This window comes from Pristis pectinata, chromosome 6 (genome assembly GCF_009764475.1).
Source record: "Pristis pectinata isolate sPriPec2 chromosome 6, sPriPec2.1.pri, whole genome shotgun sequence".
Classification (NCBI taxonomy): Eukaryota; Metazoa; Chordata; class Chondrichthyes; order Rhinopristiformes; family Pristidae; genus Pristis; species Pristis pectinata.
This window is the reverse complement of record NC_067410.1, coordinates 77,563,856-77,635,944: the sequence shown is the minus strand read 5'-3', so window position 1 is coordinate 77,635,944 and position 72,089 is coordinate 77,563,856. Positions and strand designations below refer to the sequence as shown.

Genomic DNA, 72,089 nt, shown 5'->3' with positions numbered 1-72,089 from the left:
TGCATTTTTATTAGCCACAGGTGAGATAGTAGAAGACTGGATGTTGTCCCATTGTTCAAAAAGGACAGTAGGGATATGCCTGGAAACTACAGGCTGGTGAACCTTAGATCAATTTACGTCCACTTGGAAAGGCAGGGACTGATTAGCAGGAGTCAGCACAGTTTTATGCAGGGGACATCATATCTCACAAATCTGACTGAATTTTTTTTGTCTATATAGATGTTGTCTATATGCACTTCTGTAAGACTTTTAACAAGGTCCCACATGGTAGGTTGGTCCAGTAGGTTAAGGCACAAGGGATCCAAGACATGCTGGTGATTGGATCCAAAACCAACTGGGTGATAGGAGGCAGACTGGAGAAGTGATTGGGTATTTTTCTGACAGAAATTTGTTACAAGTGGTGGATCACAAGGATTGGTGCTGGGACCTTTGTTGTTTGTAAAATATTTGAATAACTTGGATGAGAATGTAGGGGCTATGATTAGTAAGTTTGCATATGGCAGGGATCTTAGGAGCTTTAATGTACAGAGAGTCCATTGCTCCCTGAAACTGGTGACACAGGTGGATAGGATAATGAAAAAAATGTTTGGTTTGCTTGCCTTTATAGGGCAAGGCATTGAGTACAAGAGTTGGGAAGTCATGTTGCAGTTGTACAATACATAGGTTAGATTGCACTTTGCACAATAAATTTTCATACCCCATGCTTGAGTGGATAATGATGGACAATTTCATGCAATCATGAGAGAGAGAGCAATATGTATCACTTCCAATGAGCCACTTCTATTCACACAGGGACATGGCAAGAGCAACTGCGGGAGGTCTGAGAAATGATTGCAGCCACAGTCCAGTGTGCAGTCTTTCTTGAAACCGTTCATCATGATGGACCCTAAGTCCAGGATGGCAGCCTTCTGAACTTTACTCAAAGCTGTAAGAGCGAGTGCCGTGCTCCCACACCAAGCTTTTTCTTCTGATTAATCTTTCCATTACCTTTTACACATAACTAGATGAACCAAGGATGCTAGTGCCTGTTATGAGAGGCTCAGCAGAATGGGGATAAAAGTTTGATTGCTAAAAGGAGAAATAGTGTGGAAACCTGATGTGAGTGGGAGAGAAAAATGTGGAGGAGAGAGAGTTGGAGTGTCAGTATGGTATTAACTAATGAGACAAGATTTCATATTGAGATATACTAACAGAAACAAATAGCACTCACCCTTGCTGTCCTCATCAGGCCACTAAATCTAGTTGCACTGAATTCACTGTCCTTGGAATGGGTCTCCAGATATTAATTACTTCTGTCACCTCCCTCCAGGCTTGTTACTGTTTAGTCCCCTTTGAAGGAAAGTGACTGATTGTGTGCCCTCCCCTACTCCATGAAGGTCTCACAGCGTGGTATTAAGCCTTGTAATTAACATGTACAGTATTTTTGGGGTAAAATGTCATCTCTTTTTAAGCAGCACATTCACCCTTTAAATTTTGGGCTATGTTTTGTAACAAGTGGTGGATCACAAGGATTGGTGCTAGGACCTTTATTGTTTGTAAAATATTAAAATTTTGTTAGTCAAAAGACAAGTTGCCCATCATTTCTGCAAACACATGAAGCTGGCCTTCTGCAAATGAGATCAGGCAGAAAACTCAATTGCTCTGTCCACCAGCTGCCTGAAACCCACCACGGACATAATCTACCCCAAGAGCCTACTGTCTAGTGTTCCACATGAAGAGTGGCTACTTTGATGAGGTACCAAGGGGGAAAGCCAGCACTAATCCCTCGCACCATACCAAAGTCAGCCCTTTAAAACAGAAAATTGGAAAACGAAATAATGCAAAATGTTCAATTTAATTCACAAGGGAAGAATATGGCAAAAAGTTGAAATAAAATTCGATCTTAAAATAAAAGGCACAACTGAGAAAAATTCCTCTGTACTTTATGCCCGGCATTCAAGTCAAATACAATTCCAAATTCTCATGGAAATTTGGGCAACAGTTAATAAGAATTACTAAGGAAAGGCAGCGTACTAAAACAATGTTGTAAATTGGCATTAGGTAATAATCTGTTGTGAAATATCATCTATTCACCTTTGCAATATGAGGACCATTATCCTCCCGCTCAGGAGGATAATGGTCCATTCTTCCTTGACAGCAGTGAGGGATCATGTGAAATGAGAATTGGCAGGCTCGGTTTAGTCCTCAGGAGGTACCAGCCTGCAATACAAAACCAACATCATATTTAGTGTTAATTTGCCCATCATGAAGCAGACAGCACAAGGACAGAGTGTAAATAGAAACAGTCTCCCCTAAACTTGCGACTGAAGCAAATTTTCAGAAAAATTAAACTAAAGTGTAATGTGCCCAGCAGAATGACAGGTTCAGTTTTAAAGTGTCCCACAGATCAAATTTTAAGGACTGTATCTTCCAGTCCAAGAAACTTGCTTTTCACCCTATTTCTTATCTGCACTCCAATCATATTGTCAGATTCTCCTCAATTCCATGTGCCATTACCTCTGCCATAAAGCATTCATGTAATACCTTTTAATAATACCTTGTCAAATTCTACATAAACCATAAGCATTTCATTTCTTTTGTCTTTCCTCACTATTGTTTCAATGAATCAAATGAAGCATTATTGACAACCTGAGTGGCCTTGAACTCTTGCTCCTTCGGATGGTATGCAACCTAGTTCTGAAATAATAAAGACTACAGCAATCTACTAACAACTGAAGTGAGACCAACTGCTAATTTTTTAGCTCTTTGGCAACCTCCTTTATTTTAAGGAAAGGCTTTATGTTTGCTAACCTTCAATCCTCTGGTATAATCTTCCTTTGTAAAGAACTGTGGAAAATTATAGTCAGAGCTAGTTTCTCTCCAGATTTGCATATATTATCTACTATCTCCAGGCAAATTGTAACTTTGAGTAACTTCGTTAGTATCATTTTTCTTTGAGAAACAACTTCTATTAATTATTCCACTTACACTTCTAAAGTTTAACAACATCAGAATTCAATTCTTCTGTTAAAAATTAAAGCAAGGTACTTAACTCTTTGATATTAAATGTTTTATCATCTTGTTCAAATCCCTCCTCAGTTCTGTAAACAAATCCAAACACATAACTCTCTGATTTCCTTGTTTCTCAAAACCCATTTTCTTTTGAATCCCCTACATTGCCCTCCATCTGTGGTTGCAACATTAGCAGTTTAAGACTTAAACCATTCCCCCCCATCCAATTCTCATTATCCTTTCTGAATTTTGATAAAACATACATCTAAGCTTGTGCTCATCTGCTCTCATGATTTGTTGAATATCTTCGTGTGCCTCTAAGCACTTTGAGACTTTTCACTGAAGAAAATGTGCTATATAACTGCAAGCAGCTGGTATTATTTAGTATTTCTATCATTTCTGCTCCCTCCTCTACAAGCTTTCCCTTTTCAGATGATAAAACCCTTAATCAGTTTTAAATATGCAACTTGCCATTAGCTTTAGCAAGAGTAAAGTAGGAAATAATAAGTTTGCATGGCAGTTTTATCGGGTCGATGCTTATATCAATGCAGTACTGGCTGTAAAAACAAATTATAGATTTGCAGCCCAATCATACACATGTCACATATCTCTTCCCAGAAAAGAGGACAGTAAGATCACCTCTCCAGGCATTTGGCAAAGTAGCTGCCAGGAATATGATAATCAGGTTTGACTTAGGCTTCAGATGTTTCTCATATAACTCCAAAAAACAAACTGTAAATTAGGATCTCACTTTGTACACTGGTCTATCTTTTGTCACTCCATTGGGTATCACTTTGGTACAAAATGTCTATGTTTCCTTCAACATATTAAGCCTAAAATATTCCAAGTGAAGACAGAAAAAAATATTTGACTGCTGAGACCAAATTATTTCTGTGATAACAGTGGGAAAGGTCAGTACAGAACCAAAGGTAGAGATGTGGTTTATATGTACCTTACTTGTTCATTTTACATAGAATTACACAAGACATATGACAAAAAAAGGCCATTTAGCCCAACTGGTCAAGACCTGCATTTATGCTCCACTTGAGTTTCCTTCTACCTTTCCAAATATAAATCCATCAGCATGACCCTATATTCCCTTCTCCCCCATAGGCTTGTCCAGGCAACTTTTAAATACAACTATGTTATTCACTTTAACCACTCTCTATGGTAGCTGAGGTAAAAGTCAAAGCTGAGTTTCATCCTTTAAAAAGCTTATTTATTTATTTCAAACCTGCTGACTGCATGTCTGAAAAAACATCCCTTACAGAGATGAAACCAAAATGGTGTCTTCCAAAGATCAAAATAGTGATACAAGATAACCCCCAAAAGCAGCATGACCACCTATTAACATTTGAGGCAAGACTGTATTTCTCGCTCAGTGCCAGAATTCATTTTAGGCCACACTTAAATGACCTAGCTAACCCCTTCATCCTAGTAATTCCTGGGTGTGAATGATGCAATTGTTTCAGAAGCTATGTCCAGGCTTGTGGGGGAATGACAGCTCTAGCTCCCCATGAGGCATCCATCCCTTACACTCAGCTCTTGAGTTCAGGGAAGAGTATGGCATTAACTGCTTTTTTTCTGTAGACCACTTTTTCTACGAAATATAAGCCTGAGGGAGAACAGCTTTTTTGCTGCCCGGTAATCATAAGCAAAGTGTCCAAATAAATTCTTCCATCTGAAAAAACAACACAGAACCATCATCATATGGTGATGCATCATAAGATAAGAATAATTCACTCTCTGATGAGTAATGGACTTTCAGCAGACTGCACAAATGCCTTTTCTTGAGATTCAATCTACCTCCACTTAGAACTATAGAACAATACAGCACAATACAGGCCCTTCAGCCCACCATGTTGTGCCGACCTTCAATCCACCCCTAAGACTATCTAACCCCTTCCTCCCACATATCCCTCTATCTTAAATTCCTCCATATGCTTATCTAACAATCTCTTGAACTTAACCAACGTATCAGCCTCCACCACCACCCCAGGCAGCGCATTCCATGCACCGACCACTCTCTGGGTGAAAAACCTCCCTCTGACGTCTCCCTTGAACTTCCCACCCATTACCTTAAAGCCATGCCCTCTTGTATTGAGCATTAGTGCCCTGGGAAAGAGGTGCTGGCTGTCCACTCTATCTATTCCTCTTAATATTTTGTATACCTCTATCATGTCTCCTCTCATCCTCCTTCTCTCCAATGAGTAAAGCCCTAGCTCCTTTAGTCTCTCCGCATAATCCATACTCTCTCATCCAGGCAGCATCCTGGTAAATCTCCTCTGCACCCTCTCCAATGCCTCCACATCCTTCCTATAATGAGGCAACCAGAACTGGACACAGTACTCTAAGTGTGGTCTAACCAGAGTTTTGTAAAGCTGCATCATTACTTTGCGGCTCTTAAACTCGACCCCATGACTTATGAAAGCTAACATCCCATAAGCTTTCTTAGCTACCCTATCCAGCTGTGTGGCAACTTTCAGTGATCTGTGAATATGAACTCCAAGATCCCTCTGATCCTCTACACTGCCCAGAATCCTGCCATTTACCTTGTATTCCGCCTTGGAGTTTATCCTTCCAAAGTGTACCACTTCACACTTCTCCGGATTGAACTCCATCTGCCACTTGTCAACCCAGCTCTGCATCCTATCAATATCCCTCTGTAAGCTTCGACAGCCCTCCACACTATCCACAACACCACCGATCTTTGTGTTGTCTGCAAACTTGCTAACCCACCGTTCCACCCCCTCATCAAAGTCATTAATATCACGAAAAGTAGAGGTCCCAGAACCGATCCTTGTGGGACACCACTAGTCACAGCCCTCCAATCTGAATGCACTCCCTCCACCACAACCCTCTACTTTCTACAGGCAAGCCAATTCTGAATCCACACAGCCAAGCCTCCCTGGATCCCTTGGCCTCTGACCTTCTGAAGAAGCCTACCATGCTGAACCTTGTCAAACACCTTGTCAAACACCTTACTAAAATCCATGTAGACCACATCTACTACACTACCCTCATCAACCTTCCTGGCCACCTCCTCAAAGAACCCTATCAGATTAGTGAGGCAAGATCTTCACTTCACACCTTTCACAGCAACTGAAACAATGGGGCTAAGAACATTACGAGATTTGGCAGGAGTTTATTACAAATATACTTTCTGCTCAGTTACATTAGCTAATGCACGTGCATTGGTAATGGCCTTCGCCTTCTCTTGAACTGGGTGTATTCTTTTAGTGTTCATACAGAGTCCCAAGTACTATACTTCATTTGCCAAGAAAGAACACTTATAGAACATAGAACATTACAGCACAATACAGGCCCTTCAGCCCACGATGTTGTGCTGACCTTTTAACCTACTCGAAGATCAATCTAACCATTCCCTCCCACATACCACTCCATTTTTCTATCATCCATGTGGCTATCTAAGAGTCTCTTAAATGTCCCGAATGTATCTCCCTCTACCAGCACCCCGGCAGCTCGTTCCACGCACCCACCACTCTGTAAAAAAAAACTTACCTCTGATATCCCCCCTGTACTTTCCTCCAATCACCTTAAAATTATGCCCCCTCGTGTTAGCCATTTCCACCCTGGGAAAAAGTCTCTGACTGTCCACTCTATGCCTCTTATCATCTTGTACACCACTATCAGGTCACCTCTCATCCTCCTTCGCTCCAAAGAGAAAAGCCCTAGCTCACTCAACCTATCCTCATGCTCTCCAATCCGAGTAGCATCTTGGTAAGTCTCCTCTGCACCCTCTCTAAAGCTTCCACATCCTTCCCATAGTGAGGCGACCAGAACTGAACACAATATTCTAAGTGTGATCTAACTAGGGTTCCATAGAGCTGCAACATTACCTCGCGGTTCTTGAACTCAATCCCCCGACTAATGAAGGCCAACACGCCATACACCTTCTTAACAACCCTATCAACTTGCATGGCAACTTTGAGGAATCTATGGACGTGGACCCTAAGATCCCTCTGTTCCTCCAAACTGCTAAGAATCCTGCCATTAATCCGGCATTCTGCTTTCAAATTCGACCTTCCAAAGTGAATCACTTCACAGTTATCTGGGTTGAACTCCAACTGCCACTTCTCAGCCAGCCTTGCACCCTATCAATGTCCCATTGTAACCCTCGAGAACCTTCTACACTATCCACAACGGCACAGACCTTTGTGTCACCTACAAACTTTCTAACCCACCCTTCCACTTCCTCATCCCATTCATTTATAAAAATCACAAAGAGCAGGGGTCCTAGAACTGATCCCTGCGGAACACCACTGGTCACCAACCTCCAGGCAGAATACGTTCCATCTACAACAACCCTCTGCCTTCTATGGGTAAGCCAATTCTGAATCCACACAGCCAAGTTTCCCTGGATCCCATTCCTCCCAACCTTCTGAATGAGCCTATCATGGGGAACCTTATCAAATGTCTTACTAAAGTCCATGTACACCACATACACTGCTCTACCCCCATCAATGTGTTGTCACATCCTCAAAGAAATCAGTCAGGCTTGTGAAGCATGACCTGCCCCTCACAAAGCTATGCTGACTATCCCTAATCAGACTATGCTTTTCCAAATACTGATAAATCCTGTCCCCAAGAATCTTTTCCAATAATTTGCCTACCAGTGAAGTAAGACTCGCCGGTTTATAACTCCCAGGGTTATCCCTACTCCGTTTCTTGAACAAAGGAATAAGACCTGCCACCCTCCGATCATCTGGTACTACTCCTGTGGCCAGTGAGGACACAAAGTTCATTGCTAAGGCCTCAGAAATCTCTTCCCTTGCTTCCTGTAGTATCCTGGGATATATCCCATCTGGCCCTGGGGACTTATCTATCCTAATGTTTTTCAAAAGTTCCAGCACATCCTCCTTCTTAACATCGAGATGTTCTAGCTTATCAGCCTGTTTTACACTGTCCTTACAAAAGTCAAGGTCTCTCTCATGGGTGAATACTGAAGCAAAGTATTCATTAAGGACCTCCCCTACCTCCTGTGACTCCAGGCACATATTTCCTCCTCTATCCCTAATCGGTCCTACCTTCACTCTAGTCATCCTCCTGTTCTTCATGTACGAGTAGAATCCCTTGGGGATTTCCTTAATCCTACTCATGCCCCCTTCTAGCTCTCCTAAGTCCATTCTTAAACTCCTTCCTGGCTACCTTGTAACTCTCTAGAGCCCTGTCTAATCCTTGCTTCCAAAACCTGAAGTAAGCTTCTTTCTTTCTCTTCAATAGATATTCCACAACTCTTGTCAACCATCGTTCCTTCACCCTAGCATCCTTTTCCTGCCTCAATGGCACAAACCTACCCAGAACCCCCTGCAAGTGATCTCTAAACAACCTCCACATTTCCATTGTGCATTCCCTACTAACCCGTATGTCTTTGGAACGTGGGAGGAAACCAGAGCACCCAGAGGAAACCCACGCAGTCATGGGGAGAACGTACAAACTCCTTACAGACAGCGGCGGGAATTGAAACCGGATCACTGGCGCTGTAATAGCGTTACACTAACTTCTATGCTACCGTGCTCCCAGATCTCCCACATCTGACAGGAAGAACACACCACTGACCCTGAATCCATTGTCACTACTTTAGCTAGGCACTAATAGAGGGAAGGGGAAGGGGAGGGAGGAAGGGGAGGGAGGAAGGAAGGAAGTTACCTCAGCCTTTTCTCACCAAAGCCTCTTGAGCCAAAGCCTCAGCTCCCCACTCTAACACTGACCCACTCCAACAATGGCCACTGTGTTTGACCCTACCTTCCTTTTATTGCTTGTTGCCAACTGGCTAATTTCCCATTCAATTATCACCTAACGATTTGCAGCTATGCCTCTTATATTGTCTGGAAATACCTGGAAAAGAACTGGGTCCTGACACTCATCTCTTCAAATGGCTCCCGCTTCTCGCACCAAGAGTCCCGCTTCTCGCTCCAAGTCATGGCCCTTGCTACCTGGATCTACGTTACCTTTAAACATAGGCCTGCCCTTTTCTAGATTGCTCAACATTTTCTCCATATTTGCAGGTGTTCATCCCTAAAGACCCCCATAACCAGGATGTCATTCCAGTATACAGTGACCAGAATTAGAATCAGGTTTATTATCACTGACATACATCATGAAATTTGTTGTTTTGCAGCAGTAGTACTGTGCAAGACATAAAAATTACTATGTTACTAAAAAAACAAAATACTGCAAAAGAGGAATAGCGAGGTAGAGTTCATGGACTGTTCAGAAATCTGATGGCAGAGGGGAAGAAACTGTTCTTGAAACATTGAGTGTGGGTCTTCGGGCTCCTGTACCTCCTGCCTGATGGTAGTAATGAGAAGAGGGTACATCCCGGATGGTGAGGGTCCTTAATGATGGATGCCACCTTCTTGAGGCACCACCTCTTGAAGATGTTCTCGATGGTGGGGAGGGTTGTGCCCATGATGGAGCTGGCTGAGTCTACAACCCTCTGCAGCCTCTTTCAATCCTGCACATTGGAGCCTCCATGCCAGGCGGTGATACAACCAGTCAGAATGCTCTCCACCATATATCTATAGAAATTTGCAAGAGTCTTTGGTGACATACCAAATCTCCTCAAAATCCTAGTGAAGTAGAGCTGCTGGCGTGCCTTCTTTGTGATTGCATCACTGTGTTGGGCCCAAGATAGATCCACTAAGATGTTGACACCCAGGAACCTAAAGCTGCTCACCCTTTCCACCGCTGACCCCTCAAAGAGGACTGGTGCATGTTCTCCTGACTTCCCCTTCCTGAAGTCCATAATCAATTCTTTGGTCTTGCTGACATTGAGTGCAAGGTTGTTGCAACACCACTCAACCAACCAATCTATCTCACTCCTGTATGCCTCCTCGTCACCATCTGAGATTCTGCCAACAACAGTGGTGTCACTGGCGAATTTATAGATGGCTTTTGAGCTGTGCCTAGCCACACAGTCCTGAGTGTAGAGAGCAGAGCAGTGGGCTAAGCACGCATCCTTGATGTGTGCCAGTGTGATAGTCAGCGAGGAGGAGATGCTACCACTGATCTACACTGACTGTGGTCTCCTGATAAGGAAGTTGAGAATCCAGTTGCAGAGAAAGATAGAGGCCCAGATTTTGAAGCTTGTTGATTAGTACTGAGTGGATGATGGTGTTGAATGCCGAGCTGTAATTGATAAACAGCAGCCTGATGCATGTTTTGCTGTTGTCTAGGTGCTCCAAAACCAAGTAAAGAGCCAGTGAGATTTCATCCACTGTAGACCTGTTGTGGCAGTAGGCAAATTGCAGTGGGTCCAGGTCCTTGCTCGGGCAGGATTCTATCCATAAGCAACCTCTCAAACACTTCATCAAAGTAGATGTGAATACTACCAGGTGATAGTCGTTGAGGCAACTCACCCTGCTCTTCTTGGGCACCAGTATGATTGATGCCTTTTTGAAGCAGGTGGGAACTTCCAACTGCAGCAGTGAGAGGTTGTAGGTGTCCTTGAACACTCCAGCCAGTTGGTTGGCACAGATTTTCGGTACCCAGCCAGGTACACCATCGGGGCCTGACACCTTGCAGGGGTTCACCCTCTTGAAGGAAGTTCTGACGTCAGCCTCCAAGACAGAGATCACAGGGTCGCCAGATGCTGTGGGGATTTGCACAGGTGTAGTGTTTTGAAAGGGAGAATAAAGGGCATTGAGCTCATCAGGGAGTGAAGCATCGCTGCCATTTTTGCTGTTAGGTTTCGCCTTTTCGGAAGTAATGGCATGCAAACCCTGCCACAGCTGTCGTGCATCCGATTGTGTCTTTAGTTTCACTTGGAATTGCCTTTTTGCTCTCACGATGGCCTTCTGTAGGTCATACCTGGACTCCTTGTGGCCTTCTGGATCACTGGTTTTGAACACCACAGATCTAGCCTTCAGCAGACTGTGAATCTCCTGGTTCATCCAGGGCTTCTGGATTGGGAAGACTCGGTATGTTTTTAAAGGCACACACTCATCCACACAGGTCTTGATGAAGTTGGTGAAGGCTGTGGCATATTCATTTAGATCAGAATCAAAATCAGGTTTATTATCACTGACATATGTCGTGAAATTATTTTGCGGCAGCAGTACAGTGCAAGACATAAAAATTACTATAAGTTACAAAAAAAATTGCATAAAATATAAATTCATTGCATAAGGTACGGATGTTGGCTGTGGTGGAACATGAATTTTGGCTTGGATGTCCTTTAACATACCCAACTCATCTTTGAAAACTTCTTCATGCCTCCCTAACATCTTACCCACCTTAATGTAATGAATGTCCCTCCAACCCGGGGAGTTCTTTCAGCCAGTCTCTTCCCAACAGATTTCCTTTGAAGCCTGCAATAATTACTCATGGTAAGGTTCTAACCTATCTTTGGTATTTTACTGTCACATTCACAACTCCAACAACCTCAAACCTTTCACCTGTATTGGTCTTCAAATACAGATGTGCCTTTTTAAGTTCAGGTGTAGTGTTTTCTGGCCCCTTGTTCATAAATGTAACATTGCATCAATTACCAAACTCAAATGTCACATTTCTGTCATTCACTTTCATTACAACAATCAGTGGTTCTCCTTTTGTTAAATTGGCCCCTTTTTCATTAACCATTGTTAATACTTTCTCTGTATTACAGCTTTCATTTGCTTTCCCGAGGTGATAAAAATTGTGAAAACCAGCAATTTTGAGCCTTCTTTTAACTTCTTACTTTTATACTGTTGGCTCAACTTTACTTAATGCTTACGCCTACAAATTCTGGCAATGTGGCCTTTTAAAACTCATATGCAACAATTTTCTTGCCTGATCTAGCATTCCATCAACAATAGCCTTTACCTTTTTATAACGATATTTGGTTTACTTCAGAACAGTACATGTTTCCACTTCTCCCATGTGCATGCTGTTATGTGGAAGTACTGAATTTGCTTGCAAATTCAGAATCTTTTTACTTGCCAATTCCACTGTTTGGACAATTTTCAGTGCTTTCTCAAAGGTCAGATTTACTTCTGATAACAATTGCCTCTGAAGCCCATCAACCTTGGTTCTGCACAATAACCTACCCCTTAGTACTGTAAGAGTACACTGCCGTAATAACAGACTAGCAGTAACTTCCTCAGTTTGGTTACATACTCACCCACTGTTGTTAGGTTTTATTAACAGTGAATCAAATTTAAACCTTTGCACAATCTTGCTTTCTTCAACAAAACCATTAATTCCTTATTCCTTTTATTCCTGGTTTCCCTGGACTCAGCAGGTTTCTCATTAAACCATATGCAGGGACTCCAACCACATCAATTAGGTTAGATGTGTGTTTATTTTCAACACCAAAGACATTTGCAAAGAAATAGGATAGTATCATGCAATATTCCTTCTGTGTATGGGTTTGAGAGTCAAATGCTCCGAATGAGCTTATTGCTGTGGCCATTTTCCTTTCCTTACTATTTGCTTTAAGGCAATCAATTGTTAAACTATATTGCTCAAGACATTCTTGTTTGAAAAAAAGTTCCTCTTCTGCCCTACCTGGATTTGAGAATGAACTACCACATTGTCAAAAAGATGGAGGATGAATTTTGACCTTTAGGAAGTTTCTTCAAGCCTGCTGATTACACACATCTGCAAACACAGCCCTTACAGAGAACAACCAAAATAGTGCCTGACAACTATCAAGAGAGTGACACAAGATAACCCCCAAAAACACCATGATCTCTGCTGGTCTGGAGGAGAACAATTATCAAGCATAAGTTTTCAATGACACATATATAACTACATAAGTTATATGCATTAGTACATAATATTTCACACAAGTTTAAACATTCTCTCTGTATCCATTTTATCAAAACCTTTCAACAATTTAAAGATTTCTATTTAGTTACCCTTCAGCCATTTACTGGGGGAAGAGGGTCCCAATCTGTTCATCCTTTCCTGATATGTATACCTTTACATTCTGGTTTCATCTGCGTAAATCTTCTCTGCCTCCATTGGCTATTTGTCCTATTTATAATCCAGCAAACAGAACTGAACATAGACTCCATGGTTTGATACAGACTTAGCATATCCTCCCTACTTTTCAATTCTTATAGGGAATACATCTGGTTCTTAGGTTAACTAAACTTTTCGAACGTACATCCTTCTGTTACGATGCTGCTCGGATATTTTTATTACGTAAGTGAAGAATGTAGTGTTCTGCAGTTTATCAGCTGATTTATGAATATAATCCCTAATACAATACAGTTCTTTTGAGGATAACTTAGTTTGCTTTTCTGTTTTAAATAAGCATACAATTTGGCAGTTGTTACCAGCTAAAAACAGATCATGATACACCTCCTGTACAACTTAAAACAACCATGCAACCTGCTGTACTGCAGAAGACGAAAATCAGGTAATTTCTTTTATTGATTAGTAATATGCATCACGTATTATATGTCATTAGGGGGCTGTGAAACTGACAACATTTTCCTATAGCCTCAGCTTTCCTTTCACTCCTGGGGAATTCCTGGCTGGTTTGGAATGCCACAGAAACTTCATTAGGGCTTTGGAGCATCACCTATTCAGCACTAAACAAAGGTTCTGCTGATTTCAGCACTTGTCGAGAAGTTGCACTAAATTCAAGATCACAGAAGCAGTTTAGTACCACCAATGTTTCTCAAAAAAAACATTGGTTGTTTATTATGGAAACAAACTTCAAAAGTACTTGCAGATTTTTAGAGAACATTGTTAGTGTTGTTACTTCTTTACCTCTGGAGATTTTTCTTAAGACTAATATGCCCTGCGTGCTAAATTTAGCATGAACAGCATAACTAAAGAGATTGTGAAATAGAAACATCCTTGCTTTAAGATAAAATAGTGGGACAGAAAACCAAGATGGAGTGGGACAAAATTGGAGGAGGAGTTAGAGGTGGCGAATGGAGGGAGGTGGCAATGGAACATCACTCATGCATGGAGCGACTTTGATTGGACTGTATGGGTCAGGGTTATCTGACTAGGCTTTGGTGATGATTTTTTATACTAAAGATGGTAGATAAATGCTCATTGTTTTTGCAGGAGAAGGTTCATCTACATCTTGCAATCAATAGCAAAGTGGTGATACCCGTCATTGACATCAGCCCACATTTCCGTGGTGCTAATTTCACCTCCCCTGATGTTGCAGTGAGACACCAGCTCCAGTAAATCCCTGGGGCCCAGCAACAATGATATCATCAAGCAACATGGCAACCAATCACACTGAAGAACTCTCACTCTCAGCAAAAGAAATAAAAACCATAATTTTTAACAAACTTTTTAAACACATTATCCTTATGACCTTCTGCAAGTGATTCATAATCTGATCATTTTAAGTACTTCCTTTGTTATGCTCTAATTTCTAATCATAGTATTGCTTTTGAGGAAGTGAGTCAATTTACCTGGCTACTTATTTTATAATGTCATTTCGTGGCTTAATTATTTATTTGTTATTATACATTATGATACTGCCATCACTAATGTTTTCAAGAGATCAAGTCTGAACACTTGCAAATTGAAATGATTTATTTTATGCAATAAAAATACTCCCTTGCGGGAGGTAATCCTGTTAAATTAAGCCTAATTATCTGGTTTATCTATCTGAACTCTAAAACTATTTGCCTTGAAAGCTTTACAGCATAAGGTATTTTGAATTCTGAAGTGCTTTTTGACAGGGAAATAGCCAGGCTGTGCAACGCCAAGGCTACACAGACTTAGTGCAATCTCAGTATAATGACCCTGAAGTTAAAGTGCAGACAACAGCATGAGAGAAAGCTGGGAAAGTCAGTGGCAAAGATTTATTGCTCTTGTCTACATCTGTAATCAATAAAATTTGTTGACATAAATTTGTCTGCAATACTTTCCTTTAAAAATTGATGCCAAATTTTATTTAACATTTTCAACACTTAAAAGATGCTCAATTTTCTTATCATTTTACAGTAGAGTATTTTAGATACTTAACAGTTTTGAAAATATTTTGAATGTTAATACAACAAAAGCAAATTGGCTCTATGCTTTAGTAGCATTTTAAGTCTGTTCCCTTTGAAATAAAATTAGTCACAGTTGCCCTGTCCAAACTTTAAGGCAAGGGTGAATGCTTCACTGTTGACAAAAATCTCTGGCAATGTCAAATGAAGTTTGCATCAAACATTTATCTTTTTTGGTTATAGCACAGGAAAGCCTATAATTTTCTGTATACTAAATCCTTCTCAGCAATGGGTCTTCTTCATGATTTTTTTAGCTATTAATCTCAGTTATGTTGTATTTCAACATCTGCAATATTTAGTCATGGCAACACTAAATGTAATTTTTCAGTTGGACAGAATTGTTCCCCCTAGGTAATTTCTGCTCACATTTGATGCAAAGAAAATCTCTGGAGAATTTTCAAGCTGCATTTGCCCATGACAAAGTCACCTTCTTCAAAATGGGTTTATTGTTATCACTCAAAACAAAGCTTTAACTGCTTATGAACCACTGTAAATATTCAGATCCAATCATGATTTTGCTTCTCAGTAAGGTTTCTGTTCTAATATATCAAGCCACACATCCAAAGATTGGCAATACTTTAAAAAAATTGACAGGCTCACCTTTAAGCCATCATTTCAGCTTTATTTTGTATGAATTAGCTGGATGAAGTGAAATTATTTTTGCAAAAGAGAGCTAGATATACAGTTATACCTATGCTTTCAGGTATGATGTCCAGCAGAATTTCCATGAAGTACAAAATAATCTTTTAATTACATTTTTTCAAGGAGGAAAAGAGGTGACTTATAATGACAGAAAGGAACATATACTGTATGCAGACAAACAAGGCTCTGAAGAAGCTAATGATACATGTTTATGAATCTTGATTCTAGTATTCCAATTCAAATCCAGTCCAGATATACGGGATGAAATCTCCTCATTGCCATCTACAATTGCACGCATAATGAGTTTAGTAGTATCAACCCAATTCTGTTGCAGAAGGGAAATGGATTCAGAATACAAAGTTGATCCCAGTTCACGAATCTCATTTCAAAAGGCCATAAATATCATGAGAATGACTACACTGAACTGATGAAGAATGGACTGATTTGCTACATTTAGAATTGCAGCTCTTAGTGAAACATCTTGTTGTACATTCCTGGACCTGGGATCATTTAATACTGAGATCATGTGCCCAAAATGAAAATATGTTCCATTCCCCAGTGCAAGGGCAAAGATCCACCAAAGTAAATAACAACCATACTATACACCATGGACTTTTATGGTTAGAATATCAAATACAAAAGCTTCCTACAAAACTCAAATGATCTCCAGAATTGCCAACTACAGAAACATATGTTCCCGCCTTCTTGTCTACAGAAGTTGCTAATAACAATTCATTCTGCAGCATTCTGACATAGAAGATGACATTTAATCAATTTCAAGTATTTCATAGTCTCCTACCTCATCATGTACCAGAAAACATCTCAGGGACGACCTTCACATCCTTGATATCTTTAAAATTCATTGACTTGAAAGAACTGCGCACAAGCACACTGACCTCAACAAAAATTATAAGATTTAATTTTGCCTTTATCAGATCATATTGTGAATTTTACAAATAAACCTTATTGTTCCCTGATAAATACATTATTTGGTATGCTAGAACAGGCAAAAAATTCAATAACAAAAGCAAATAAGGAAATCAAACTTTTTAAATTATATACGTAATGCTAATAATAATGAATGGAAATAAAGTCTGAAACTGGAAAATTCATTGCACAATAGCTTTCCCTCTATTACATTTTAGGCCATTTAGAATGAATTTACAGCCGTTCTGCAGTGAATGGAGCAGTTCGATTTACCAGAACAATACTGCCATCTACAGCACAGTATGACAACACTGAAATTCCTCATTAGATGCGAAGATTTCCAATAATAAATAAAAGAGCAATCAACTGTAGAGAGCTTTCTGTAAAAATTGAATCATAAACCATCGCAGACTAGTGGGCGAAACAAAAGGTCTTCTGCCTGAAGGACGTTGTATAAAGATTGAAACTAAATTGTTTCCAAATTATAACATTGAAAACCAAGTTACAGGTATAACAAAGTAATTAGTAATTTATTCTTCATGTTTTTACATGTGGCAGTTTAAAATAATTATCTATTGTTGTACTTTTGATGACTGTATGGAGCAAATAATTATAACAGGCAAATATTTTTTGTTTCAAAATATGGGCATAGATGTCAAAGCCAGCATTTATTGCCTATGTGTTTGAAAAGGTAATGATGTGCCACTTTCTTGAACCACAGCCGTCCTTCTGCTGAAGATGTCTTACAATGTTGTTGGGCATGGAGTTCCAGGATTTATTCCCAGTCACAATGAACAACCAACAGTACATTTCCCAATCAAGATAGTGTTCAACTTGGAGGGGAATCTGCCTGCGGTTGTGTTTCCATGCAGCTATCTCTCTGGCCCTTTTTGATAGTAAAGGCCAGTTTGGGAGATGCTACTGGAATAGCCCACTCAAGTAATGGCTGTGTATTTTGAAGATGCCACTTATTGCAGCAGTGCTACACCAATAATAGAGAGAATGAATGTTTAGGATGGTGGATGGGGCACTGACAAGCAGGTAGCTCTGTCCTGTATGGTGTCTTAAGTGTTGTAGGAGTTATGCTCATCCAGACAAGTGGAAAGTATACCATCATGCTCCGAATATGTGCTTTACTGATGGTGAAAAGCCTTTCAGATGCCAAGGGTGAGTTACTTGGGAGCAGAATATATAGCTTCTGACCCAGTCTTGTAACCACAGTATTTATACGACTGGTCCAGATCAGTTTCTGGTCAATGTCTACGCCCAGTGACGTGGATAGTGGGAAAACTTTAAAATGGTAATGCCATTAAATCTCAAGAGTAGGTGGTTAGACACTCCTCTGGTGGAGTCTGTCATTGCCTGATACCTTCTTTGGCACAAAAATCACTTGCCACATATCAGCCAACACCTTGGTATTGTCATGGTCTTGTTGCACTCAAGCATGGCTTGCTTTATTTGTTGATGAATAATAAATGGAATTGAATATTGACAATTATGTAGTGAACAATCTCACCTTTTAATCATATGTTGGGGGTGGGATCAGAACTGGAGAGACTGGGGAAGAGGTGTTTGGCTCTCAAATAGAGAAAAAGAGAAAGGCACGAGAGGGAGGATAGGCAGGTGATAGAGAAGGGATGTGCTCTGACCAGTTTGAGATGTGTCTATTTTAACGCAAGGAGTATTGTGAACAAGGCGGATGAGCTTAGAGCTTGGATCGATACTTGGAGCTACGATTTGGTGGCCATTACAGAGACTTGGATGGCTCAGGGACAAGAATGGTTACTTCAAGTGCCGGGTTTTAGATGTTTCAGAAAGGACAGGGAGGGAGGCAAAAGAGGTGGGGGAGTGGCACTGTTGATCAGAGATAGTATCGGCTGCAGAAAAGGTGGACGTCATGGAGGGACTGACCACGGAGTCTCTGTGAGGGGAGGTTAGGAACAGGAAGGGGTCAATAACTTTACTGGGTGTTTTTTTTATAGGCCACCCAATAGTAACAGGGATATCAAGGAGCAGATATGGAAACAGATCCTAGAAAGGTGCGATAATAACAGAGTTGTTGTGATGGGAGATTTTAATTTCCCAAACAACGATTGGCATCTCCATACAGTGAGGGGTTTAGATGGGGTGGAGTTTGTTAAGTGTGTTCAGGAAGGATTCTTGACACAATATGTAGATAAGCCTACAAGAGGAGAGGCTGTGCTTGATTTGGTATTGGGAAATGAACCTGGTCAGGTGTCAGATCTCTCAGTGGGAGAGCATTTTGGAGATAGAATTATGATCACTATCTCCTTTACAATAGTATTGGAGAGAGATAGGAACAGACAGACTAGAAAGGCATTTACTTGGAGTAAAGGGAATTATGAGGCTCTCAGGCAGGAAATTGGAAGCTTAAATTGGGAACAAATGTTCTCAGGGAAAAGTACGGAAGAAATGTGGCAAATATTCAGGGGATATTTGTGTGGAGTTCCAATAAGACGGGGGAGTCACGAGAGGATACAGGAACCGTGATGTACAAAGGCTATAATGAATCTAGTCAAAAGGAAAAGGAAAGCTTACAAAAGGTACAGAGAGCTAGGTAATGTTAGAGATCTGGAAGAGTATAAGCCTAACAGGAAGGAGCTTAAAGAATGAAATTAGGAGAGCCAGAAGGGGATATGAGAAGGCCTTGGCAGGCAGAATTAAGGAAAACCCCAAGGCATTCTACAAGTACGTGAAGAGCAAGAGGATAAGATGCGAAAGAATAGGGCCTATCAAGTGCAGCAGTGGGAAAGTGTGTATGGATCTGGAAGAAATAGCAGAGGTACTTAATGAATACTTTACATCAGTATTCACTACGGGAAAAGATCTGGGTGATTGTAGTGAGGACTTGCAGCAGGCTGAAAAGCTTGAGCATGTAGATATTAGGAAAGAGGAGGTGCTGAAACTTTTGGAAAGCATCAAGTTGGATAAGTTGCCGGGACCGGATGAGATGTACCCAGCCTGCTGTGGGAGGCGAGGGAGGAGATTGCGGAGTCTCTGATGATGATCTTTGCATCATCAATGGAGATGGGAGAGGCTCCAGAAGATTGGAGGGTTGCGGATGTTGTTCCCTTATTCAAGAAAGGGAGTGGAGATAGCCCAGGAAATTATAGACCAGTGAGTCTTACCTCAGTGGTTGGTAAGCTGATGGAGAAGATCCTGAGGGGCAGGATTTATGAACATTTGGAGAGGTATGATTAGGAATAGTCAGCATGGGTAGGTTCTGCCTTACGAGCCTGATTGAATTTTTTGAGGATATGACTAAACACATCGATGAAGGGAGAGCAGTAGATGTAGTGTATATGGATTTCAGCAAGGCATTTGATAAGGTACCCCATGCAAGGCTTATCGAGAAAGTAAGGAGGCATTGGTTCCAAGGGGACATTGCAATGTGGATCCAGAACTGGCTGGCCCACAGAAGGCAAAGAGTGGTTGTTGAAGGGTCATATTCTGCACGGAGGTCAGTGACCAGTGGTGTACCTCAGGGATCTGTTCTGGATCCCTTAATCTGCGATTTTTATAAATGACCTGGATGAGGAAGTGGAGGGATGGGTTAGTAAATTTGCGGATGACACAAAGGTTGCATGTGTTGAGGATAGTATAGAGGGCTGTCAGAGGTTACAGTAGGACATAGAGAGGATGAAAAGTTGGGCTGAGAAGTGGCAGATGCAGTTCAACCCAGATAAGTGTGAAGTGGTTCATTTTGGTAGGTCAAATATGATGGCAGAGTATAATATTAATGGTAGGACTCTTGGCAGTGTGGAGGATCAGAAGGATCTTGGGGTCCGAGTCCATAGGACGCTCAAAGCGGCTGCACAGGTTGACTCTGTGGTTAAGAAGGCATATGGTGTATTGTCCTTCATCAATCGCGGAATAGAATTTAGGAGCCGTGAGGTATTGTTGCAGCTATATAGGACCCTGGTCAGACCCCACTTGGAGTACTGTGCTCAGTTCTGGTCACCTCACTACAGGAAGGATGAGGAAGCCATAGAAAGGGTGCAGAGGAGATTTACAAGGATGCTGCCTGGACTGCGGAGCATGCCTTATGAAATCAGGTTGAGGAAACTTGGCCTTTTCTCCTTGGAGCGAAGGAGGACGAGGGGGGACTTGATAGAGGTATATAAGATTATGAGAGGCATTGATTGGGTAGATAGTCAGAGGCTTTTCCCCAGGGCTGAAATGGTTGCCACAAGAGGACATAGATTTAAGGTGCTGGGGAGTAGGTATAGAGGAGATGTCAGGGGTAAGTTTTTTTTACTCAGAGAGTGGTGAGTGCGTGGAATGGGCTGCCAGCAACAGTGGTGGAAGCGGATACTATAGGGTCTTTTAAGAGACTTGGATAGGTGCATGGAGCTGAGAAAAATAGAGGGCTATGGGTAAGCCTAGTAATTTCTAAGGTAGGGACATGTTCTGCACAGCTTTGTGGGCCGAAGGGCCTGAATTGTGCTGTAGGTTTTCTATGCTGGAAGGGAAGGTCATTGCTGTGAAGATGGTTGAGCCTAGGATTCTGCACTGAGGAACCGGGAGTGACGTCCTGAGGTTCTGATTAACCTCCAACAACCGCAACCACTTGGCTTTATGTGATCTACGACTTCAGCTGTCAGAGTGTATTCCCCTTGATTTGACTTCAGTTTTACCAGGGCTCCTTGGTGCCACACCTGATCAAATGCTACCTTGAAGTCATCTCTGAAGTTAAGCTATTTGCTCCATATTTGACCTGAGGGTCTGATGGGATCTGGAGCAAAGTGGTCCTGCCAAAATGGAAACCAGCATCAGTGTACAAGTTATTTCAGAATAAGTAGTGCTATATAGTGCTACACTTTCCATCACAGGGTGATGAAAGCGGCATTTGGCACGCTTGCCTTCATCAGTCAGGACATTGAGTACAAGAGTTGGGACGTCATATTACAAGCCTACAGGACATTGGTGAGGCCACACTTGCAGTATTGTGTGCTGTTCTGGTCACCAAGCTATAAGAAAAATGTCATTAATCTGGAAAGGGTGCAAAAAGATTCACAAGCTTGTTACTGGGAATGGAGGGCTTGAATTATAAGGAGAGACTGGATAGGCTTGGGCTCTTTTCCCTGGTGCATAGGAGGCTGAGGGGTGACCTTATAGAAATACATAAAATTATGAGGGGCATAGATAAGGTGACTGGTCACAATCTTTTTTTTCCCCAGGTAGGGGAGTCTAAAACAAGAGGGCATGGGTTTAAAATGAAAGGGGAATAATTTAAAAGGGACCTGAGGGGCAACTTTTTCCACATAGAGAGTGGTGGGTATATGGAACGAGCTGCCAGAAGAACTGGTAGAAGTGGGAACAATGGCAACATTTAAAAGTAATTCAGACAAGTACTTGGATGGGAAAGGTTTAAGAGGGATGTGGGCCAAATGCAAGCAAATGGAACTAGCTCAGGTAGGCAAATTGGTTAGCATTGTTGGATTAGGGTCCAGATTATTGTTTCTACTGTGTCTTTCTTTGTAGTTTTAGCTTTCTTTACACTTGCTTATATGTTTGCATAATTACCTGTCTGTAAACTTTTAGTAATTTGTAGTTTCTTTGTCTGCAAAGCTGAAGTTGACTCAGACAGCACCAGTTCACAGGTTTCCTTATCTAAACCAGTTTAGACCAGCTTGCAGTATAAAGGGAGAGCATGTGGTCAAGTTCTTTGTTACTTTTTTTTTACTTGCTTTGCTTGCTGGTACAGGGTGACCCTGTCTGACCTGTATTATGATGAACATCTAATAAAACAGCTGTGACCATAAGATCTGCACCTCATTCTTGACTTCCGAAGAATTTTCTGGACAACATCATCTCCAGATCTAACAATTTGGTGTCACAAACAGGATGGATGAGGGGATTATGAATGGGAAGAATCCCAGGTGAGACAGAAAGTTCCAGTGTGCACATATAACAGGAGATAAGACATTCCTCCTTACTTTCCTAATAGTCAGAGAAGCACCTAGTTCTTGCCTCAATACACTATTTAAAGGAAGTCTAAGAGTGAAGCTAAAACACTAGGATCCTCTCTATTCTGCTCTGCTCTATTCTAAGTGAAGTTAAACAGTACAGTTTGGCTGTGCATTGTTTATTAATCTGACGATTCAACGTAATCTATTCAGCTGTGTACAGTCCATTTGAATTTTGATTGTACAATCTATTGATTCGGGCTATAGGCTCCCATTGATTCAGGCTATAGATACCTATTGACTCAGGCTATAGGCACCCAGAAAGCAAACAATTGTTCTATATCTATATGTGTAGTAAGATGAGAATCAAAGCCATGGTCAAATTAGGGAAGGAACCTACTACAGAAAAAGGGGGAACTAAACTTCTATTTGTTATGTGTGAACAGATGACTGAAGTTTGGAGTTCTTATCTAAACAAAGTATTCTAACTGGATAAGACGAGTGAAGAAATCGGAACAAAATATACCATCAGTGCTGATTCTAATGGAATTTGGCTGCTAGATAATATTAAAAGGGCATGGGGTAAGATCCAGAGAATACCTGAGGGAAAGAAGAAAACTAGATGGACGTTTGCAGTCTTATCACAACTAAGGAACAGAGAATGTGTTCAGTTATGAAGTCAGCATGATAAAGACTGAAAAATATAAAGAGCATAACTGTGTTAACTGAACAAGTGAGAAAGGAAAAGGAGAATTGTAACAAATTATAAAGTCAGTAACAACATAGATAGTAAAAAAAAATCTAACGAGCGTATCTGTGCGTTAACTGAACAAGTGAGGAAACAAAAGGAGAAGTGTGATAGAATCGAAGTGAACTATACGAAGCTCAGTGACAAACTGAGACAGTGTGGGGAAGCATAGAGAGGTCAGAGGGGCAGTCCTGTCACCGATCCCCGTCCTTGGGATACGTCCCCGACATCGGACAATAATCCAAAATAGCACCTCTATCTGAAGTTAGAGGAACTGCAGAATGGACATGACATGGATGCTATAGCGGCCTCTAGTGATTCAAGTGATTATGACAATGATGAGAAAAATAGGACTGGCAGGCATGCCTTGACTGGCTCCATTAAAGACCAAGCAAGTCAAGCTGCGCAGGAATGAAGACAAGTCCTATGAAAGAAGACAAGTGTTTTCTCACACACCTGCTAAACCCAAGAAGATTGATAGATAGTCCAAAGAGGTCCTTATCCTAAAAAAAAAAAGGAGGTTCAAAGACCTGGACTGAACTTATACCTATTAAGAATAGGTATGACCTGCAACCATATGATGGCATCCAAATTCTGGCCACTATGTTATCTCCTCATCAAGTCAGACAGTTGATGCATAAAGTTAATACTGACATCAGAGAGGATAAGCAAAATCTACAAGGTGGTTGGAATGCCATTAAGATGTGGTTGCATGAACAAACCCCCAAACCAACAGACTGGGGAAAGGTAAGTCAGCTGCAAGCAGAAGAACTATGAGGACATCTGTTTAAGGTACATAGAGGAAAGTTCACGGGAGATGTCAGAGGTTGTTTTTTTTTCCTACACAGAGAGTGGTGGGTGCCTGGAATGCATTGCTGGGGGGGAGTGATAGGGGCTGATATGATAGGGTCATTTAAGAAACTCTTAGATAGACACATGGATGAAAGAAAAATAGAGGATTATGGGAGGTGAAGTAGAGAGGGAGATAGATAGAATGTGGATAAGGTTTATATAAGTTGGCACAACATGGTGTGCCGAAGAGTCCATACTGTGCTGGAATGCTTCAGAACAGTGTGGTTGAACCACTCAGAAGTGCCAATGGTAAATGAAGAATTAAAGATCTGACTATGGTCCAGTGAAGTCAACCTTTATAGATGGCCGGAAGTCAGATGTTGCCAGAATGATCAGGTTAACGAAATCAAATTGGAATGAACCTAACACTTCATACAGCCAGTTAGTGGATATCACTAACCATGTGGAATGAGACATGGAAGTTCGAGTAAGAACATTACTAGTGGGACTACCTGTTGACCAATGACAGAGGCAAGACCAAGTCCCTAAAGGAGCATGTCACCTATTGTGGTAAAATGGGACATGGGGCCAGAAAGCAAGGTGGTTAATGGAAACAGGCTAAACCATCAACTCCACCAGCGTCAGAAGACCCTGACCTGACAGCATGGTTTCATCAACTAACTATTGATCAGCAAAGGCAACTTTTGGACATAATTGATACAGTCTCAAATGTTATGGACTAGGTTACTATTGGTGAATGTCCCTTTAAGATAGAGCATAGTGGAGTGTGTGTGGCATGCTTACGTCAACAGAAGATAAAGGACGTAATGACGAGAGAGAGAGAGAGAGAGAGAGAGAGATGCTAGTCTCTATCGATGGATGAGAAACAATAACTGCCTATCACTACAATCCACGTATGGATTTTTGGAGTAATCCGGTGGAGTTCACTTTGTTGTTGACCTATAGAAGGAAACAGGTATTTGTGTGGATGGCCATGATTCGAGAGCCTTTCGGGGTGAGGAAGATGCGGTGGAGTGGTCACTGCTGAGTAAACACTGAGGTGTCATTTGGGTTCCAAAGTGGAACATTTGGATTTAGTAATTACTCTCTACATCTACATTTTGTCTTCAGTCAATGGTGGTTGTTAAAGAAGCCTTTGCTCACGTTTCACGTTATGGCTTGCTGAATTGAACTTTAAGAACCATTCCTGGACTTGGAGTTTGGGAATTTGCCACACACACATTACGAATTTAGTTTTTGGGGTTAATGTTTAAGGTTTAACATTTTTACTTCTAATATTTTTACTTTTATTTTTCTTATCATCATAAGTAGCTACTAATAAAGTAGTTTTTAAACACTGAATCATGACTCGGTGTGTTTCTTTTGTTGCTGGTTCGTAACACAAAGTCAAAAAAATGAACCACATATACCACAAAGAACAGTACAGCACAGTACGGACCCTTCGGCACATGATGTTGCGCTGACCTAGATAAACCTTATCCACATTCTATCTATCCCCCTCTCTACTTCACCTCCCATGACCCTCTATTTTTCTTTCATCCTTGTGCCTATCTAAGAGTCTCTTAAATGACCCGATCGTATCAGCCCCTACCACTCCCCCCGGCAATGCATTCCAGGCACCCACTACTCTCTGTGTAAAAAAACCTACCTCTACATCCCCCCTGAACTTTCCTCCACACACCTCAAACTGATGACCTCTGGTATTGGACATTACCGCCCTGGGGAAAAGATGCTGGCTGTCCACTCTGTCTATGCTTCTCATAACCTTATATATCTCGAACAAGTCTCCTCTCATCCTCTGTCTCTCCAAGGAGAAAAGCCCTAACTTGCTCAGCCTCTCCTCATAAGACATGTTCTCCAATCCAGGTAGCATTCTTGTAAATCTCCTCTGGACTCTCAAAGCTTCCATAACCTTCCTATAGTATGGCAACCAGAAAGGAACACAATATTCCAGATGTGGTCCAACCAAGGTCTTATAGAGCTGCATTATTACCTCTCTGCCCTTGAACTCAATCCCCTGGCTAATGAAGGCCAACACACCATACACCTTTTTAACCACCCTATCAACTTGCACGACAACTTTGAGGGATCTATGTACTAGAACCCCAAGATCTCTCTGTTCCTCCACACTGCTAAGAATCTTGTCATTAATCGTGTACTCTGCCTTCAGGTTAGATCTTCCAAAGTGTATCACTTCACACTTCCCTGGGTTGAATTCCAGCTGCCACTTCTCCGCCCAGCTCCGCATCCTGTCAATATCCCATTGCAACCTATGACAATCTTCTGCACCATCTACTACACCATCAACCTTCATGTCATCTGCAAACTTACCAACCCACCCTTCCACTTCTTCATCCAAGTCATTTATAAAAATCACAAAGAGCAGAACAGATCCCTGTGGAACACCACTAGTCACTGACCTCCAGATCAAATACTCCTCTTCAACAACCACCCTCTGCCTTCCGTGGGCAAGTCAATTCTAAATCCAGTCGGCCAATTTTGCATGGATCATACCTCATGACCTTCTGGATGAGCCTACCATAGGAAACCTTATCAAATGCCTTGCTAAAATCCATATATACCACATCCACTGCTCTATCTTCATCAATCTGTCTTGTCACTTCCTTGAAAAACTCTTAATAGGCTCGTGAGGCACAACCTGCCCTTCACAAAGCCATGTTGACTATCCCTTATTAGACTATGCATCTCCAACTGCTCATAAAACTTGTCACCAAGTATCCTCTCCCATAGCTTGCCCACCACTTACGTAAGACTAACTGGTCTATAATTCCCAGGATTATCCCTTTTACCTTTCTTGAACAATGGAACAACATTTGCCAATCCTCCGATACCACTCCTGTGGCCAGGGAGGACTCAAAATTCGTTGTTAACGTTCCAGCAATCTTTTCCCTTTCTTCCCATAGTACCCTGGGGTATATCCTATCCCATCCCAGGGACTTATCTATCCTAATGCCTTTTAGTAGCTCCAACACTGCTTTCTTAATCTCAACATGCTTCAACACATTTGCCTGTTCTATGCTAACCTCCCCTTCGTCTAAGCCCTCTCCTTGGTGAGCACTGAAGCAATGTATTCATTTAGGACCTCCCCTACCTCCTCCACCTCCAGAGACATTTTTCCCCCTTTATCACTGAGCAGTCCTACCCTCACCCTGGTCATCCTCTTGTTCCTCACACGTGTGTGGAATGCCTTAAGGTTTTCCTTAACCCTACTTGCCAAGGCCTTCTCTTGCCCCCTTCTAGCTCTCCCAAGTCCCCTCTTAGTAGCTTCCTGGCTACCTTATAACTCTCAAGTGCCCTGATTTTTGCTTCCAAAACCTTAAATACAGTAAGCTTCCTTCTTCCTCTTGACTAAACCTTTCACCTCTCTTTGTTAACCATGGGTCCACTCTACCATCCTTTTCTTGTCTCAGTGGGACAAACCTATCTAGAACCCCATGCAAGTGATCCCTAAACAACCTCCATATTTCTGCAGTGCATTTACCAGAGAACATCTGTTCCCAATTTACACTCCAAAGTTCCTGACAAATACCATCATAATTTGCTCTCCCCCAATTACTTTCCCATAATGTCTGCACCTATCCTTGTCCATGGCTATGCTAAAGGTCACTATCCCCGAAATGCTTGCCCACTAAGAGGTCTGTCATCTGACCAGGTTCATTGCCTAGTACCAGATTCAGCATGGCCTCTCCTCTAGTCGGCCTGTCTACATACTGTGTCAGGAGTCCTTCCTGTACACACCTAACAAATTCTGCCTCATCTAAACCTTTTACACTAAGGAGGTGCCAATCAATATTGGGAAAGTTAGTGTCACCTATGACAACAACCCTGTTATTTTTGTACTCTTCTAAAATCTGCCTACTTATCTGCTCCTGTCTCCCAGTGGCTATTTGGGGGCCTATAGAATACTCCCAATAAAGTGATTGCTCCCTTCCTGTTTCTGACTTCCACCCACACTGACTCAATAGGTGATCCCTCTATGATGTCCTCCCTTCCTACAGCTATGATACTATCCCTAATTAGCAATGCCACCCCACCATACCTTCTACCTCCTCCCTATCTCTTTCGAAACAAGGTATGCAAGACAAGTTTTTCACTGTACAAGTGGCAATAATAAACCAATATCAATACATCTAAACCCCAGAACCTCAGGAAGCCACTCCTGCCCTTGTGACAGCCAAGTCTCCATAATGGCTATATCGTAATTCCATGTACTGATCCATGCTCCACTAAGTTCATCACCCTTATTCTTAACACTTCTCGCATTAAACACATTTCAACACATCTAACTGGCTGCATTTATCCCCTATCCTCCGCCTATCCTTTCTCACATTCTCTGTACACATCACATCTACTTCTACACCAACTGATCCAACACTCTGGTTCCCATCTCACTGCCAACCTAGTTAAACCCTCCCCAACAGCTCTAGCAAACCTGCACGCGAGGATATTACTCCCTTCTGTACAGGTAACTCCTTCCCTGCAGTCCTTGCTTGCCCTGATAGAACAAAAAATAGACGGTCTATTTGTTACACTACTGATTGAAAATGAATGTGTTAATCTTATTAGATATCGGAGCTGGGTTAACGTGTATAACCAAAACCATTGCCCAACAAAGCAAAGTACCACTGACCAATATTCACAGATGTGCATATGGTGCTGAGGACAGAACATTACTCTGACACACAGAAACACGAGAGATTCTGCAGATGCTGGAATCTGGAGCAACACACATGGAGGTTACTTCTATGTTGCCAGAATGGTCAGGCTGCCATGGAGGTTTATCTCCCTCCACAGACACTGTCTGACCTGCTGCGTTCCTCCAGCATTTTGTGTGTGTTGCTCCAGAAAATTACTCTAACCAAAACCAGACCAGTCGAGGTGCAGTTTGGTCCTCATCTACAAAAAATAGTTTTGGGTGGGAGACATCTCACAACTCCTCCTTGGAATAGATGTTTCGTTGATCCTAAACTCCACCCTTGAGCTCGTGAATGGTAAGGATGCCTAGAAACTAATGCAGGCACGGTACTGTAGCGGTTAGCGTAACGCTATTACAGCACCAGCGACCTGGGTTCAATTCCGGCCGCTGTCTGTAATGAGTTTGTATGTTCTCCCTGTGTCTGCGTGGATTTCCTCAGGATGCTCTGGTTTCCTCCCACATTCCAAAGACGTATGGGCATGCTGTGGGCATGCTATGTTGGCGCTGGAAATGTGGTGACACTTGCGGGCTGCCCCCAGAACACTCTACGCAAAAGGTGCATTTCACTGTGTGTTTTGATGTACATGTGACTAATAAAGATATCTTAATCTTATCTTAGTTGGTCAAATCAGAACTAACATACCACCCAATATGGTCGAAAGACACAAATGACCATGACTGTGCAAAGATGATAACATGCCATGAAGATGCAAACCATCACAAAGAAATGCTCCTACAGAACCCAGATCTGATTCAGTTCACAGATGGCTCCTCAATGATTAAAGGAAGAGTTAGAATGGTTGGATGTGCTATTGTCTCTGAAATTGAAGTGCTGGCATCAGGAAGTATGGCTCCTGGTACCTCTGCACAACAGGCGGAACTAAAAGCCCTGATTGAGGCCTATAAGATGTCAGAAGAAAAATCAGCTAACATCTACACAGACTCCCAATATGCTTTTGGTGTTGTTCATGATTTTGGACATCTATGGAGGCAAAGGGGATTTCTTATGGCTGTAGGAACCCCAATCATAAATGGCCAGTTGGTACTGGAATTAATGGATGTTATACAATTGCCGTCAGAAGAGACTGTATTAAAATGTAAAGGCCACTCCAAAATGGACATAGTTGAAAGCTGCGGAAATGCATTAGTGGATGAGGCCGCAGAAAGGGCAGCACGGGAAGGAATGAAAGTAATCACTGAAGTGAATCTGACAACTAAAGTCGTGAGAACAAACTCGAACGGTCTATCACATACAAATATACAGGATATTCGAGAAATGCAAGCTCGATGCTCTAACAAAGGAAAGTAGTACTGGATGGAGAATGATGGGAAATTGAACAACGACAGAGCGTGGAGGTAGAGCACTAGTCACAGACTGGTAGCCCCAACCACGTTACTTCCTTATCTAGTACAACAGACACACTCCCTCGGACACATTGGAGTGGAAAGATGCCTAGTAGATTCTCCCAACAGTGGTGGAATCCAAAGTTTAGGTCACAAGCCCAAACGTTGGAAAGATGCATGACATGCCAGAAAACCAACCCAGGAGCAGTGGAAAAGCTACCACAACTAAGTGGACCATCTGGCCCCACCTGGACCGTTTTTGAACCTACAAGTGGATTACATTATGCTATCAAAATGCCAAGGATACTCAGATGTACTGGTAATAGTGGACAAGCCACTGCCACACACACAGCAAAAACTGATTAAGGACTACATTCCTAGATGGGGATTGCCATGTCACATTGACTCTGACCAAGGGACACACTTCACTGGAAGTGCATGTCAGTTATACCGACTGATGAACACTGAATAGTCCTTCCACTGTCCACATCATCCAGAGTCATCAGGACAGGTGGAACGCATGAATGGAACTATCAAACAAAGACCAACTAAGTATCACGAGGAGGGTGTACCATGGCCTACAGCCCTTCCCATGGTCTTATACAGCATCAGAGCAACCCCCAAACAAAAAGACTAAGTTAAACCCAATGAGGTGGTGACAGGACGACCTATGGCATTACCCAGAGCTTTTGACCTCAGAGATGCTGATATACACATTATGGCAGACAGCCTAGTTGACTATTGTGTGGGACTCACCCAAGCTGTTCACTCTGCTTTTCAATTAGGTTTGTGCCACCTGGAGCGATCCAGCAGTAGGAGGACACACCTTGATTCCTGGAGAGTGGGTCCTGATCAAGAAACCACATAACGTACCATTGGGTGCTCGGTGGGAAGGACCCTATCAGGAGCTGTTGATTACTAACTCAGCAGTAAAGATCGAAGGAAAAAGTAAGTGAATACACACTAGCCACTGTAAGCGAGCTAAGGTGGCACCAAGAAGTGAAGACTGAGACAGCAAGCACTGAGGTTAATGTGCTAGTAACCTCTGACCACATGCTCTCCTTTTATACTGCAAAGCTTTGCAAAGAAACTACAGGAGTATAGAACCAAATATACAACTTACTAAAATGTTACAGACAAATGGGTAATTATACAAACATATAAGCAAGCGTAAAGAAAGCTAAAACTACAAGGAATAACACAATAAAAACTGTCTGGACCCTAATCCAACAGTCCCCCCCTTTGATTCTAAATATGACATTTTGTATCAATACATCTGAAAATTCAAATGTAGAAAAACTTGCGGTACCAACATCGAGTATAATACTAAATCATATCCAGTGGTTGGCGACTTTGTTCGATGGCTTCTGGCTGGTTAGTGGTTTATTCACTGTAGTCTACAACTCTGTAAAACAGGATGCCAACTTGCCCAACTGATGTACTCAAGACTTATGCTCCCTTCAGTTTTATTCATGTAAATTTTGAACATAGCCAATTTAACTGCAATATTATGAGCTTCAATACTTTTGAGCTGAAGTTGCATAAAATGTGGATCAAGAATCAGGAAGCTTGTTTCACCGCTTTCACAACACCTTTACCCCATCACTTCAGTGGAAACAAAAGTGGAAAATGGGCCATCGATTCATTGCTGCTTATGTTCAGTTATTCAAAAGTCAATCAAATCCCCTTGGATAGGTTATATAATTTCATGACAAAGACCCCACTGAATAATCATTTGCTTAAGTGCCAGTTTATACCCAGAGCTCTCCAGATAACTGATCCAACAGGCCCCTCTTTTTTTGATATGTCATTAAACTCATGTGAATTTTCTGCGATTGTTACATTCACATCAATTGATAGTTGCCATGATTGATGAAAACTTTAGCTAACCAAAAAAATGCATAATTGTTCTGTAATTGCAAATCCTTGTTAGTGACTGCTGCGTCAGGATGGAAATCCCCCCCCCACACACACACACACACACACAATAAGCAACTGTGCCAAATTGTTCATTCATGCGCAAATAAAATTGGTCAGGATATCTAGGAGGAAGCTTGTGGGAACACCAAAAGGGCTCAGATGGTGTTTCCAGTAATTGTTTTGTCTTTGCATCCAAAGTCACTCGTTGATAATAGGGATGCTCACGGCCATGACATTTTTCTGACATTGGTGACTTTCAAGATGTTTATGTAGTGGTGATATTTATATCCAGTTTGTTAAAAACTGCATTACAATCTGAAAGAACATTATTTAGAATATTTAAACTGGACTGCAATAGTGTATTCATTTTCTATCACTTTTCAGAGTACTGGTATCTAACTAAAGGTTAGTATGTTATCCCATTTAGAAATCACCCAAACTACACCAGTACTTTTCTTTTGCAAAGTGACTACTTAGCAGAAGACAACACTTTCAAATATTATACCTCATTTTCAAAAATAAAAGTGAATATTCCTCAAAAAAGCTTGATGAGTGCTAATCGTCATTGAAAGCTGTAGCTTAATAACAAAATGATTTAACAGTCACACACATAAGATAAAGCAGGAATTGTTCCAGTTACATTCTGGTGGCCAATAAGCATGCTATAAGAATCAACCTGATATTACTCGAGTTGTAATATTTATTAAGAACCTGGTCTTGCACTCAGGAAATAAGGCTTCTTACTTTTACACTGTGGTAGATCCACTAATGTGGTGCCTCTCAACTCTCAAAACTGTGGGAATTCAGAATAAACTTTAGGAATTGATTCCAGGTTGGGGAAGGAACTAGGGCTCATTACAAGAACCACTAATTTCTAGTTTATAAAATAAACTCCACAGAAGCATTCATATTTGTAGATGATTTCAAATCAGGAAAGGTTCCAACATCAAAGGAGACAGCTCAAAAATGATAGAATGTGGAAATGCAATATGAAAGTGAACAGAGCAACCGTTGAAATATAAAGTATATGCAAAGAAGGTTATGCAAAGAAATGATGGCCAGCAGCAGGCCTTCTTCATGAATGGATGTAGAATTAAGTATTACAACTAAATCAGAACAGCAGCCAAAAAAAAATCAATTGATGCCTAACTGCAAAGCCAAAACAACAACATTTAATCAAAGTTACAATTAAATATTATGTTGGTCTGGTCAGGCTGCACAATAGAAATGACATCCAGCTCTAGTGGCTGATAAAAACAGACAATCCGTATTAAGCAAGAATAACTAGACTGATTCTTTGTTTTGGAAACTTGATTTATGAGAAGACCACTAAAGTATTTTTGTTCTTCTAAAAGGAGATATTTAGAGGTCCAAAAGGGAAGAAAGATAAAAAATAGGAGCAGGAATAGGTTGTTGAGCATTGCTCTACCATTCAACACAATCATGGCTAATCATCCACCTCAGTACCCTGCTCTTTTCTTTTCCTCATATCCCCTGACCCCTCTGGCATTAAGAAATATACCTACCTCTTTCTTGAATATATTTAATTACTTGACTTCCACTGTCTTCTGTGGTGGTGAATTCCACATATTCACCATCCAGAGTAGAAATTTCTCTGCATCTCTCAGGTTATCCTGTAACCTGAGACTGTAATCACTGGTTATGGACTCTCCAGCCATTGGGAAGCACCCTTCCGATATATAATCTGGCTGGTAGTGTTAGTATTTTATAAGTTTCTATCAGACTTCCTTCCATTCTTCTAAATTCCAGTTATTATAGGCCAACTGCCTGTTTGAAAAGTATTGCAGGAAAGCAGTTGGGCCTAGCCCATGAAAATGCTGAAAAAGGAACATCTTATCCAACCATTGAATCCAGCCTCCTTCCACTGTCAAAAGTAAAATCAGGAAAAGGTTTTTTTTTAAGCAGCACGTGGTGGAATCTGGAATGCTCTGCCTGTAGATGTGATAGAGGCAGGTACCACTGTGGCCTTCAAAAAGACATTGATAAAAATATGAAGAAGAAAAATTTGCAAGACTATGGATAGAGGGCCAGTAAGTGGAAGTAGAGTTGCTCTGGTGGAGAGTCGGTCTGGTGCAGAGTTGGTGCAGAAATTATAAGCAAATAGCCAACTTCTGTGCTCTAACCATTCTATGATTCTTTAACATTCTCCATTTTAGTTCATTGTGATTACTGTCCACTTGGATTTAGTTTGGTTACTATCCTGACACAAAGACAGGCTGCACAAAGCCTGGTGATATCTTGATTATACATGTATCAAATCTACTTGATCAGCTTCTTATCCAGTCACAAATCTGCCATTTCCAGTGCTACTAAAGGCATCCTCATCTATTCTCCAAATTATTGCAAAAACCTTATTAATGTGACCAATTTTGGCTAATGAATCACTCTTTTTGCAATTTGTTATGTGGTTTGTTAATCTTCATGAATTTTAAGGTACTAGAAAAGCTTGTTTCTAAAAACTGAAATCCCTTTGGCAATTTAATTCTAGCTTGAAACAGTTCATGAACAAATGAAAAAGCAGGCAGAGCTGTAAGACGTCCAGAGGACGAAAGCTTAGAGAAATCATTATCTGGGCAGCATGTAAATGCAGAGCTGTTGTATACGTGCAGAGAGAAGCTGTGGTTAATGAAGACAATCAGAGACATCTGTCACCTCCTGCAAATTACATGATACCCACTGCCACAGCTGACATCCCACTGCATGGTTCAGGCAAAGATAATTGAGCATCAAATTCTTTGCCTCCAGTTACTTTCAGCTATTATGGTAAAAAAAAATGGCAGTCTGTAGCTTGTGCTTACATTAAACTAGTGAATGAACCCACCTTAACTAAAGAAAACTACCACATTCCCCATGTTAAACAGCAGGATGTTTGTACAGATTGCAGTCTCTTTAAGTCTGAGCCATTATTGATTGTTAAACATCATTATGCAGAATCTTACAGACAGCATTACATCCCATTAATGTGTGGTACAAGGCTGATCACCAGCAGCACGATGTAGATCTGTGCCTGCCACTTGGCAACTGTTGTTTTGATTTTTTTTCCTCTCCACCAGAACTCCATTCTATGAAAATCTCAATGGTATGTAGTATCAAGCACATGTTACAAGGGTTAGGTGTTTGAGTATCACTAATTGTATTATGCCCTATGACATGTAATTGTGCCCTATTGAGTGGATTCAGCAAGACTGGAAGGTATCAGAGGCGGCAGAGCTTTAATTTGTTATGATCTGCCTGCAGAGAACCTTTTTGCATTTGCAATTCTCTGCAAAGGGCTTCTTAACATACTCCCTGCATCAAATAATTGTGATTATAAACCACAAAAATTAAATCGGCTCTTGCACATTTGATGAGTCTAAAATTCATTTCATTTTTTGTAATTCTGGTTGGTTTTGTGAATTTAAATAAGATCTTTACAAACCATTCTCAAATTGCTACTACTATTGCTCCTAATCCCCATGAAATTCACTTGCAGTGTAAAATCGGAAGTTTGGATCAAACAATGTTAACACCTATTTCTAAGCACTCACCCCACCCCTCCTTTTTTAACTTTGATAGAATTGGTAGCCAAAAAGAAAGTGATAAAAGAAACTGTTTTACTCAGAATACATGTATTTAAAACAAAACCAAACAAAGGTGATAGTTCTGCAAAATACATAATTCATGTTTTTACTGTGGTTAATAATAACTTCTGTGTACTGCAAAACAATGCAGCACTTGTCTTTCTACACACCCTCTTCCATATTGATAGGCTTGGAGTTGATATCCCTAACCAGAGTTTCAAATGAAATGCTGAAACTGAACGGGGGACCAATTCCCCAACAATGGACAGAAATGCCCACAATTTCCCACCTACTTCCCCTGTCAAATATCCCAAGCATTATTTCCACTTCAGCAGGGAAATGCAGGTGCCAAACACACATTCCTCTGTAGTTCAATACCTCTTCTTTAAGGGTGGGGTATTGGACATTAGCATTCTGAGCTCACAAAAAGGCAAGCCCAGGAGACTGAAGGGAAGTTAGTGCTGAGAGGGAGGTCTCTGGTAGGCTGCCTGTGGTCTGGATTTTGTTTAGTGGATCCAAACCCTCTTCACCTCCCAACACCCAAAAATGTATTTCTTGGACCATTTACTGCATAGTTGCAGAAGAAAACACACATATTAAATATTTAATTAAGTACTTACCAATTTTACTGTCAACAAAGTAAACATGAAATAAGAACACAATAATGAAACAAAGATAGGTGCTCCTTTGCACTACAAGACAGTGATATATTGAATATCTGATTCCATATGCATTGTTTATGCCTTCATTCTGAAAGCATTTTGTATCGAGGAGGGAGCTTACTCTGCAAATTAAACAATCTTCAACTGATAAGTAAAAAGACCCTGCCTCACTTCAATGCCCTCCTGCACACCTGATCAAATGATGTCACTTTTGGGTCTAGCCATCTTCCACTCAAAACTGACTACATGAAATATTACCAGAACACTTCTTAGGTTAAGGATACTTCACTATGACATTAATGTTTCTTAACCTCATCTATCCTGGGTTTCTCCAAGAATTATGCATATTCAGTCAAGTATTTCTGTGGAAAAATCTAAAGTACTTGCTGTGAGCATCAAATTTTAAATGGCAATCACTAAGGGATACAATTTAGATACTTCTTCCTTTAAATTAATTCAAATTCAGATTTTTGCATTAAGTTGGCCTTTTCAAAGGAAGTAAAAAGATTTATCATTGTACAAAAAGCTGCAGCTAAGTTTTGCAGCAGAAAAAGAAATAGTTGACAAATTGAAAGAAGATTTAACGATCCTTGTCCAGATTGAAGAAATGTTCAGAAGTGATCTGCTGCAGGATTCAACACAAAGTTTACTATCATGCTTAGTACATGCATATGATTTTTTTAAAATCAGACCCCGCTATTTACTGACGTCAAAAAGGTGTTTTGCAAATTGAAGGAAGGAATGCAGAATGCTTCATAAGTGCACAGACCATTAATGAAATGGGCAAAAATGTGGAAATTGCATTTTAGTGTAGATAAATATGAGGATACATTTTAGTGGGGAAATCAAATACTTATTCCAAATTTATTTAAAAATTTAGATAAGTAGATAAAATTGTTAATGGTGACCACAAAACTATTGGATTGTTCTAAAAATCCATCTGGTTCACTGATTTTCATGGAAAGAAACCTACCTCAGTTTGCCTTGTATATATTGTATGGTTGATTTTTAACTACATCAGTTCAGGAGGAATCAGGAATAGCAAGGAAATAAGTGGGGCAATGGGGCTGATGGAAAAGATTTGAGAGCAAGCACAGATTTTGTGTTCTGAATGGCCTCCTTGTATGAAAATATGAGAAATAACCTTGCTAATAAAGCTGATGTCACATGAACAGGTAAAACTCTCCATTCCCTGTAGCTGTATATACCCAAAGGAAGATGGCTATGATCATTAGAAACTAATAATCTCTGCTAGGACATTACTGCAAAAAATTCTGGAGAATGCCTAAGCCCAAAGAGCCTTATCAATGACTTTCCACCTTAAGTGAGCCTTTCTAATTCTGACTATGAAGAGTTCCACTTGCTTAAATTACATCCTTCAAGCTTGCATGTTTTTGCAAGTTGGTGCACATTATTCCAGTACGTTCATACACTTTTCAGAGGTCTGAGCACATAATGACAATTCAGTGATAGTGCACTTTACATACACTGCAGGTAATACCTTTCACAAGAGACATTAAACTTTAAAACCTACTTTCCTTTTCTGGTGGATGCAAAAGATTCCACAACAGTACAAGTTGTGTAAGGGAGTCCAACATTTACTGTCATGGACAGCATTTACTTTTTCAAATAAAAATCACAAGTGAAAAAAAATTGAATATGATTTGCCTCATTGTTATTTACACTTTTGGGCAGACACTGGTTTTTGGATTTCCTGTGTTACAGGGACCCCACTTGAAAAGCATCTAACTGGATCAGATTTGCTTTGCAAAGTTCTCAATTTATAAAAACCACTATGTGAATACCTTATTTGGAAGACAAGAGAATAAGAAAATGTCATTGCTTAAGAAAATTTTATTTGAGGATATAATGTAATTATGGATTGGATATATTCAACCCATCTATCTGTATTACTTCAATATTGTATAGTTATCAATAATATACTTTTCAGTTATCGTATCCTAGAATCTCAAACAAAAAAATTCCTAAGTAAATAAAGCTTAAGCTTAACTGATAGTGATCAGTAATCAGCATTTTAAAAAAGTCTCAATAGGCCAGCAGAAACAGAGCTCCACAGATACAGAGGAAAAACTTCATACCTCGTACCTGTTCCCAAGTTGAGGAAATTAGCTAATTTTTAGCTAATCTTCCTTTCTACAAGTGAAGATTAGCTAAAAAGTTAGCTAATTTCCTCAAATGCTATAAATTCAAAGCTTATACATTGATTTGAAAATAGGAATCTCTGTGCTATGCTGGCTAGACTAAGGTAAAAGCAAGATATTTACATAGTGATTTCCTGTATCACGGCAGACTAGATTGGACAATGGTTCAAGTTACCATCATAATGAACTAAATAGTTTAATTTCAACGTTTTCTCTAGTCAATCATTGCTGCACCCTCACCACCCGTCGCATCAACAGAAATATGAAGGTCCTCTAACATCTCTGCTAGACTGATCCGGGGAGCACCATCATCATCAGTGTCACTTTCAACTGGAACTTTTGAGGAATCTGTGAATAAAAGTTATTTGTGTTTACTATAATCACATATATTAATGTAATTACTATTAATTGAAATTCAGTACAATCATGTTTCAAATGGAACAGTTTGAATACTGAAAAAATGTGATGGCAAATAAATTACAAGTATCAACAAGATCCTGGATCAAATGTGCTGACTCTAATTCCAAAACCTTTTATAAATACAGACCATCCCCAAGTTACAACTGGGTTCTGTTTTCACAAACATCCATAAGTCGATTAGGCCCGCAAGTCAGGAAACACACAAAATCACTTGATACGGGAACCATACCTCCACAATATTGTAATGAATGCTGTTGATGAGGGCCAATTAACATGAACATTTATTTATTGTCTTCCCCTGCCTAATTACATTGGTACAGAATCAAGATGTCCCAAGTTCAATGGCTAGTTTCGACAGGTTTGAAGTACCAGTGGATGTTACATTGTTTAATAGAGTTTCATTGCATCAGTAGAAGCGATTGCTTGTCAATTTCCAAAGCAATCTTCTTAAGTGAACCTGGCAAGCTGTGTTCTTAAGAAACAATGTGTCTGATTACTGCGGGGAGGTTACAAGTAAACAGGTTTTACTCCAAGACTGATTGTTGTTTGAATTTAATATTTATGGAAGCTTGTTTCTATATATGTATGTCCATAAATCAGGGATTTGCAGCCTGGTGAGGGCATGTATAATAGAAGCAAGGGGCTAGTTAGGCAAAGAGAAGGTCCCCAGGAAGTCTTTGTGTAGAGCCAGGGGATATGTATGGTGTTCTGATTGAATACTTCACATCAATATTCACCAGCGAGAATAGAGTTACAGGAGGTGTACAGTGATGGTCAGGAACATGTGTACATCAAGAAAGAGGAAGTGTTAGAAACATTGATACACAGTAATATGGACAAATTCCCAGGGCCAGATAAAAATCTATCCCAGGATGTTAAAGGAAGCAAGGGAAAATATTGCTGGAACTCTGACAGAGATTTTTGCATCACCTTTAGCCATGGGTGAGGTACCAGAAGACCGGAGGGTTGCTGATGTTCCCATATACAAGAAGGGTGGTAGGGATAAGCCAGCAAACTACAAGTTGGCGAGCCTTACATCAGTAGTAGGGAAACCAGTGGAAAAATTGCTTAGTGATAAGATTTGATCACTTGGAAAGGCAGACATTGATTAGGGAGAGTAGAATGGTTTTGTGCATGGCAAATCCTGCCTCATAAATCTGATTGACATTTTTTTTTAAGGTTTTTTTACTGAGAAAATTGATGAAGGCAAGGCAGTAGATGTAGTATACACGGACCCGCAAGGTCCCGCATGGTAGGGTGGTCCAGAAAGTTTGGGCACATGGAGTCCAAGGTGTTTTGGCAAACTGAATCCAAAATTGGCTTGGTGATAGGAGGCAGAGGGTAATGGTGGAAGATTGTTTTTTTTTGACTGGAATCCTGTACTCCAGTGGTGTACTGCAGGGTGTGGCCTTGGGACCTTTGTCATATATATATATCTATATATATATAAATGACTTGAAGATTGGATATAAAGATTGGTGGAGTTGTAGATAGTGAGGATGGTTGCCTATGGATACAGAGGGACTTCGATCAGCTGGAAAGTTGGGCAGATCAGTAGCTGATGGAATATAATCCAGGCAAGTGTGAGGTAACACATTTTGGGCCATCCAATACTGACTGGAAAAACAGCAGGGACTTTAGAAGCAATAAGTACAGAGGAACATTAATGCAAGTTCATACCTTCCTGAAAGTGTGACACAAGTGGATAAGGTAGTGAAGAAGACATTTAGCTTGTTTCCCTTCACCTGCAGAGGTATTGAGTATAAGAACTGGGATATCATGTTGCAGCTGTTCAAGACGTGGTTAGGGCACATTTGGAATATTGTGTGCAGTTCCAGCCGCCACACAATAGAAAGGATGTGGTAGCATTAGAAAGAGTGCAGAAGAAATTCACCAAGATGTCACCTGGAATGTAGGGCTTTAGTTACAAGGAGAGATTGGATAGACTGGGATTTTCCCCACTGAAGCGCAGGAGGCTGAGGGGTGACCTTACAGAGGTTTATAAAATTATGAGGGGCACAGAGAGGGTAGATAGTCCCAGTCTTTTTCCAAGGATAGGGGAATCTAAAAATTGAGGTCATGGGTTTAAGCTGAGAGGGGGAGAGTATTTGAAGACGATCTGAGGAGCAAGTTTTTCCACTAAGAGGGGGGAATATATGGAACAAGCTGCCAGAAGAGATGGTGGACACAGGTACATTCACAGCATTTAAAAAGCATTTGGACAGGTACATGGCTCGGAAAGGAATAGCAGGTTATGGGATAAATGCAGGAATATCAGATTAGCGTAGATAGACATCTTGGTCAGCATGAAGGAGTTGAGCCAAAGGGCTTGTTTCCATGCTCTAATACCTTGATCAACAGTGCTTCAACTAGTCAGATTTGGCTACAAGATTGAGAAGCAGAAGCAGCTGACCTGAGAGCCTCCACAATAATTACAGAGACCTGCAAATCTTAAAATCAAACACCTTTTTCAATGCACTGCATACTTGCAATCAATATTTCCATTTTTACATCCAAAAATGCCAAGCAATGGACAGCACTCCAATGCTATCTGGAGGGTTTTTAAAAAATTACTGCTTACATGCATACTAAGAAATGGGTCACAAAAGCAATCTGAATATTCAACCAGTTTTGCTTTCACAACGATACCATTCTGAATATATAGCAGGAATGAAAACAAATGTCAATAGACTGAGGAACATCCTTTACCACCCCTCCAACTCATGGCAAGCAGGTGCATGACATTGGCTAAGTACGATCTTGTACATTTGTAGAGAAGCATTGTAAAGACAAGTATGTGGATTGAATTTAGTCAAGAAAACAAATATGTATTTTGCCAGAAGACTAAGGGATCCACAACAGATTTCTGTCAAAGAATCCAGGGATGTATGGGGAAAGTAGTAAAGAAAATAATCTTCTCCCCCACAATGACATCATTGCTATTGTCTTCAAGTCACTTCAGGCGGCAACCTCAATGTGAAACTTACCCCGATAAATATTGACATTTTTTCTAATGATATCATCATCTTCAAGATCTTCAAGGAATTCTAAGTATTGTCTGGAATGTACAGAAATCTTTGTTATTTCATATTCATTTTGCGTATCAAGAATAATTTGAGTTTTTCCACTACAGCCTTCCCAACATTTTCAGCATATACTACTGACAGCTATTTCTTAGTACTCTTCAATAAAATTAAAAATCAGCTCATCTGTTTAGACCAAATCAAGTGTGTGACATTTAAGATGGTTGAGGAAAGATAAAATTAATACGTCCAAATGACAAGCAGTCTAACAGATGGATAGGATGTTAAATCAAAACGCCACACTAATAATACAGCAGTTATGAGCCCATCCCACCCTGGCAAATTCTGAAAATGAATTCCAGAAATCTGCTAATTTGGGACAATCCCAACACTGATAAAAAGCTACCTGATTTTGCTTTAAAAAAAACAATTAATTGCCTCTTCCTGGTCTACATTTGACTTCAGTAATTTATTATATTGTTGCATCACAGGAACAAGAGGCCATTCCATTGGAACTTGACAATCTGTGCATAAACTCTATTTCCTCATCTTTGCTCCGTAAATCTCAATACTCACCAAATATTTACCACTTAGTTTCAAACATTTCAACAGCTGAGTTAGTTACAAGCATTTTGGGAAGTTGTTCCAGAATTCATCGGTGTTTAATTGCTTCACAATCTCATTCCCAAATGGTTTAGCTATATTTTCAAGATCATGGCCTTTTGTCCTTGTTCTCTCCAGCAGAGGGAATAGTTTCTCTATATCTATTCTATCAATTGCTATTATTATTACACAACTATACAATCTCAAGTGAATTCGAAACAATATTACCCACCATAATTTCATTGAAGGCTTGATTTCAGTATATTACATCCGCATAACACCTCCACTTACATTTTCCAAATCCAGTAATCAAATTAAGAATCTGGTTAATGCACTAAATAACTTCATTTTTTAGTTCCAATTCCTTTGACATAAAAGTCAACATTATTATAGCTGTTTTTTTTTAAATATTGGTGCACTGTTTTTCCAATACCTTTGACTTCATACTAGTTCATTGTCTCTCACCTTTAATTGTCTGATTTATTTTCTTTCAAATCTAAAACAAATGTTCCCCAAATTAGACTACCCTCCCATAATTTTGCCTGCTGTCTGTCCACATCCCTCTTTAATTTTCTGTTCCCATCTATACAACTTCTTACCACATAATTTAGTAGCAGTTACAGTCTTGCAACAATATCTATTCCTTCAACCAAATCATTAACAAAAACACTGAAGTCAAACCTGCATTCCATTCAGATACCTGCAGAAGAGCACTTGATCTGGACAGTCAAAGAACATTATTTCCTCCTCTTAACTTCTACCTCTTCAAGTCTAAACAGTGTCAAAACATTAACTCCAATTGTGGGCTTATTTTTACTAAAAATTGCACGTTCTAAACAAATACATCTTTAGTCCACATAGATCACTTATATTGACACTCCCACATCAACCACTCCAGTGCACTAGGTCAGTCAGACATGACCTTCTTTAACAAATCCACACCAACACTCATCAGTTTCTACTAGTCCAAGTGCTGTTACTCTGTTCTTGGCAATAAATTCCAGTAACTTCAGATTGACATTGGTATTCATCTGAGTCAGTCCTCATTCCCTTAAGTAATGCAAGTGACATTTGCAATTTTCAATCCAACTATGCAGTTCTTAAGCTAGAGCTGTGGAAAACTACAACCAACACAATTGCAATATGCAAGTTTACAGAATGGTTATGGGAGGATATACTATCTGAAATATTATTACCCCAAATAACATTAAATATGATATATTTTTCAATTCCTTCCTTGATATGTCTTTTGGTTCCCTGTACAGTTGTAATTTTCTTCCCCCATTATTAAATAAGATGCATGCACGGATTTAATAAATCAAAGGGTTCAAATTCCTACAAGAAAAGCATTCCTTTACAATGTATTATGTTAATGTATTTATAACAAAGAAACAAGCTATTCCGCCTAACATTTTCATGTTTGTATTTCTGCAGTGAGGCTTCCCCAATCCTCCTTTGTCCAATCACATGAATATATCCTCTATGCAAATGTTGTTTAAAAATAGTCATTATGGGGCAATAATTCATGTATAACAACACTGCTTCCTTTCAGAGACAAAAAGATTACTGTGCTGTCCCTTGTCATCTACCAGCACATGATCAGCTGCCAATTCTAGCACTGTTTTTCCACCCTAATGACAATCTCTGAGCTCCCTATTATCAATTTATGCCAAGTGATTTTTTAAAATTGATTATCATGAAGACCAAATACATTTCCTTTAAACTCTGTTCAAAAATTCTCATCCCTTACAACTGATTCTATTTACCTCCTGGCCATTTGTCTCTGATACATGATGCTGTCTGACCCAGAGTTTCAAATGCTGTTATCTTGTTCATCATCAGGACTGCTTATTTCCATATTATTGCCTATTTTCTTCCCATTGCATTGCTCCCTCACTGAAACCTCATTTCAATGCTTTGGTAATCTCCAACTTGATCCTCTTGTAAGCCTCCCATTTTTCAAGTTCCTTTGAATCTTACGAAACTCAACCAACAAACTCAAATACTTTCATTCCAACTCAATGCCTGCTAATACAACTCCTCAGACCTTTCTAACCTATAGCAGCTTCTTGTCTGCTGAGACAGCTCCAAATATCTGTTACCATGAGATTTGAGGGGAAATAGTAGACTAGACTATACTTTTCATCATCTGTTCCCATGTCGTCATGATCTTTATCCAGTTCTTTAAGTTTCCAGTTCCTACGATGCTGCCGTCTGGCTCGATCGTAGCTCTTTTTAATTAAAACCTAAAGGAAAAGTACTTATTGATAAGTAAACATAAATACTTGATAAGTTATAATATCTTCAAGTTAATGCAGTTAAAATCAGTCCATGCAAGATCATCCTAAAGTGCAATATTTTCCAATTTGTTCCAAGTTTGTTAAGAATGATATTTTACAAGTTTAATTTTTTGCATTTAACAATCATCATCATTACAGTTAGACCATCCACAGCTCAATGTTTTACAAGGTGGTGGAAAATAATGGATGTAAAGTGGGAAGGATGAAGAAAAGTGAGGAATTGTGTTAAAAACCAGTCATATAGAGCTTCTTGAAACAAGACATAGCAAAGGAATTCACAAGTGCAAATTGTACAGTTTAGCATGGATTTGTTCAAAAAATGAACATGGTACACTGGACTGTGGGTGAAATATACATTAAGGCTGGGCATTATAAATAAGCATGTCATTTTGCAGCTAGAATACAGTAGACAAAAAGCAATTTACAGTACTTATGTAAAGAAAAAAATTAAATCAATTACATTTATAGTGCTTCAGGATTATCTGTATGAATGATAAAAATACTAAAATAGAAAACTCTGCAATCTCAAAGAAGTATCAGCAGTAATACTGTAGGAGCACCAATTCCCTTTCAAATCATACACCATCAGGATCCACAAATGAACAATCTGCTAGAGGAACTCAGAGGGTCGAACAGCATCTTGGAGGGGAAAGAGGAATTATCAACATTTGGGGTCGAAACCCTGCAATTCCTCCACCCCCCTCACCAGATACAACTCGATACACTGAGTTCCTCCATTAGATTGTTCCTCCAGATTCCAGCATCTGCAGTCTCGTGTCACCATCAGGATCCAGTCCATATCTTCAATGCCCTGTAATTATCTGCTGCCAATAATGCTGGAGCACAAGGACTGAAGCAAAAGAAAGCCACTAACTCCCATCTTGGGAATAGGCTGCGAAATGTGGCTATGCCCATGCCTCCCATATGCAAACAAGAAATTAGATTCTTTTAAAATGACTCAAGCCTCATTTCTTTATATCTTTATAAGGTGCATGGAAAAAAGAAATGATTGAATTAGGCAAACTCTTTTATATCAATCTGCTACCAAATGGTGAACTTTTAAGCATGATCCCCAATCTGTTTCATTTATGAATAGAACAACTTAACAAGTATTATCTATTACAAAATGGTGTTTTGGTTCAGTGTTGTAAGAAACATCAAATTCATTCTTCAGAAGATAATTAACAAAATATTTCTATCCTTATTATACAAGAATGTTTCTTACCACATCAGGAACTCGTTGAGGATTCATTTTATTCACGTATTCATCATTGAGATTTGAATTAACCAGATCAAACCTAAAATTAAAAGCAATGTTTTTTTTATTCAAATAGATGCTCAACATGCACACGCACAAACAAGTCACTCCTCATTACAAGAGCCTTCTCATTAAGAACATAATACCATGCAAATTTTGAAAAATGAACATGAAATGAGTAGCTTATGAACATAAACAAGATTCACAAGCAAAATATGCTTCAAACTCTACCATCCAGAAGACACTTCACATCTTAAGCCATAATGCTTTATAGTTAACCATCTTTATATAGGAAATTACTAACCCCAACACCAGGTCACCATGATTAAGCAAATGCCCCAAATGAGTACGACAATAATACTGTTGATTGGTGTTCATTTCAGATGTTTTTTGCACCCAGACCTCAGCCAACGTATGCTAGAATAAAAACATGAAAAAGAACATTGGAATAAAATCACAACAGTATGAAAAAAAGACATATTTTGACAAACATTTTTGCAGTTTATGTTAGTCCTATGGAAACAATTAAATGATACAATTAATTGCATTTTAGCAAGAGTATCTTTTAACATTTATGATTCCTAAAGTTTCCAGAAATCAGCCCTACAAGTTGTCTGCATCTGCAAATGTACACATTTAGTAAGTTATCAAAAAGTAGCTGAACCAATTTATCCAAATACATATAACTGTTTTAAATATGGGTCTTAAAAAATGGAATTCTTATAGTTGATTTCTTATTACACAAAGATTTCTGTGGAACCAGTTAAGTACTAATTTATTTGAAATTTTTGTTGGCAGCTTGGTATAAAGTAGCAACAACAACCGCAACAACACCTAAAATGTAGCAAAATGTCTCAATGCACCTCACATCATAGAAACAATCTAACAAATTGAACAGAGACACATAAAGGATTATTGGGTCAGACGATCAAAAGCTTGATCAAAGAATCAAGTTTTAAGAATATCTTAAAAGAGATTAACAATATACTGAGGTGGAAAAGTTAAGAAAGTAATTCCAGAGTTTATAGCTATGTCTTTCTTACTACTTGGGTGAACAGAATTTGGCAGGAAACGGGACAGAGGCAACAATCTTGGCTGATGAAATTTATGAAGGTTAGAATATGCATTACATTATAAAAATTTGTGAAAATGCATCTTCATAATGTTAGATAATTCATGTGTCTCATATCTAGGAAACTAAAGTTCTATTTACTTCCAGTAAATAGAATGCAATTTTATTTTTACATACAGCACAGTTGTGGAATTGGTGAATAAACCATCACTAGGATAGAACAGATGTATTCATTGTCCAATAGAGGCAAATAAACAGAATCAGTATTGACATTTAGTTATGGGATACAACATTCAAGACATCCAGACTAGGTAAGAGAATAATAAAAAAGACAAAAATAAAAATAAGAACAAATGAAACAGAGTGCAGTGTTTCTCTCTATGCTGACTCTGGCCTGCATCAACCATCATCTGCCCACTAATCCTACATTAATCCCTTTTTTTTATTTTCCCCTCATTCTCATCAACTCCTCCCAGAATCTACCACTCACCTACATACTAGGGGGAATTTTAAAAAGCCAATTAACCAACCAATCTGCATGTCTTTGGGAAGTGGTAGGAAGCTGGAATACCCAGAGGAAACCCATATGGTCACAGGGAGAACATGCAAACTTCACAAAGATGGCACCTAAGGTCAAGATTGAACGCAGGTCTCTGGCGCTGTGAAGCAGTGGCTCTACTAGCTGCACCACTGAGCATACATCACCTTCTTTGTCCTTAGTGGATTCCATCCTGCCTCTTACTACCCGTTTACTATGTAATTGGCAGGAGATAATTTTTGGGATTCCCTTTTCTGTTGAATGGCATTCTGTTCTCATTTTTTTCTCTTTGCCAGTGTTACTTTGCACTTCACCTCCCCTCTCAAAGATCATCTGTCTACTTACCCTGGTGGATATTGTGCCTGTACCAGGAAGCTTCTTGCTGTCTCCAATTATTTCAATATCTATTACAATAAATTCCTCCAGCTGCCCAGGTTGATACAGGCTGTAAAAAGGGTAGCGCCAATAAGTGGAACCATCAACTTCTGCAACTATAAGTAATTAAAAAGTAAATTAGAATACAAATAAACCTGGGTTGTCATAGAGTACACTGTTAACGTGACCAAAGGATTAAGTCAACAAATTGGGAGAGTGAAAGATACTTAGGTAATACTACCTTACCCAGTCAGAGTTTACAATTGTTTTCTAGCCACTATTTACAATTACTGCAGTTACTTTAATCTGAATTTATCTGATTACTGCAAAAGAATGGAAACATTCTAATCTGATCTAGACTACTTTTTGAAACCACTGCTTTCATTAATTGGCAGTTTTCCAATGCATGGTCTTCCACACATTATAACTGCAATGTTGTGCTTCATCAGTTTATTCACTGGAAAATTATGTTACTTTTCCATGAAATTAAAAACTGAAATATATATGCTTTCAAGCTTCAGCCTCTGTATGTGAAATTCAGAACACTTCTGTTGGATTACAGCCTTAAAGTTAGCTCTGTCGAATTCTTGGATGATAGATATTACCAATGAACATTGGGATGCATATGTGATCAAATCTAAAGTATTGCCATCTGTGAAATCCTAGGCTATGCATCTTGATCTTAATATCCAAAATCTTTGTTAAACAGTAAGATCAGTAAGTGAGTCACGCCATAGAGTAAAATAATGTCAACAGCAAAAACAGTCATCCAGTGTCAGCATATATCTGTAGTACCGGCACATCTATATGTGAAATGGTAAATGCCTATTTGATTCTCTAAACCTGTCATATTGATGCCAGGTGAAAAGTTTTTGGTAACATTGACCAGAGAGCATCCTGGTGCTCTGCAGGTCCAATTATTTCTAATAACATTCATCAGATATGGCAAACAGCAGACAGCCTTTGCATCAGGACGCCCTAAATCTTGCATTATAACACCAAAGAGCATCCACATATTACATCCCTACACACCTTCAAAAGCCAATCACTTTATAATCAAGTCAGGCGACAAACAATTCTGCTTCAGATATATTACAGTGTCTCCTTCTTTGTGCTATGGCCAAGGTGATGGGTTTAGCCTTCCCACCACCTTGGCCATAGCACAAGGAAGCAATGCAGTTGCTAATAACTGAACTAGTTGATTCTTTATCATGGGCACATGGGAAAAAAAACATGCACACTATCCCTCCTTTTGAAAAAGCAATCTGGTTTCTACAAACCATTAAATTTTAGTTGTACTTCCACGCACAGCCACAAGATGCCCTCTAACAAGAAACATCAATCTGCAGATATGAAAATTTGTAGCACATCATCAGTGATGCAAAATAACTAAAATGGCCTCTCTGCAAACTGCTAAAATTTAAAGACTAGCTTCATTTTCAAGAATCACCTCTCGAGTTCCAAATAGATTTTGTTACTCTCCTGTTTGTAACTATCTGCTTTCAAAATCTGGACGAGCGTGCAGGAAATCTTCCCACTTATCCTGCAACAATAAACCAAAGCTAGGTTAGTTTACTTTAACACACTCCCCGCCAAGAAAACTCGTCCATCAGCTGAGCAAGTACACTGCCCTTGCTTGATTTTCCTTAAACTGGTCTCTTCTGATATTGTCATGTATTGCCACCCTTGCTGTCCAGTTTCCTACTCTCCTATACTCCCAAATTTTTCTCCTATGTGGGAGCAACTATTATCATTCTGACAGATTTATAACTGTAGTTAATTTTAGTTCTTTAAATACAATGTAATGAGTGATCAATTAGTGATGAATAAGCATCTAAGCTAAAATGCTATACTTCCATCAAAGTGCTTTAGACATGATTGGCATCTGCCCCGTTTTGTCCTTTCTTCCTCCCTCTTATTGCCTGAACTCATCCAACTTCCCATGTTGTACAACTCCATCCAAGTGACATATTTGTCTAGAAAACCTGTGCATCATGTCAATTCAATTGTGATCAACCAACAACTTATATCAAATTCAGTTTTAGCATCACAATAAATTAATCAGTATTAGTATCCACTTAAAGGATACTACCACTGATTAATTTACTGTGATGCTAAAAATGTAGAAGCAAACACCATCAAACTATCCTCCAACTCAATCCCTGTTGACAGTATATATTGATAAGCACAAAATTATTGCCCAATAACATAAGTGCCAAAACACTAGAGAGGGTACAGAGGAGATTTATCAAGATGACATCTGGAGTGACTATTTCAGTATGACAAAAGATTGGCTAGGCTGGCTTTATTTTCTTTAGCTGAGAGGAGAGATAATTGAGGTACACAAAATAATGAGAGGCCTGGATAAAATGATTAGGAAAACAGTTATTTCCCTTAGCGGAGAGGGCCATTAAAGTAATTGGTAGGACAAGGATCACAGAAGAGTTGAGGAACTTCTATTATATCCAAAAGACAAAGGGATCAAGAATTTGTGGCCAAAAGAAAATGGCAGAAACAGAAACTCTCATTACATTCAAAATATGTACTTGGATAAACACCCAACATACTGCAAACATCAAGGCTTTAGGCCAAGAGTAACGAAGTGGGATTAGGCTGGAGTTATCTTCCAGCTGGACAAATGTTCCCTTCCTGTGCTATAAATTTCTAGAATTCAATTAAAAATATGAAGCAAAAGTGCTGCAGAAACTCACTCTGCAAGCTGGTAGGATCAATGAGGTGCACAGCACTAGTCACACGAACACAAACACATATCTGACTCATGTTTCCAAGGCTCTGTGCTACTCGTGGTGGCAAGCATACCAAATTGTCCTGTAAAAGAAGGAAATAAAGTGGGCTACAGACCACAGCAAAGACTTTGTTGTAAAATAATCTTTACTTTTTCTTTAAAGTTCAAGTTTGAGCCAGTGTTATCGGAAATATCTTCTACTTTATGGCCAATAACATGTACCTGTTTTTTTTAAATGTACGGCATTATGATCAATCAAGTTCCATTTTCTTTACCTTCTTTTCAAGATTTTATTTTAAATCTTGGTGGCCACATTATTGAACAGCAGATACGACTATAGAACCATACTTTTAATTACTAAGTGCAGTATAATCAGTGCATATGTAGAATTGATAATAATAGAAATCAACAATGTAACCATGAAAATGTTTACCCTAGACTGCATGCAGATCTAGAAAAGACATATTATACAATTCTTTTATTCTATTTCTGAAATATTACACAAATAAATATTAGAATTTCAAGAACAGTTCTATAACATTACTATCACCTAGACTTAAATGCCACTATAGGATTAAGTGATATCCAGAGATAAACCACTAATCAAATAAAACCTAAGGGCTTGTTTTCAGAATCCAAAAAGATAGGTTAACATGTGCATGGACTTCTTGTTCTATTATTTCTCTTCCAGTGTCACAAGTTTAAAATTCAATTTTTCATGTTACTTTTCTATGAGTGTAGTAACTTTACAGAAATCAAAGAATGTTCTACAGTAGCAAAGTTTTTTTGGAAATCATTACAACGATGTGTCCATATTCTGGAAGATTAAATCAATGCCTTAAATCACAATGGTCAGGACCTCAATCAATGTACCATCCTGTCCTCCCTCTCTCCAGCACCAATGCCAACACCATGCTTAGATGCCGTGTCACCCACAGAATGGATCATTCTGAAGGCCTCCAATTTGCAGCCCTTCCATGGGGTGGACAGGCCATAAGCAGCAATCAAGCCTCAAGCAACAGAACCCAAAGTCCAGACAACTGTTGACAGGTCGCTACTGTCAAAGGCTTCTGTCACGGTTATATATACCTCCAAAATTCAGGGATATTTGATTCAGTTGAAATGGTTTAAAAATTAAAAAGCAAAAATCAAAAACTAATTTAAAAAGTTGTTAAAAATAGACTGTAGCACCAATATAATGAAACAAAGAAAAATGAAAGAACTTTGTTAAACTTTTTAACAAAGATCATTGCTACTTAAATAGCAGCTTTGGCTGGCTGCAAAGATGCAATGTGCACCTAGCTCCTCAAATTGGCTTGTTACAGAGTCGCCAATGGACTCCAGCAGCTAATCTCTGGTGCTTCTTGTACTTCAACACATCATTGTACAGATGCAGATGTTGTAGGTGTGCTGAACAATGGAAGAAAAGTGGATAGCAGTTGAAGCACAACCCAGCCCAATAATTTCATACTTATGACACGTGGAAACTGCTTTTAAGCGAATATTATTTCCTACCTTACAGACTGGAACAATTTCCACAGAGAAAGTACTTTTGTAATTGTAGCTATTACTGTGGACATCATGGGAGATTAGACGCTGGGATGCCTTATACCTTCAAAAACATAAAACATATTTGTTTTGGAATACATAAAAAGCCCAAATGTATTTTCTGGAAATACTTAACACTAATATCTTGAAATAAATTGGAAACGTAAAAATATACATTATATACTCTCACAAAAAATGATCAGCATATAAGGAAATCCTTTGACTTACTAACTTGAAAGAGGCAAAACAGGTTTAATTTTAGAAATCCCTCAGGGAAAAGAGTGGAGTCAGCGGCTAAGGAATAGAATTTGCAAGGATGAATAAGGACAATGACTTTGGATTTCTTAATATTTCATTGAAGAGAAATTACATAATTAATTGGCAAAGGCAAACCTAGCTCAGTTGAACCTTCAAGATCCTCAATAACATACGAAGACCATGCCAAGTCTGTGAGAACTGTCCCAAGGACTAACCAAACAATAATTATTAACCAGCATAACATCAGACCCTAGTGTTATGTTCTGTCAAAAAGCCATGACCTTGGTAGTCTGTAACATTGACCCTAGAACAAATGAACTCTCAAGATAACAGGTTCAACAACATAACAAATTAACTTGTTGGTAATTTCCACCTACTGTCCTCCTTGGAACAGATGAAAGGTAATCTTGGAAGAAACAGCATGAGCAAAAATAATGTGTTATGGGTGAGGAGGGTAATTAACAATCATGTTCAAGAATGGTTCAATAGCACTGTTGCTGATCAAGTTAGTTACTTCTGAAAATTCCAGAGTGGATCTGTGGCGACTGATAGAGAATCAATACAAGAGGAAAAGTACTCTTCATATCCATATACCCATTTCAGATGCATATGTTCAAAGAGTACTGGTGGGAGAAATCACTGTACATTCTTATCGAAATAAAGACTCATTTTTCACATTGAGAACACCCTCTATCATGCAGGCATGGCAGACCATTGTGCCAAATGGCATAGACTCAAATTTGCATATCAATGAGCTACTGTGATCCCTCGGCAGAAGGACGGTATTCCACTGTAACCTGTAATCTCAAATCCCTAACATTTAACATCTTGCCAAGATACAGTCAATAAGGGTTGAACACCATACCAATGACACCTAAAAATTGGGTGTCAACTTGGCAAACTACAACATGAATGCCAAACAGAAGCAGCATGCTGTGAATAGAAATAACAAATGCACAACTAACAGATCAAAGCTTTACAATCCTGCCAAATCCAGTTGTGAATGGTGATGGACAATTAGGAAACTACTGGAAGGAAGGAGCTTCACGACAATTCTACCTTCAATGATCAGAGCCCAGCTCACGAGTGCCAAATATGAGGCTAAAGACATCTTCAGTCAGAATTCTAAACATTGATTCTCCTGAAATCGCTATTGATACTAAGCTATTTATTACATGCATTCCATAAACAGTCATTTTATTTCTGCATATCTTATATTGATTACAAAATAATTTATTAAATTTAATAACTTTCCAGCCTTAAAGAAATCTTCTGTTGTACAGTTACTATAAACGTAACAAAATAATAGCACGAAAGCATTAAAATGCACAAGCATAAACTACTGTAATTCAAAGCAAATTCACAAGCATTTGGTTCCACGGATGCCAAAATTTATGGAGTGCACAAAAACACTACATTCTGACAATAAAGTTTGCAGCCCTGTATCATCCATAACAATAAATAAATCAGGAAAGCAAGATGCACCATACCATCGTATAACTTGATGTGAGACTTTAGTTCACAAAAAATCAAAAGAGACATTTTTCATGCGTTACATTTCAAACTAAATATTTTGCTGAGAAATGCAATTAGACATTAATTAATTATGTCAATTTCTAGTCAAGATTAGAAAACACAGGGAGATTGAACAGCAATGATCATTAAAACACAATGCAAAACTGAAAATGAACAATGAGGGTTGCAACTCCAGATGCAAATTAAAATTGTATTACAGGAAATCAGATGAATAAGCAAGGCCAGTAAAGTATGGCATTCAAACAATGCAACTTGCTTCAACAACAACAAGCAAGTTATGAAAATCAATAAATACAGTAATGGAGCAACATACAGGTGGAATAAAAAAAACACAACATATGTCATCATGCTTCCAGACCATTCAAGTACCTCTAATTTTTTTAAAAAATGCAGCTTGCTTCCAACCCCTCCTCCCCAGCTCTGCTTGTAATGGGTCCATGTAATATTATTTTCAACAAATGCAGTAATTGATCTTTGAAATAAGTGCAGAAAATGCAAGTAGCATCTTTGCTTCTGGGAATATTAATAACTTTGAGAGTGAATGCTTGATTACTTTAATGAAAAACTCATGGCTGAGGGAAAAGGTCCTATAAGATCTTGGTTAAGATCAGGCTCAATCCAATTCGGAGCGGGAAAAAAACAGAATTTCCAAATCACAACAATGAAGATAAAAGTGAAATGTTGTACAAGCGTGTGGCCAGAAGTTGCTACTGAGAAACATTATTGGTGTAGAGTAGAATATGTCAATAATGGTATACCTGATGCAAGGATAGTTGGGCCTAACACAGAGCACCTTACAAGGGGCAAAAATGTTTCAGTTGCCAGTACCATCCTCATGATGTGGATAAAAGTTAAAAAGGTATCCAAGAAAACATTTGGGAAGGTTCACCTTACTCCCTCAAAGAATTATCTTGCTTCTTTTGAATTGGGTATAACCATTCTATTAACATGCTAAAGCTATTTCATGCCAGGGATGGTTTTAAGATTCTTCTTTCTACAACTTCTTTAGACTCTTCTTTGTCTCTAAGGTAATCAACAAATCTGAAATTATTAGCAAGATAGGACTGGTGTGTGATAGGTGGTGCATGACAGAGTGGTTTTATTACTAAAGGATTATTTCTGGTGATATCTATTTTTCCATGTCATTAAAGTTATTTCATTTCTTCTTCCTCTTGTTCCTTAGCATAATGAAAACTTCTCGGTAAATAATTTTGGAAAAGTCAGCCATAAATTCTTCTTGGTGTAAATTATCACCAAAAAAAATTCACTTCAAGGTTAACGTATCATACCATTTGCTTCATCCCAAAAAGTGCACAGAGCTCTTTGAGCCATGAGTGGTTATAATGGATGAGCCACTTAGAAGAAAATATGCAGTAAATAAATGGAATTCTTCTTGTCATAAATACCATGTTGGTTTAAAAATCATTTGATCAGCCATGAAAATCCTTTAATACCACATATATCCTTCAATAATCGGTCAATTTTGCCTGTAACATTTTAATACCTACTTGCAAGGAACGGTACACTGTAGGAAGTCCACCATCTTCTGGGCATGTTGCTTGGAACCATAATAGAAATCCAGACCATCTAAAATCAAAATTCTATTAGTACTGATTACTTTGGCTATTTCAACCATTCAAGTAAATAATCTCAAAATTGAAGAAAGAAACTAAGTTAACATTTCTATTTTTTTTGGAATATCATCTATTTTCATCAAAAGTCATCAACTCAAAGCACTCCATTTGATGCTTTCTCCACAAATGTTGCCTGTATTTCCAGTATATTCTGTTTATGTTTCATAGTTCCAGGATTGGCAGTATTTTGATCTAATGTCAAAAGAAGTGGATAGACATGAGCAAAACATGTCTAAATTCTGCATTGTTACCCAAACCTACATATATTCAGCATCTTAGGCAGCAGCTGCAGAGGGAAACAGTTTTAATATCTAAAGGTAATGTCCAGTTATGCTGAAAAATTGACCTGAAAAATTAACCATTTCTCTTTCTATAGATGTTGACTGACCTGAGTATTTCGGTATTTTCTGTTTTATTTCAGATTTCCCTATTTTACTTTTATGTAGCTTTATTCCCCCAAATCCATAGAAATATTGAAAGTTAAAGACTTCTTCTGAAGTGAAACTCGATTTTAAGTACATTTTAATTGACTTTGATTTTCCAGCTAATTTCAGTCTGTTTCTCAAACTCTATTAACTTTTATGCTTAATACTAATAATTGTCTGAGTATTTAGTATTTCATTATAAAATACCCATGTCCATTAATTTAGCCAGACATTACTTTCCCATCTTCTTAAAAGAAAACTGAATTGTATGATTATTTTCTGTACTGCTTTCCACGAAGGCACATGAAAACCTAAAACTCCCTTGGAAGCTGTTTCTAAACTGTATTTAACTAAGCTGTACAAAACTGAATACTCCATGTTGACCTTCTAATCTATCTTGTTAAGGTATCAGCCAAAATAGGAAGGAATGAAAGAAACTCTGGATTCCCAGCACCAATCATAACAAATTTCCTACTGCCAGAAAGTATACACGTGAAATTTGGGAATAATGATTTAAGGTTGAGCTCTGACACCCTCCATTGTCAAAACAACCAACAAACTATAATTCCACAGATTATAATTTAAAGATCTATTTAATGTCAACTTTATCAAAAGGGTCTACAACTGGTGGGGAAGAAAAATGAAGTGAACATTCTAGGATATTCCCTAATCTCACCAAGGCAAAAAGACCATTTCATAAATATTCACTTACCATGGATTTCCTTGACACGAAGTGTATTTTGATGCAGCTTATGTTTTAGGATTAATTGTTCCAAGTAATAAAAAGTTTTCTTGTGTGTAGTCTACGGAATTCCAAACAGAAAAAGAATGGAAAAGGTACTTTCATTTTGATTTTATACTGAACAGTTTTTTAAAAAATATTTCCAGTGTTTCACTGCATGATTTAAGTTTCGGAACACCTTAATTGAATAAAAGTCAGAGTTGCACTGGAAAATGTCATATGAATAAAATTAATACTTTTTAATGAAGTTATGACAATTATATCCTTTTGCCAATTATTCCAAACAATGTTTGCACTCATGTTTATATATCTTCCAGTCCATCTCTTTGTAACTAACAATATTACATCTGTATTTATAGAATTTTGCAAAAATGAAGTGAATATTTATATGAAAAGATATAAATACATCACATCACCAAAGGACTTCTCATTTGTGACAAAAGAGAAAAAGGTAGATTTAATAAAGTGAGTTAAGTAAACTGATGTGATATTTAGTGCTATGTAAATAATTCTCTTCGATTTTAATTCTCCACACTTAATTATGGCATTTTACAGTGACTGAATTTCTGCCCATCCTCTATTTTAAATGTTTTTTCTATCTGAGAAATTATCAGGAGTTGGGCTCTCTTACCCAAGACAGTTTGGAACTGGAAACAATATAGCAGATTCCAGAGACCAAACACACAATCCGAGCATAGCTTGTGGATTTTTTAAAAATTCATTAATTTAATCTAAGTAACGTCATGCAGTTTAGTGCTCCTCTGTACTTTGTCCAAAAATTCTTTTGCAACAGCATCTGAATATTGAACACAGCATCCTCTGTTAAAATGATACAAAATGGAACATCTCTCATCCACAATCAGTTACATAAACTTAGACATACACATGCTGACATTGTGACTAAAAAGGGTTCAACCCCCGAAAACAGCTGGGAGATACGAAAAGTCCAAGCAACTTTCTGCTATCTGCTTCAGGTCCACCAATAATCAGCAAAATACCCTTGGACATAAAATCTTACGAAGAGTAGAAGTACATGAACAAATGCTTTCGAATTTAATTATGAATTAAGCCCTAAATTTTACAGTTATAGAACACAGAGCATTACAGCACAGTACAGGCCCTTCAGCCCACAATGTTGTGCCCACATTTTATCCTGCTCTAAGATCTATCTAACCCTTCCCTCCCACATAGACACATGAATGATAGAGAAACGGAGGGCTAAGTCTCTTAAATGTCCCTAATATATCTGCCTCCACAACCTCTGCCAGCAGTGCATTCCATGCACCCATCACTGTGTAAAAAACTTACTGCTGACATCCCCCTTATATCTTCCTCCAATCATCTTAAATTTATTTTTTGTTGTTTTATTGCAGTAAATAGTTCTATGCATTTAATTGATATTTGTTCTACACACACAACCACACCTTTTAAATCACATTGAAATGTTAAGGCACATTACTTTTGCACATTGAAAACAGCAATTTATTCACCTTCTGTCGGACTTGCACTACAGCTTTCCAGTAATCTTTAGCTTCAACACGATGGCAATCATCACACATTTGTGATAGGATAACAAAATCTACCACAAATACTTGCTGCAATATTGTTCCACTCATTACCTGCACACAGAACTTGCTGTTAGAAAATGTAAAATAGGTTGAATATTACATACTACAACTTTATTGCGCAATGACTACTGTAAACAATTTCAGTGGTACATAAGATCAGAACATTGTCCTCAAAGGTTCAAGACATCCAGGAAATAAATGCAACCAAAAAGGTCAGTAATCTTGTCAGCTGTGAACCATACATTCCCCATCTGACTAGATAAAGTAAATAAAAAAGAAAAACTAAACTCATCATGAGGCATGAGAAACTGAGAATGTTATCCTCAAATAGCCCATCTAATAAACAGGCTCTTCCCAGCCAAAATGCTTACTCTGGATGTGCAACTTCACTTTGACATAGTTAAAACTGGCTTGGCATAAGCTAAGAATATCCCATGTAATTGGAGACTCCTTGCTCAAACTCTTATGAAAGCATTGTGAGACCGATGATCAAATCTCATCTTTGTAGATCAGTAAAAGAGTGAACGTTTTTATATGTAAATTTTGAAAGACCTGAAATGCCCATTCAGGATCCTTCACGATTTTCAACACAACGAAGTGAAAATGTCAAGTCATGAAGAAAGTTTAATTAAAGCAAAAGACCAGATTTCTCCTGCAGTTTCCCAAATAATGCATTGAGGGAGTTTCTGATTGCTAAAGAATAATCTTCTTCTCACCTCCTTTTGAATGGTAAGCTTGACCTTAAGCCTCTTGGAATGAGGCTCTGTCCAAATGAAGCCTGCATCTATTAGTCGCACCTGTATAATAGAAAGCATGTGTTGATATTGATAACTATAGCATCTCAATGATCAGTTTTCCCCACTTTCAGATTTTCTACACGAAAACAAGTCAAAATTTACAGCACCAGAATGAGGATAGCATAAAAGTCCTAAAATGAAGTCTTTGATGTTCCTTCAATTAATTGAATCTTCTTAAACGATTGAAATACAGAATACTATTCCCTCTACCAATTTTCTCTCCCCCTCAGAAACAGACTATTTGGCTGTTGTATCCAATTAATAATCATCCTAAATATCATCCCATCCTTCAAAATATAGAGTCATACGGCACGAAACATGCCCTTCGGCCCAACCGGTCCAAGCCGGCCACGCATCCTCCCTGTTAGTCGCAGTTGCCCACATTCAGCCCATAACCTCCAAGCCCTTCCCCTCCATGTACCTATCCAAATGCCCCTTAAATGTTGCAATTGTACCTGCCTCAACCACTTCATCTGGCAGCTTGTTCCAAGTAAACACCTTCGTCACCAACCTACTTGTGTGACCACTTTCAGTGAACTGTGCGCTTGTACTCCCAGGTCCCTCTGTTCCACGACACTCGTCAGTGCCCCACCATTCACTGTAAAAGTCCTACCCTGGTTTAACTGTCCAAAATGTATCACCTCACACTTAGATCTAAGTTGAAACTCATTTGCTATTCCTCAGCCCATCTCCCTAACCGATCAAAATCTCTTTGCAATTCATTGTAACCTGCTATCAACAAGACCACCTAATTTAGTATCATCAGCAAACTTGCTAATCATACCGTGAACATTCATATCTGAATCATTTACATAAATAATGAATAACAGAGGTCCCAACACTGATCCCTGGGGCACCCCACTAGTCACAGACCTCCAGTCGGAGAATCGACCTTCAACCATTGATAATGCTTCCTATAATCGAGCCAATTCTGAATCCACCTCACTAGCTCCCTCTGAATCCCATGTGACCTAACCTTCCAGATCAGCGTGCCGTGCAGGACCTTGTCAAAGGTCTAAGGTCCATATAGACAACATCCACTGCCCTACTATCATCCATCTCCTTAGTTACCTCTTCGAAAAACTCCAAAAGATTTGTCAGACATGACCTCCCATGCACAAAACCACACTGACTATTCCTGATCAGGCCTTGACTACCCAGGTGATGGTAGATCTTGTCCCTCAGAACTCCCTCCAGTAACTTCCCTACAACTGAAGTCAGGCTCACCGGCCTGTAGTTCCTGGCCTGTCCTTGCTACCCTTCTTGAACAATGGAACAATATTAGTCACCCTCCAGTCTTCTGGAACTTCGTCTTGCTAACGACAAAGCAAATATCTCTACAAGGGCCTCCGTGATTTCTTGCCAGGCCTCCCATACGATTTAGGGGTTCAGCTGGTTAGACCCTGGGGATTTGCCCACCTTAATGTGCTTCAAGACTGCAAATACCTCTTTCCTCATAATATGCATATAATCCAAGACCTCACTACTTATCACCCTCATTTCTCTGGCATCCTGAGAACACAGAGGAGAAATGGACAATAAAAATCTCGGCCATCTCCTGTGGCTCCACACATAGGCATCCCTGATGGTCTTTAAGAGGACCGAGTCTCTCCCTAGTCACCCTTTTACTGTTAATATAACAGAAGAACCTCTTGGGATTATCTTTAACCTTGCCTGCCAAATCCATCCCATACTCTCTTTTTGTCCTCCTGATTTCTCAAGCCTGGTCTTAAACTTTTTATAATCGTCGAGGAATTCATTTGTACCCAGCTGCCTCAACACAATGTAGGTTTTCTTCTTTATCCTGACCATTGCCTCGATATCTCTCGTCAGCCAGGGTTCCCTGACTTGTTATGTCTACTCTTCATCCTATCAGGAACATGCTGCCCCTGGACTCTTGACATGACGCTTTTAAAAGCCTCCCACTTACCAACAGTTCCTTTCCTATTTAGAGTCACCCTTTCGATCCCAGTGAAATTCTGCCTAATGCCCTCAAAGTTGGCCCTGCTCCAGTTCAGGACTTTAACCTGTGGACCTGTTCTATCTTTTTCCTTAACTATTTTAAAACTAAGAGAATTGTGGTCACTGGACTCAAAGTACTCCCCAGTTGCCACTTCAGTCAACAATAGTTTGGGATCAATAACCAGGTCTTTCAACCAGACAAAGATATAACCACAACCTTAAGCTACGAAGCATAAATATTCTCTGACTGCAATTAAATGAAGATTCTTCAAAATCAGAACTCAAAATGAAACAACCAATTTTGCCAGTTGACCCAATCTACTAACTTTGCTCAAATGGGCCTTCATTTTTTTAAGACACAAAGTTAAAAGTTCTCTTGATTCCAATGCACATTGTATCCAGGTTCCAGGAGGTTGAAGATACCTGTTGAGCAAAATCAAAAATCTGAGTTAATATATCTTGGCAAGCTCAATGAATTAAATGATATTAGCTAATTCAATTATACAAGTGATTACTACATAAAACTAAACCTTAGTAAATATATTTTGCCAAAACACTTCCAGCATAATTGTTGCAAATTATAAAACTACAAATACACAACCCAGAGAGAACGGTGTTTTTCCTTCAGTTTTCATTTTCATAGTTATTTCTAACTCTTCCTCTGTAGATTAAATGTAGAAAAGATGCCATTACAACGAACAATTTGGAAAAATTCCCGATCTCCTCAAAGCCCAGAATCTATGACAGAAGTCCTAAATAAAACTGATAATTTAGCTTCCACTTAACAAAGCAATCATAAATTATAATGATTATACAAATTTCCTGGAAATGCAAACTTATTATATACACTCAAAAATCCATTTTTTCCACAAATATGGTTATAACATTTACCCATATACAAACAAAATGTGTGTGAAAATGAGTTATCTTTTCATCTATTAATAATACCCGAGTTGTTTGAGATTCAAATTAATTTATAATTCATGACACAAATAAAATTCAAGAACTTGAGAAAAGCCAACTATTTCAAATTTGGTCTACACTTCCCACTGCCTTGGGAAAGCAGCCAACATAATCAATGACCTCTCCCATCCCAGTTATTCTCGCTTCTCCCCCCTTCCATTGGGCAGAAGATATAAAAGTTTAAGAACACGTACTACCAGGCTCAAGGTCAGTTTCTATTCTATAAGACTCTTGAATGGACCTCTTATAAAGATGAACTCTTGATCTCTCAGTCTCTTCATTATAGCCCTTGCACTTTATTTGTCTACCTACACTGCATTTTCTCTGTAACCGTAAAACTATATTCTATATTTTTTTTCCCTTTTGTATTACCTCAATGTACTTATGTATGGAAATGATCACTCTGAATGACATGCAAACAAAAACTTTTTGCTGTATCTCGGTACATGTGACAATAATAAACCAATTATCTTTTCAAATTAATCTGCACAAAAAAATCTTGCATTTTAAAAGCCGAAATAAGCAGACTATAAATCAGACATTTTCATTCTCTGGGACAAAATGACATTGGTATATTTTTTAAACTCTGATCTTCAGGTGGTTTGAATTACCATTTAAAAAATCAGTTGGAATGTTCATTGACGTCAATATCTAACTATCATCTCTCCATAAAACCAGATTCATGTGTGTTTATCTTAACAAAATAGAGCTATTATGTAATAACTAAATACTCCAATGAATAATAACTTTATAGAACTTATTTTTTTAAAATCAAGGCTATAAATTTAGACTAAGTCTCTCCAGAAAAGAAGTAGCAGGCAAACAATTCTTGGGCCAGTCAATTTAGGAATACACAGGTTTTTTTGATGGAAAGTATTATTGCAAGTTCGTGCCTTCCCCTGTCCCCATATAAACATACATTAAACAAATCAGTACTTGAATGCTGCAAAATTACCTCTCGCATTGCTTGCAAAAATGAACATTTACTTGTTTTGGGATTCCTTCTGTGATATCAACTTGGATCCGCAAGCAGGCGACACACATATTTGCAGGATTTGGAGAGATGGGAACACCACACTGGCAACATAGACTAAGAATGAAAGAAAATCAAATGCATTTCAATATATCCATACAGATAAGACATTAAGCAGCAGCATAAACCTTTCCATATTCTGCAAAGAAAACTTTTGAATTTTACTAGTTCAGTGAAGGACTTCTTTAATATTTAGCTACAAATGCTTAGAATTTGAAAGGTAGATACAAGACCTCATAACTTCAGGAAACACAATTACTTAAATCTGATTCACTGCTTAACTTAGAGAAGCTGTCAAGAATTTCTAAATATGTGATCCTTTATTTATCATAGCATCAGCTAATTTATTTATACATGATCATAACCTTGCACTCACTCAAACTTGTTGTTAATAATGCTTTGTACTCCCAGCAATAGAAAATGATCCTATGAAAAATGGAAAATTGTGCATAGTCTATGTCAGCTAGGTATTTAAGGCATAAAGGCATGGCCAATATCAAAAGTTGGTCACAGGTCACCAGATCAGAAAGCAAAGCTGTTCTCTGTTAAACTGTTGCTAGAAAATTCAAGAGGTTGGATGTAGCCAGAAGAGACTGCTTGGAGGTCAAATATCCAAAGAGCGGCCAATGTTTAAACAGTCTAATGTATGTAGTTGTACAAGAGCAGAAAAGTTGAGGTGATCCACATTGGAAAACATAACAATTTTCATTAGATCTTACATCACATGAAGGAGCTATTTAGTCTGATATGCCATGCTGGTTTGTAAGAGCTGTTCTATTTGGTCCCAGTTTTTAACCCCATAATCCTACAAACTGTTAGTCTTCAAATCTCAATATACATTTCCTTTCAAAGATCTTATAGAAGTAGATCCAACCCCTCACCAAATCACAACGCTGTGTGAAATGATTTCTCATCACACTTCAAACGCTTGTCAATTATTTCAAATTCATGACTGCTCAGTAAACCTACTTGCCAGTGGAAATATTTTCTCTCTACTTAATTTTTCAAATTCCTTCAATTATGAATTTTATTTCCTGTTCTAAAGAAAGCAATCCTACCTTCTCCAATCTATCCACACAACTGAAGTCCCTCACCACTGGTATCACTTTCATTCCCACCCTAGAGATAATTCTGAAGTGTGGTGCTCAAAGTTCCTAGTGGTTTAGCATGACCTTTGTTTATGTAGTGAATGCTCCTTTTTACAAGCCAAGCACCCCAAACACATTGTTGACTGCCACTACAATTTGCCCTGCCATTGTCAAGAATGTACAATACACATTTCCATCTGCCCATCCTCCTTCAAAATATCACACTGCTATTTTAATTAGATTATCTCCAATAATGTCCCTGTACACATGTTTGCAAGTGGGACACCAGACTATTTCTTCTGAGCTCTGTCACAGTATTGTACAGCTCAGAAACTGGTCCTTTGGCCATCACATTCATGCTGTTCTTTTACCCCGCATATTACCCTTCATATCCTTCTAAACTTTGCCGAGTTAAATGTCTGTCTAAATGTCTGTCTAAATGTCTCTTCAACATAGCAATTAAATTTGATTCCACCACCTCCTCTTGCATTGCGTTCCAGATATCAACCACTCTGTTTAAAAACTTCTCTTAGATCCCCTTCAAAACTCCTTCCTCTCACCTTAAATTTAGGCCCTCAATTTTAATACACCTACTATGGAGGAAAAGGATTTGACTATCTACCCTATCTATGCTTCTCATAATCTTACATAATTCTATATAGAACATGGCATAGGACAGCATAAAAACAGGACTTTCGACTCACCATGTCTCCACCAACCATGATGCCAATTTAAATTAACCCCATCTGCCTGCACATGGTCCATACCACTCTGTTCATTGGCTGTTTATGTGTCTGTCTAAACATTGCTATCATATCTATTTCTACCACTGCCCCGGCAGCACATTCCAGGCACCTACCACTCTGTAAAAAAAAAGCTTGCCTTGTGCTTCTCCTTTAAACATTCCCCCTCTCAACTTAAGCCCATGCCCTCTGGAATTTAACTTTTCCACCCTGGGAAAAAGACTCTATCTACCCTATCTTTGACTCTCACAATTTTATATCCTTCTATCAAATCGCCCCTCAGCCTCCAATGCTTTACAGAAAACAATCCAAGTTTATTCAACTTCTCCTTATAGCTAATACATTCCAATCCAGGCAACAATCCTGGTGAACCTCCTCTGCATCCTCTCCAAAGCTTCCGTATCCTCCTGTAGTGTGGTGACCAGAACTGCATACAATACTCCAAATGTGACCTAGCCAAAAGTTTTATGACACTGCAACATGACTTGCCAAATTTTACACGCAACACCCCGACTGGTGAAGGCAATCGTGCTGTACACCATCTTTACCACCATATCCACTTGTCACTTTCAGGAAGCTATGGACTTACACCCCAACATCCCTCTACACGTTAATGCTCCTTAGGGTCCTGCCATCTACTGTATACTCCCCTCTTGCACTTGACTTCCCAAAATGCATCATCTCATACTTAACCAGATCAAACTCCATCTGCCATTTCTCTCCCCAAATTTCCAACTGATCTATATCTTGCTGTATCATTTGACAACCTTCCTCACCATCCACAACTCCACCAATTTTTGTGTTGTCTGCAAACTTACTTATCAGACCATTACACTTTCAACCAAATCTTCAAACAACACCACTGGTCACAGAGCTCCAATCAGATAAACACCCCTCCACCTTTGTCTTCTGTGTCCAAGCCAATTCTGATTCCAATTTACCAAGTCACCTTGGATCCCATGCGACTTAATCTTCTGGACCAGCCTACCATGAGAGACTTTGTCAAATGCTCCAAAGTCCACGTAGACAACACCCACTGCCTTACCCTCATCAATCATCTATGTCGTCTCCTCAAAAAACCCAAACAAATTTGAGACAGGAGCTCCCCCGCACAAAGCCATGCTGACTATCCCTAATGTCCAAATGTGAGTAAATCCTGTCCCTAAGAATCTTTTCCAATAATTTCCCTACCAGTGATGCAAGGTTCATTGGCCAATAATTTCCTGGATTATCCCTGTTGCCTTTCTTGAACAAAGGAACAACTTTAGCTATTCTCCAGTCTTCTGGCACCTATCTGGTCACTCCCTCAGCCTCCTTCAGTCTAGGGAAAACAAGCCCAGTTTATCCGATCTCTCCCCATAACTAAAGTACTCCAATCCAGGCAACATCCTAGTGAATCTCCTCTGCACTCTCTCCAAATAATTCCTTTAGTACGGTGACCAGAAATGCACAAAATACTCCAAGTTCAGCTTAACCAGTGTTTTGTAAACTTGCAATGTGGGAAGAGATTACTAGGCTATTGGACAAAAAGATTCAAGGATGTGCTCAGAGCCTCCTTGAAGAATTGCAGTCTTGGGAGTCTCTGGTCCTTGACCACACAAAGTGGAAGAGAAACATTCAACATGGCATTGAGTACCTCGAGGCCCTGTGTAAGTGGGAGAAGGAGCACACCATCTCAAAAACTACCTACCCACCTTGTCAACCCCCACATCTGTGGAAGAGTCTGAAGTTCCCACAATGGCCTCATCAGAACACACAAAACTAGAGTGGAAGGAAGTCATCCTCAATCCAGAGTACCTGATTAAGAGAAGTAATTCTTACCAAAATCCACTCAAAGTACCTGCATATAAGTATGTAGTCTACTTACTTTAACCCAATCCAATCAGGACAGCGAATATGGGACATTATTCAAGAAGAGCAGCAGGGAAGACTGGGTAATTGCAGGCCACTACTATCAATGGTGGGGAAATTATTGGAAAAAGTTCTGAAGGATAGATCTAACCCGCACTCGAAGAGGCAGAACTTGATCAGAGATAGTCATCATGGCTTTGTAAAGGGGAGATCCTGACTGAGCAATTTGAATTTTAAGGAGTTGATTAAGGGTGTCAATGAGGATAGTAATGTAGTCCACACAGACTTTAGTAAATCCTTTGACAAGCTCCCACATGGGATTAAAAATTGGCTTGGTGATAGGAGGCAGAGAGATGGTCAAGGGTTGTTTTTGCAATTGGAAGACTGTGACCGGGAGTACACTGCATAGGTCAGTGCTGGGACCCTTGTTGTTTGTTATATATATTAATGATCTGGATGTGAATACAGTAAGTTCATGAAGATTGGTATTGGTTTATTATTGTCACTTTTACCAAGGTACAGTGAAAAGGTGTTGTCCTTGAAAGTAAGGAGGTAGTTTTTGGCCACAGAGCATTATTGATCATTTGGGAAGATGAGCAGAGAAATGGCAAATGGAATTTAATCCTGAGAAATGTGTATGGAGGACTCATTAGGATAGGTTATTAGCAATGAACAGTAGAATTCTAGGAAGCAGAAGCATCTTGGTGTTCATCTCCAAGAATCCCTGAAGACAGCAGCACAAATACATAAAGGTGGTTAAGAAGGCACACAAGATACTTACCTTAATTAGTTGTAGCATAGAATACTAAAGCAAGGAGGTTATACCTTGGCTACTGTGTATAGTTCTGGTCACAGTACTTTAGGAACGACATGATTGCAGTGAAGATAGTGTAGAAGAGATCCTCCAGGATGCTGCCTGGGATGCAGCATTTCAACTATGAGGAGAGAATGGATAGGCTGGGTTTGTTTTCTTTGGAGCAGGGAAAGCTACAGGGAACCTGAATGAAGTATAAAGAATCACAAGGGGCATATGTAGGGCCGATAGCAAGAAACATCCCTCTGGTTTTTAAAACCAGAGGGTATGGGTTTAAAGTAAGGGGTAAGAGATTTAGAGGGAACTTAAGGAAGATTTCTTCCCCCACCCAGGGGATGGCTGAATCTGGAAATCACTGCCTGGGGGGCAGGCAGAGGTGGAGGCAGGTACTCTCAATATATTTAAGAATTTGAAAGAGCACCTGAAACGCCATGGCATGGAAGGCAAAGGGCCGAATACTACAAAATGGGATTAGTATAGACGGTACCTGATGGCTAATACAGACAAGGTGGGTTGAAAGGCCTGATCCCATGCTGTATTAACCACGACCGTACAATACAAAACACAATGCTGGAAGCACTCAGCGGGTTAGACAGCATCTGTGGAAAAAGACCAAACAGACTGTAGACGCCGGAATCATGATAACAGTTCTTCCAGCGTTCTGTGGTGTTGCTGTGTTTAAAGGGCAACAGTTCAAGTATCAGGTCAGAAGTTCAGACTTTCTCTTTCCACAGTTGCTGCCTGACCTGCTGACTGTTTTGCAATAACTTCTGCCTTTCTTTCAGATTTCCAGTGCCTGCAGTTTGTTTATTTATTTTATCTTGACTCCTGTGGGGTGGGTTTGCATGAGCATCAGGCACTGCTATCGGATGGCAAGCGGCATCACTACTTACATGTGGCCCTGGGTGCTGGCGGCAGGCTCCTTCAGGTACTCCATATCTGTGCTCTGCGCCGCGTGTGGAGTTGGAGAAGGAGAAGGAGCCGGAGCAGTCAGTCGGCCCGTCGGTCTAGCAACACTCCCGCTCCTCGGCCGCTATCCTGCCAGAGGACGGAGAGGCGAGGGTGAGAGTGCGGCCTCAACTCCCGGACCCCGCAATGGCTGCCGCAGCTGCGCCACAACGCGCTCGCCGGCAGGCCCCCGCCGCCCATCCCAACGGCTGGCCGCGCGGCGCCTGTCACCGCGCTCACCGATCAGGGCAGCGTGGCTCCTGTCAAGGGGGAAGTGTACAGCATGAAAAGAGGTGCACAACGCGATCGTTTGCACCTTCGAGCCTGCTCCGCTATTCATTCAAGATCATGGTTGAGCCACCTCAACGCCATTTTCCTGCACCGGCCCCATATCCCTTGCTTCCCTTCATGTCCAGACATCTATTGATTTCTGCTTTGAACGAAGTCAACAAATGAGCCTCCAGAGAAAATGCCAATGATTCGCCACCTCTGCATGAAGAATCTTCTGTCGTTTCGGTCCTAAATGGCCTACCACTCAGTCTAAATTCTTAATCCTGATTCTAGTCTCCTCAACCCGCTCAAACGTACAGCCAGCCTGTCAAACCCTGTCAGAATTTTGTAAGTTTTAATGAGATCTCCTTTCATTTGCCTAAACTCCAGAGAACAGAGGGTAGTCAATCACACCATTCTTTGTTTTCTATGTAACAACAAATATATTACCCCCCCATCTCTGTGTGCTGTAACTTTCTTGATGAACCTGCTCTGACACACTATCAAAAGCCCTCTGAAAATCCAAATTCTATATTTCTCACGACACCGTGTCTATGCCAACTCTCAGAGTATTCCCATCAATCCCATTACCCACCTATTTCTCTGTAGCCTATTGTCCCTCACAGGTCCATCAACTCCACCTTGATTCTCCTGCAACCCACCTTCATGATTTACAGCAACCAATTTGGGATGTTGGAGGAAACCAGAGCACCCTGATAACACTTTGCCTTCAGGAGGTTTGGATTTAACCTATTCAAGGTTAATTGTTTTTTTCCAAACCTTGATTGAAATTAGAAATTAATTCTGGGAATCTGTGGCATATCAAGGAATAACAATTTAATTGGGGAAGTAAAACTGAACCTAAACCAAATCTGTTAGTTCATTTTTTTTTAATGGGGAAGATAATGAACAAAGGCACAATATACTTGGATATTTCCATTCTGGGATTTAAATAATCAATAAAGACTTTGCTGGGAACTTAATATTTTAAAGAGCTGTTATGGAAAACATTTTAGGCAGCAAAGTTTTTCCAAGCCTCCTGAATAAGATTAAATGGTCATTTCAATTATGTATCTTCAGCCAATCTCTATCTTCAATAGAGACATTACATCACTAAATGCAAGTTTTCCGAAGTTGTTTTTGAATTGGATCAGATTACCTATGTTTAAATCACCAACAGTTATTAGCTTGACATGAAGTTTGTCAGGAAATGTGTAGTTAAGAATAGTTAATTAATTACTTTCTCTTGGAGAAGTTTGTGTCATGTGAGTATTTTAAGAGAACTATCTTAAATATCCTGAACACCATCTGAATTATGGAGAAGGAAAAATAGATGACCAGACTCTCCCTTTTCTATTGAAGATCAACTGAAAACCAATGCATAGCTTGTATTAGATGTTTCGTGTGGCATGATGCTGGGATACTGCTGTGAGTGTACAAATGAGATTGGTTACAATTGAGGGATTGGAATGCAGAAAAGCATGATAAATTCGTACCAAAGACTGGGTCGCAGGCATGCACGGTTAGTTGACAGTTCATCATGATCAGAGATACAGGGTAGAGATAGACAACTCACTAAATCATCAAGGGACTCACACATGGAGACCTTATTTTGAAACATTAAAGTTGAAGCCAAAATACATGGGTGTCATTGAGACAAATCAGAACTGGGAGTAAAAACGTACATCAATTTTAGGCGGGAACAGTTGAAGATCAAGGAGGTATAATACTTAGCAGTAATTGTCCACCTTCTGATACATGTTTAAAAAGAAATACTAAAAACTTACATATTCTGAGTCACAATGAGGCATTATGGGGGTTTTATGTCAGCCCATCTTATTTACATTAGAAATTAGGGAAGCAAGCAAATTATCTAGGAACTAGGCCACAGCCATGGTTGTGAATGTTATCAGCAGCAATGATTGTTTTATAATTTATTCGTTTTTTTAATTCTTTTGAAACAGTAATCTAATTTACCCTGTTTAATATGCAAATCCTCTAAAAGTGTTGGAATTCTTGGATTTATAAACTTTGTGAAAAATAATTAATGTTAGTAATTTGACTTTGCTGCTAACCTATAAATATATAAGCTCATTTATATTAAGGCATGTTTAAAATCATATGGAGTTCAGATTCACTCTTGGCTGAGAGGGCCTGTGTACAAGGGGTTACTCAGATAAGCTGTTTGAAATGTAAACAACAAAGACTTTTGAGAAGAGGCTGGAATTATTCTCTCAAACCCGAAATAGTTAACTAAGAAAAAAGCTTTGTGATAAGAACTTTTCACCTGCCTTTTAAACACAGTTCAAAAACAGTACAGAATCTCCTTGAAGGACTGTTTGCAATACACAAGGGAACAGTACGTTGATAAACCAGGCCCCATGGATTTATCAAAGACAAAACTTTTCACAGCTGCTAACAGCTCTGGTCTATGTGGCAAGATAATAAAGCATGGGACAGATGGTACAACCAGTATCCAATGTACCAGGAGAGCACGGTCCAGATGACCAATGAGGAACTGGTTGGACAGCTGATCACATGCCCATAACTGTGGATAATTAAAATAAAGAGCCATAACTATGCATTTTGGCATTGCAGTTAGAGGAGGAACCAATCTAGTCAGTTGACTCAATTAGATACCTTAGAGCTAGAGTGACTGTTTGAGGAATATTCATCCACAACAACTATCAACCAAGTTGGAGATCTGAAATCGGAATTGCTTAAATATGTTGAAATTAGAATAGTGATTTATAATAGTGGTAGGAGTTTTGGAAATATTTGTAAACAGTACAACACACAACCTCTACTTGGTTAAGAGATTCCACTCATCTATCTTGTTTAAAATCACAAAGCCACACCTCTTTCAGGGACAGAAGGGTTGATAAGATTCTGTTCCATCAGAAGAAAGAGAAAGATCTTAGACTGTATGTCTGCAAATCCTTAAAGATTGCTGGAGAGGTCAATATGGTTGTTGAAAATATATAAGGATATTTTCTTTTATTAACTGTGGTATAAAGTGTACGAGCAGGGAGATTATGCTAAAATTGTATACAACACTAGGTAGGACACAGCTTGACTACAATGTAAATCTCCTTTGCATTCTCTCCTGTGAGTGGTCACCACATTATGAGAATGATGTGATTTCAAAGGAGAGAATGCGAA

At 39.3% G+C, this 72,089-nt stretch overlaps 1 protein-coding gene across 2 annotated transcripts; it reads right to left on the bottom strand.

Annotated features, from left to right (window-relative positions):
* Window positions 1–38,089: 38,089 nt before the first annotated feature.
* Window positions 38,090–69,585, bottom strand: nmd3 (NMD3 ribosome export adaptor). Of its 2 annotated transcripts, none has more exons than XM_052017240.1 (16): window positions 68,898–69,585; window positions 68,603–68,747; window positions 63,136–63,270; window positions 61,544–61,640; window positions 59,175–59,255; window positions 58,381–58,509; window positions 56,861–56,951; window positions 55,598–55,676; window positions 52,263–52,359; window positions 50,713–50,830; window positions 47,972–48,117; window positions 46,321–46,433; window positions 45,984–46,056; window positions 44,598–44,704; window positions 41,820–41,890; window positions 38,090–38,760 (listed from the first exon to the last, which is right to left on the bottom strand). In XM_052017240.1, the coding sequence occupies exons 2-16, from the start codon at window positions 68,644–68,646 to the stop codon at window positions 38,627–38,629; spliced, it is 1,515 nt and encodes a 504-aa protein (XP_051873200.1). In that variant the 5' UTR covers window positions 68,647–68,747; window positions 68,898–69,585; the 3' UTR covers window positions 38,090–38,626. The 2 variants fall into 2 exon arrangements, with proteins under 2 accessions (XP_051873200.1, XP_051873201.1); XM_052017241.1 differs by having other exon boundaries at window positions 68,974–69,585.
* Between the last annotated feature and the right edge of the window lie 2,504 nt (window positions 69,586–72,089).

Bases quoted from the DNA above. Each gene is read 5' to 3' on its own strand.
- nmd3 (XM_052017240.1), bottom strand. From the start codon at position 68,646: ATGGAGTACCTGAAGGAGCCTGCCGCCAGCACCCAGGGCCACAT. The intron at 56,952-58,380 runs GTGAATAAATTG...GGAATTCCGTAG, and splicing joins TAGTGCAAGTCCGACAGAAG to ACTACACACAAGAAAACTTT. The intron at 46,057-46,320 runs GTTAGTAATTTC...TTTTAATTTTAG, and splicing joins CATGGTGACCTGGTGTTGGG to GTTTGATCTGGTTAATTCAA.